The following is a 72,089-nucleotide window of genomic DNA, read 5'->3' as shown; positions in this document are numbered from 1 at the left end:
AAAATGCTTTAGAGATCAAAACAAATTATCCTAACAATTGCTTTCAATGTATCCTAACAGTTTTGATATTTTAACTTATTTTTATTTTCATTTTCTTGGATGAAATTATCTGCTGTTTCAATAATTTGTTCTTTGACCAACCAATTCTCAAAGATTATGTTATTTGGTTTCCATTTTTATAAATCCATTATTATACATCCCTGGATTTATTATAATTTTATGGTGCCTTTGTTTAGTAAAGGAGGTATATGCTATATCTGTTTTTTTGGCCTGCATGGACACATATAAGTTGGATTTCATTGTCACAGGTAATAGTGGTTTCATCTCCATTGGCAGCATATTTCTCTTATTCATCTCTTACATTTATATCTTGGTCACTGTTCAGAAGCACTCTTCAGGTGGATTGTCTAAAGCTCTCTCTACTCTGTCAGCTTACATAAGTATGGTTGTTTTATTCTTTGGTCCATGTATCTTTTATTATGTGTGGCCATTCCCTACAATGCCAGTGGATAAATTTCTTGCTATTATTGATTTTATTATCATCCCTGTCTTAAATCCTTCCATTTATGCATTCAGAAACAAAGACATGAAGGCAGCAATGAATAGACTGAGTGGCCAACTAGTGAGTTTTAGGAAAATTTTATAAATAACATTGATAAAGAGAAACATTCTTCATGACCACAATTTAACATGTGAACAAGATGCAGTGTGGTGCAGTGAATAGAAATATGTCCTAGAAATTAGGAAGACTTGGGTTTGAGTTCTCCCTTTGCCACATACTATGTGACCCTGAACAAGTCACTTAACTTCTTAGTATTCTATGCAACTGAAACCATGAATTCAGATCAGGTGCTGATCTGACTTTTTTTAGGGTCAGAGTTTCCTCACTCCACGATTTCCTGTGACCATGAAATTACAATCTAGTCTCTATTGGGAGCTAGGTGGTATATTGCATAGAATGATGGATTTGGAGTCAGGAAGACTTGAATTCAAATCTTGCCCCAGACATTTACTTGCTGTGGGACTTTGGGCAAGTCACTTAGGGTTTCAGTTTCAGTTTTCTCATCTCTAAAATGAAAATAATAATAGCACTTATATGAAAAAAATTATAAAGATCAACTGAAGTAACGTGTAGAGTGTTTTGTAAACTTAAAATGCTATATAAATTCTAGGTATTTTTCCTTTCTCTCTTCCATTTAAATATGAACATGTCATGACAAGAGCTTGACTGAAAGTATGCTCTTTCTAGTGGTCCTCAAACTGATATGAGAACCACTTCAGAGGCCTAATAGGCATTTTGGATGCTACTTCATTTGTTTAATGTACCCATAAACAAACACATTTGGAATGCATTCTCGGAGTTATAAAATCACTATTATATTTACATCTCTAAAATGTTCATTTGTGCGATTCCTTAATGTAGCCCCAAATTTTCAGGGAAAAATATTTAAAAACCCATTTTCTTTTACTTGATCAGCAAGTTCATATAGTTATCACTTTACCAGCTAGCCATATATAGAAACTACTCCCTTCCTTAGAAATAGGATTATTTTGCCAATCATAAAGTGTAGGCTGGTATGTCTTATTTTCATCTGAAATTGCTATAGAGAAGAGAATAATAAACTTTATTTGAACTCTCTATGTTGTTATCATGTAATAAAGTTAGTATAACACCCTAGATAAAGGGTGCTATAGAAGGGATTACTTGTCAGGAATATATAGCATCTCTAAGCCCCATTTAATTTTAGATTCTATGGCGCTACAACTTTTCTGTTTTAATTGACCAGATTAATGTATTTTCTGAAGAAGCATCTTTTGGTACTTTTTGGTACATAGCCAAAATAAGTGTATGAATATGTAATTAAATGTAGGGATCACAGATTTGACTATGTTTTATGTCTTACAGAGAGATTAACCCTATAATAAAAATGAAGTATTTCTTTTATTAAACTTTATTCTTTTTAGTATGCATGAATTCCAAAACATATATCACTTGGAATTATGGGATTTAAATAAAATATATTTTACAATTTGCTTTGATGTATGCTTTAAGTCTAGGTAAGATTGTACAATATTATTAAGATTGATCTAGTATATAGGAAATAGCTCTATAGCTATGATTAAACTTCCTGTGATGGGAAGTTCTCTCTCTCTCTCTCACACACACACACACACACACACACACACTATTGCACTCTTTGTGCACACCTCTAATTATTGGGAAATTATTGTTTATAGTAAATAGAAATACTTATTTTTGTAGTTCCTTGTAACTCATACTCATTTGTTCTATTCTGCCTTTTATAGCTACACAGAATAAATTAAATCACTCTTTCGCAACACAGCCTGCAAAATATTTGGGCAGATAGCTGGAATCTATACCTTCCCTAGGTCTTTTTTTCCCAATGGAGAATATAATGACTATTCCTTCCAGTTTTATATACTTCACGTATTTGATGAACATGTTTTTAAATCTTAATCTGTCATTCATAAAACTATTAAACTAAATGTTATCAGATATAGTCAAGTATGATCAAGTACAAACAATTGAGAATCATTGCCAAAGAATAGTCTAACTTTCATTGATGATGTTCAAGGAAAATATATATTTGTTTCTTCTTTTATTTACATTCTTTCTCTCTTCTCCTCTTTGTCTTCATCTTTCTTTTTCTTATCTCATCCTACTCCCTTATTTATTTCCCCTTCTTTACATTTCTTTTTATTCCCTCTTAGAAAAGTACCACTGTTTCATGTTTCTTCTTCCATTGCCACTCAGCCTGATTCTGAGCTCTAGAGGACATAGTGTTTTTTTTTTTTTTTTGTTTTGTTTTGTTTTTTTTTAGTGAGGCAATTGGGGTTAAGTGACTTGCCCAGGGTCACACAGCTAGTAAGTGTTAAGTGTCTGAGGCCGGATTTGAACTCAGGTACTCCTGACTCCAGGGCCGGTGCTCTATCCACTGCGCCACCTAGCTGCCCCGACATAGTGTTTTAAGAACTATGTGATTGTCTTCCTTTGGCTAAGACTTTGGTTTGATTTGATGTGAGAACTTATTCTCTGGAACTAACTTGATTGTAAAGGATCATGTGGAAAATTTAAAGAGGGAAAATAGAACATTACAGCTTGAAAGTAAATCACCTGCATATTTTAATGTGCCAAGCAAGGATAGAGAAGAAATGATTTCTCCAAAGCCTTAAAATACTAGCAAAATCAAGATTATAACAATACTCTCCCCTCCAAAGTTCATTGCAATGTTAATTCTATTAAGTTAGTCTATTTCCCATGATATTATAATCATATTAAAGCTTGGGAAAATAATTGTTCTCAGTCATTATTTCCTTAATCTAAGGCAAGAGTTGTTCACCTAAGGTCCAGTTCATGGATGGATTTAGAAGGTCTATTAACTTGAACTGGAAAATATATCTTTACTTTTACTAACCTCTAACTGAAAATAAGCATTTCTTTCAATTACTTAAATCTGTTATCCTGACAAGGGATCCACAGATTTCCCCAAACTGCTAAAGAGATTCACAATCCCAAAAAAGGTAAATGAAAAAGGTTTTTTAAGCTTCCCTTTAACTTTAGGTTTATGATTCTAAAAGTTGCCCATTTCAGCTCTTCTTGAGTATTCTCCCAGATTAATTTCTCCATAGAAGTAGCATAATTGGATGCTACTTTCATGGACAAAATGTATGGCTGAATACATGATCATATGTAAAGAGGAGGAATTTACCTTTCTGTTTGACCTCTTATAGTGAGGTTAAACCTATACTATACTAAGAATCATTAAATTATTTCTTTTAAAAAATAGGTTTTTATGTGAAATCCAAAAACATCATCCTTGGGAATTATGGAATTTCTATAAAGCATATCTTCTAGTTTGTTTTGCTGTAAGATTTAAGGCTAAGTAAGGTAGCAACTCGGTGGTACAGATGGCAGCTAGGTGGCACAGTGGATGATCAGTAGACTTAGAATCGGGAAGACTCATCTTCATGAATTCAAATTTGGCCTCAGATACTTACTAGCTGTGTGACCCTGTTTGTCTCATTTGTAGAATGAGCTGAAGAAGGAAATGGCAAACCACTCCAGTATCTTTGCCAAGAAAATCCCAAAATGGGGTCATGAAGAGTCAGACAGGACAAAAATGACTCAAAAACAACAGAAGTTAGCAAGTGGGATAAGTTCATAAAGCTTAATCTAGGATATAGTGCTTGCTTCATTTGTTATTGGGGTTATGATTCTTTCATTTCCAGTGAGGGGTCTCATTATTAGAGAGTCCTTTTTATAATTGGCTGAAATCTGTAATTTCCTGTGATTTATATTCATTCCTTCTAGCTCTGTCTTCTGAAGGTACATAGAATTCAAGTTCCTCCTCCAAAAGGTGGCCATTAATAAGACCTCCTATTTCCTTATCTTGGGGCCTAGTGGTTTACCTTGGGATATTCTCAACTCAACCCAGCTCACTGGAGATAATCACTGCTGAACCTACTCTAATTCATGATAGAATATTCCATTCAAATCTTATGGATTTGAGAGGTTGGAGAAGTTTAGCTACGCTGGGAAGTAGAGCATGGGTTGAAGTTTCTGGGGAATGGCTTCCTCTTCTCCTTTGTAACCTTACCTAAATGGAAAGGATTGTGGAAAAGAGGACTTGCATGAGAGCCATTATTGAGGCAGTTGGATTGGAAGCTGATGTGCCACAGTGGAGGTGGGACTCTGAGGCATTAGCACATCTCTAGAAAGCTCCTATTTTTTTCTTGTCTTGCCTTAATCCCCTTACTGGCATATATCTTCCTATAAGATGCCTCCCCATGTCTAGTTCTCACTCTAAATCTCCTTCTAATTGTGAGTTACAGCTCTCAGAGGCCATGTTTAGAAACTTAATGTTAAATTCATCTGTGTTTGGGGTAATGTTTAATTCCATCCCTGAAGCAACCCAAGAACATATTAGCCATGTGGGTTGATAAGATTTGCTAAAAATAGAGAGTAACGTATAAGGAAAACCACACAACTATGTTTTTTCCCCAGGGTAATGAGGGTTAAGTGACTTGCCCAGTCACACAGCTAGTAAGTGTCAAGTGTCTGAGGCCGGATTTGAACTCAGGTACTCCTGAATCCAGGACCAGTGCTTTATCCACTGCACCACCTGGTTGCCCCCAGTTTGGTTTGTTTTTAAGAGAAAGTTGGGAAAAGCCAGGATATTGTTAAGGGCTAAAATTCTAGCTAGTCTGTCTAAAATATCTAATGAGTGGTAGCCAAAAAATTATAAGCTTTGGCAAGAGTTAGACTTTTAAGCATTTATTAAGGAGAATAAGAATTTGGTAAAGAGAGAAGAAAAGGCCTAGATTCCTATCTATTAAAGGGAGAGCACATTTCTAGCTCTGCTCTCCACCGGAGTCCTCAGGAAGAGCCCGAGTCAGAGCACCCAGCTCTTCCCTCTTCCTCCCACTAGCAAATGTCACTTCCTGACACCAAAGAAAAGACTCCTGGTCTTGCCCTCAAAGACTTTTGCTTCATGGGCAGAACTCTTCTAAAGTAAGTCTTCAGCAGGTGGCGTCATTCCAATCATTCCAATATCAAAGATCATAGAATTGTAGGACCATAACCTCACATTTTGAAGGGGCCAATCACCTTATAGATTATGTCATCCAATTGCTAAGATTTATAAATCATAGGCTAATAGAACATAGGATTAAATATTGGTATATATAAATTGGTACCAAGAGAAGGAAAATGACTAAGATTACAAAACATCTAACTAACAGATCTGGAGTGGTAAACTAGGTCTTCTTACTGAAAATCACTGAAATTTCCACCATACCAATTTGTTCTGCTAGAAAAAGAGTTCTATCTAGAGAAGGTGGGATGCAGAAGGAAAGTCTTTTGAAAGGCACATAAATAATAAAGGACAGCATGAATATATAGTGTAAGGGGCTAAAAATCTAGCTAGTCTGTCTAAAATATCTAATGAGTGGTCGCCAATAAATTATAAGCTCTAGCAAAAGTTAGACTTTTAAGCAGTTATTAAGGAGAATAAGAATTTGGTGATGAGAAAGAGAAAGAGGCTTAGATTCAGCTATCTATCTCAGGGAGCTACCGTTCTGCTCCACTTTCCATGAGAGTCCTGGCGAAAAAAAAGCAAGAGAACTAGCCTCGCCCCCTCTTCCTCCAACAAGCAAACATCACTTCCTGATGTCAAAGAGCCTCATGTCTTGCTTTCAGACACCTTCTCCTTATGGTGGAGCTTTGCTACAGTAAGTCTCCAGCAGGTGGCATCATTCTAGGATGAAGAGTTGGGAGAGGGGGAAAGAAGCATAAGGAAATTTGGGAGGTCAAAATCAATTTTCTACTTCACAGTGTGTCATGATCTGGCTTCGTATGCCATAAAACTTGATCTATTCTTCTTCCATAATTATCTAATGCTATACCAATAGAGGGGAATTAAGTATACTATTAAAGTGGAAAGAAATGCATGCAAAAATCTAGTAATCTTTTCATTAGGCAATGAATCTTTTATATTTGGCATGACTGAAGAAAATGATAAAAAGGTATTTAAAAGTGGGTAGAATGCTTGTAAAAGTTTGATTTATAGTATTCTCAGTAGCTGTGCTGAAAGGGCAGATAATAAGAGAAAATAAAATCAAAGGGACTACAGATGGAGAAAGAGAGATTCTGAGAGATTACAAGAGCATTTAAGAATATAGCTTTTAAGTGGCTGACAGACTTTGAACACATTTTACAATTTATTCTTTGAGCCTGAGAAGATTGCACTGTAAATCAGTAGTAGAACCAGGTCCTAATTATTAGTCAAATGTTCTTCCTATCACACTAGATAATTCTCAATCCTTCCCTCCACTGTTACTTGAATCTCTGAACAAAATTTTTACAATTATTTTCTTGGAGACTCTGGGAAATAGCAGTGTTTCAAAGACAGAATCCTTGTGGTGGTCATACCACAGACTCTCTTGTACCAGGGGTGCATTAATTGTTCATTGCATCAGTTGCTCATTGATCTCCAACATCCCTGCTAGAGTAGAACTTAAACTGTTTCAATACTTTTAGACACTATTTCTTTAAGAACACACCACAAATCTCAGAAGATATTTCTATCCTCTGTCCTTACTTCAGACAAGTGGAAGAGATGAAATTGTGGAAAGAGGCTATGTCATAATTTACTTCTCATGGTTATTGGAAGGATTTATAGTAGAACAATGCAGTTTAGTGGTCCCAAGAACCCCTTGTGAGGTTTGATTAAATCAAGTGACCTGAAAAACTTTTGCTACCTAGTTTGACTTATGCTACAAGGTTGATATTTTGTATCTCCAAGGAGTTTCGGGGTCTCTTGGAGCCATCCATGTAGGTGTCAAAACAATTCTCTATTGTTTTAAGGTGTCATTTTTCATAACTGGATTTTGAAGATTTTTAGGACCTCAGGTCTTGTGGATTGAATATGTCTTCTCTCCCCCTTCCACTTGAGGGTGTGGGAGGATGGACTCGTTGAGTTTTCATAGAAGATATGAACCAAACTAAGAATCCTTGTGACTTCATGAAACTCATTGCAAACTGAATTCCTCCCCATCCCAAACTTTAAATTGCTCTGATTTGTGGTAAGACAACCTTGGGGCAGGCACAAGACATGTAGGGACATATCAGGATTTATACAAGATTGGATACAAGTGGGTTTGGACATGACATTTGATGTCAAGTAAACTTTTTCTTTCACATAGTAAAGAGTTGAAGTATGAACTGTGTATTTTTCACCTCCTGGGGGAACAATTCCCTCATTCCCTGCCATCATGCCAATAAGGTCTTAAAATAGTATAAACCCATGCAAATGCCTACAGATCATCTGCACTCAAGAGTTAAGGAAGATATTGGAAATTCAGGTTCTGAGGAGAGGATTTCAGTTTTGGGGAAAGAGTATTTGGAGAGAAGCACACACATTTATTCCACACTGGGGTTATTCAGAAGGTAGAAGACTGTAAGTGTTTGCCTGGTGAGTCATAGAGACTGGCCAGAGAAAAAATTTGGTTGGAAAATGGGAAAGGGGCATTGGTGGTCATTGTGGGGAAACTGAGGAGTGTGAGCCCAATCTCTGAGGTTTTAGTCTGAGCTTTACTCTATGTTACATTGAAATTCTTTCCCCCTATTCTATGTGTCTTACAGAATATCTGAGTGGACTGAAGAGGTGACTTGAGGTGAGGGCATTGGGATAATTAGTAGAAATCACTAACCAGAATACTACCAAACCAGAGAGGTAGTATAATGGTTTCACATATTAGCCATTCTCATCAGTTAGAAGAATTAACACAAATATTGGTGGATGTAGCTACACCCCATCCATTTGCAGTTGACACTATCTGGTTCTAGATCAGAAAGTACTATTCCACAAGACTTCTATAGTTATTAGTCATCAATTTCATACATCTTAAATGATAGGAAGCATATTTATGATAAACCTTTATACTAAGAAATGTCAGGGGCTGTTGCAATTCTTTTCATTGATTATTGCTTGAAATAAGTGAGCCAATGGTCATTTTATTGTCCAATTTTTTGCCATAGTTTTATTTGTTAATTAGGTCTTGATAAAGGATAAAAAGAAGGAAATATCACAAAAGGAGAGCACTGAGAAAGAAGTACGCTGTATACAGAAAACACACAGAAACTCATAAATATGTTCACTCAGTTAATATCAACTTTCCAGTAGGACTCTTGTTATTGATTTGTCTCATCTGCCTAGCTATAAGAAAAGTCAGTGGAAAGAAAACACATTAGAAGCCACTTTATGTGTTAGGGAACAAGCATTTATGTAGTGCATACTATGTATGATGCACTATTCTAAGTGTTTTTTTAAACAAATATCTTACTTGATCCTCATAATTCCATGAGGTACATGCTATTATTATTCCCATTTTACGATTAAGAAAACCGAGGCAAACACATGTTAAATTACTTAAGCTATCTGAATTTAGTATCTGAATCCAGATTTGAATTTGGTCTTCCTGACTCTAGACCCAGAATTCTGTTCACTATGGTATCAGCTGCTTCCATGTACTATTGTTTAATCACTTTAAAAAGCTGAACTACTATTACGTACAATACAATATGATATAGACAGAAAGGATTAATAGAGAAATGTGATGATCACTGAGGTAGGACAAGGAGTATAAATGGAAGTGAAAATATTAATGTGAGGACCTAAAAGAGAAGCCTGTGGTTTGGGAAAAAAATTTTAAAAATGGAATTTTGTAGAGGGACACATAGCAGTGAGAATGCTACACTAGAAAGTTCTTGATTCAAGAAAGCCCTTGTCATGTTATTAAAGACATAGGGGGAAGCTAGGTGGCACAGTGGACGGAGCACTGGCCCTGGAGTCAGGAGTACCTGAGTTCAAATCTAGTCTCAGACACTTAACACTTACTAGCTGTGTGACCCTGGGCAAGTCACTTAACCCCAATTGCCTCACTAAAAAAAAAAGAAAGACATAGGATTCAAACCCAGATCTCTTAACTTCAGATTCAGAGAGATTTCTCTGAAACTGACGGCATCATTGTAAAATCTGAAGATGGCAAAAAGTGACAAAAAGAGATAGTTTTCCAAAAGATCTTAGCTATAAAAACAGGCTATTTGAAAATATAACTTAATTAAGATGAATATAAAATCCTTTATTTCAAGTAAAAAATTGACACAGAATGGGAAAATTGTGGCTAGACAATTCCTGTGAAAAAGTCCTGAGGGTTTTAGAGGATAGAGAGCTCAATGTAAGTCAGTAGTTGTACATGGTGACCAAAAAACTAATAGGATCTTCATTTATTTTAACAGAGAGTGTCCTATTGTGGACTTACTGTCCTTATTTCTATTCAGACCACATTTGGGTGTTCAAAACAGAAGTGAGCAGAAGTGGACTGGTATGCCTTAAGAAGTAATATACTCGATTGTCCTGGAGTTCTTGAAAGGAAGGTGGAATAACCACTTGTAGATGTTATGTAAGATATTTCTATTTCTTTATGGGTTGGAGTAGATGGACTCATATGTCTTTCAAACTTCAGCTTCTATGATTCTGTAACATCCTTATTGAATAACAATTGTATAAAATTCTGACAGGATGGTCAAACTGGGAACAAGATATGTTTTAGGGCATAAGAGGACATAAAAAATAAAAGAGGGCTAGATCACTTATTCAAGTTAATGTATGACGCAATCAGTGTATTAGGTAGCAAATCAGGTAATCATCAGCCCAAGTATTCTGTCAGAGATAGATGCCTTAAAACTCTTTGCCCCGTTTAAAAAAACAAACAAAAAAACCCCTCTTTTATGGAGAGCAACTGAGTTGTCTACATAGGCCAACTACATGGAACTTTATTCACAACTTTATGGACATCAAGTTTGGAATAGGTAAGGATCAATGCTGAAGTTGGAGAACATAGAAGAAAAATCATTGAGAAAAATCTAATCATAGTAATTTAATCTGTGCATTTCATTTGAACCTGCATGTTTCATTGATCCTTTTCTCTTCTTTCTTCTAGCTTTTCTTTCAATATCCCAATATTTTTCCCCACCTTAATTTCCCTTACACCAATTTTCTCCTTCCACTTCTTTTTTCTCTATCAATTAAATTATAATTTACTTTGTATGAGAACATCTATGGAACACCATATATGTACAGATCAGTGTGAAGGGGGATGGGAAGATGAAAAGAAGACCAAAGCAGACTTTTGACCACAAGGAGCTTAAATTGGGATTTTTGTGAGATGGGATACAATCAATTATATGTTAACATAAATACTTTAATGAAAAATAACTATTTTCTAAAATGAAAATTTAGTGAGAAGGGTTGCATTGCTTTACATATTTTTTTAAATCTCCTTAATGTTTGACTTAACAGGAGAGTTCTCATATCTACCTCTGCATTAAATATGTTTTGATATGTTGGTTTGGTTGAAGTAAATGAAGATAATCTGACCTCACAAATATATGTAATTGAAAAACAGAGAAGTATTTTAATAGACAAATAGCATCATAGTATCATTATAGAAATAGTTTTGATCTCATGGAATCCCTTAAAGTATTTTAGGGACCTCCTGGGATCCATGGATACATTTAAAGAACCATTGTAGGAAAGAGTTCATGATGTAACTTAGAAGATAGTAAGGTTGGAGAGTATAAATACTTACTAGTGCTTTGTATTTCATAAATTCAATACTTAAATAATGAAAAAGTAGGCATAGTATGAACCATAAACTATCATTTTCCAGTAGGATTTACTTTATATTCAGTGCTTAGGTCCCTTGCTAGATCTATGCTATCAACTCACTCCAACTAGAAAAGTATCTAAAAATGTATTCTGTATTCCAAGAAGTTTCTTTAAGACTTGTAACCCATTAAATATTCCAAATGGATTAGAAGTATAGACAGATTCATGTAGGACAATATAGGACATAATGACTAGAATATTTTGACATGTGGATGATATTTGAGCAGGGCTATTTTAAAGTTGACAGTCAGAAGGATATTCTAGGAGAAGGTTGGAGACATTCTGGATATTTGTGGTGGGGAAGGTAGATTCTAGTTTTATAGATAGTTTAGCTTGGGCATCTGGGCTTATGGCTCAGGGTGAGGATCAAAAAGATGGCTTAATAGGTACTGAACAATTTCTAAGGGAGTATGTTATGTATGAGACAAACTTGCCACATGTTTATAGACATGGTTTTGATAGACAAGTCAGTTGATACAAATTAATTCATTATGTTTTTGAAAATCTTCATTAACCAGATACTATATGTAAAGAACTTTTTTGGGACATGAGGATATAAAGACAAAAAATGAACAATTGGTTTTCTTAATTATTATAAATTTTATTTGGAGGAAAAAAAGTGTGCACATGTAAATAACTACAATACAATATTTATACAAAGCAACATAAAGCATTTTAAGAGGGAGAACTTTCTTATAAGTGGTGGGGTAAAGCAATATTTCAAAAAAGAGATGGCATATGGGCCATGCTATGAGGAAAGCCAAGGACTATATGAGACTGAATGAAGTAAAGTGGGAGTTCATTTCAGATGTCGGGCATCATTTTTTTTTTTTTGCAGGGCAATGGGGGTTAAGTGACTTGCCCAGGGTCATACAGCTAGTAAGTGTCAAGTATCTGAGGCCAGATTTGAACTCAGGTACTCCTGAATCCAGGGATGGTGCTTTACCCACTTCGCCATCTAGCCGCCTCGCAGGGCATCATTAAGTGAAAGCCATGTATGCAGGAGATGGAATGTCATGATGATGAGAACCTAGTGGGGCAGTTTGACTAGAACAAAAAGCGTTACAAAATAAAACTGGAAAGGTAGCCGAGAACCATAGTATTGAAACTTTAAATTTCAAGATGAAATTTGCATTTTATTGTAAGGTCAAGAGGTAACTATTGAATATTGTTTTTAAAAATTATTTATTTTATTTTTAGTTTTTGAAATAAACAAGTGTTTCCCTAACATAGTGGAATACAAAAAGATAATTGCACATGAAACTGCAAATCTATTATGTACAACTTGCTATTCCTTTAAAATAAATAATAAAGTTATGTAATTTTCTTTTTCCCCTCATTTTTCTTCTTCCCCCTCTCTAGATATGGCCACCATCAGATGCAAATATGTGTATACTAAAATAATTCTATACATACATCTATTTATAAGTTCTTTCTTTGGATGCAGATAGTGTCTTCCTTCATAGGTCTTTTGTAGTTATTTTGGGCTTTTATCATATTCAAAGTGACTTACTCAAAGCTGTTCTTCAAACAATATTGTTACAACTATACACAATTCTCTTGGTTCTGTTCATTTCAATCTTCATTATTTCATGCAAGTCTATACATGTTTTTCTAAGATCATTGAGCTCATAATTTCTTATAGCACAGCAGTCCATCGCGATCATATGCCACAACTTGTTCAGCCTTTCCCCAATAGACAGGCATCCCCACAGTTTCCAGTTCTTTGCTACCACAAAGAGAGCTGCTACAAATATTTTAGAACATAGAGGTTCTTTTCCCTTTTCCCCTATCATCTTTGGAAATAGTCCTAGTTGTGATATTTCTGGGTCAAAGGGTTTAGGCAGTTTAATAACTATTTGGACATAATTGCCTTCCGATATGGTTGGATTAGTTCATAGTTCCACCAACAGTGAATTAGTGTTCACGTCCTCTCCATCATTTGTTGCTTTCTCATTCAATCATTTTATCTAATCAAGGAGGTGTAAAAGTATATCTCAAGGTTGTTTTGATTTGCATTTATCTAATCATTAATGACTTAGAGCATTAATAAGCCAGTGGCATGGGTAGAGATGCATTTTATTAATATTAATTTAGTAGTTGTATGGAATGTGGATGGGGGATTGAAGGCAGAGAAAACTCAGGTTCTCCTGAATCCGCCGGTGCTTTATCCACTTCACCACCTAGCTGCCCCCAGGCCCTGTGAACTTTGGGAGGCAAGGTCTGTGTTGATCCTGTTGCTTTTTCTAGGGAATTCTGATTATCATTTCAAGATCTTAGGGGCAGCTTAACTTGGGGACCTGCAAGCTTTAAGTGTTTCCAATGCAGTCTGAACCAAAGCAAAGTCTGATTAATGTCCCCATGTTTGACCTCTGCAAGTTCCTTACCTGTGTTTGGGTCAGACAGTAGCCTACTCTTGTATTCAGACCCCATCAGCTATCTTGAAAAATTCATTGCTTCAGAGTGACAGATTTGTTCTGGTATTTTCTCCCTGGTTATTACTCTACAGGGTGGGCTAGCTACTAAAACTGAGACTATGCCGTGTTCCTGGGATCTGAACCACCCTGTTTTTGCTTGCTTTTGAAGTTGCAATGAATAACTAACTATACCATCCAGAGCTCCTTACAAAGGAACTAACTCTACCCCTAGTTGTAAGTTTCCTCCTCATTTCCCCCTAGATATGGGACCTGAAACTGGGTAGTGGCTACAAAGCTACTACTTGGCATCTGTTACCTTTGAATTGCTCTGGAATAAATCTGGGGTCACAGATATGGGTGAAGATCTTCTTTTTTCCTCAAGTGTAAAGGCTCTCTCTGCTTTGGTATGGTCTATGCTCAGCACTCCTGGCTAGTGTACCCATTGTCCACATACCTCTGTTTCCCTCTGCCAACATTAACAACAATGAAAAAAGAAAACAAAAGGAATCACTGTGACTTTTTCTTGAATTTATCACATCATGATTCATTTAGTGCCTTTTCTACATCTGTGGATGAGTTTTTTTGGGAAAGCTCACTGTATTTCTTCCTATTACTCTATCATCTTGGTTCTGTCTCCCCAACTTCTGATTATGAAATATTAGAATTTAGTATAAAACACTTTTGTAATACAACTGTTTTGATTTTGTCCTCATTTTCTTCCTTCTAGGTACCATTGTAGTCTGATGAATGAATTGAATTACTCAAAGGTGTCAGAGTTTGTATTCATGGGAATTTTTCATTCTTGGACCATGCAGCATCTCCTTCTGGTTTTCTCCTCCATTTTCTATGTTGCCATTGTGTTGGGAAACCTCCTTATTGTACTCACAGTGACTTCTGACCCTCAGTTACAGTCTCCTATGTATTTTCTGTTGGCAAATCTCTCCTTTATTGACATGTGTCTCTCCACTGTTGTAGTTCCCAAGATGATTTCTGATCTTTTTTATGAGCACAAAACCATATCATTTCAAGGCTGTATCACCCAGATATTCTTCATTCATTTCATGGGAGGAACTGAGATGATGTTACTTATTTCCATGGCCTTTGACAGATATATTGCCATATGTAAGCCTCTCCACTATCTGACTATTATGAACCCAAGAACATGTATTTTTCTCCAGATGTCTGCTTGGGCCATTGGCCTCATACACTCACTAACCCAGTTGGCATTTGTGGTAAATCTGCCTTTCTGTGGCCCTAACAAAGTTGACAGTTTTTATTGTGACCTTCCTCGGTTCATCAAATTGGCTTGTATAGACACTTATAAGTTGGAATTCATCGTTACTGCTAATAGTGGTTTCATTTCCATTGGCACTGTATTTCTCTTGTTCATTTCCTACATTTACATTTTGGTCACTGTTCAAAAACACTCTTCTAGTGGATTGTCCAAGGCTCTCTCTACACTGTCAGCTCACTTCAGTGTGGTGGTCCTCTTCTTTGGCCCATGCATCTTTGTCTATGTGTGGCCATTCCCTACAATGCCAGTGGATAAATTTCTTGCTATTCTTGATTTTATTATTACCCCTGTTTTAAATCCTTCCATCTATGCATTCAGGAACAAAGACATGAAGGTGGCAGTCAAAAGACTGAGCAGCCAGTTGATGAATTTTAAGAAAATTTCCTAAAATTCTAATTAGTATGTGAAGACTATGCTTCAATTTCATCCTGGCCACCCTAAAACATGTGGATTGGTATATAGTACATCAATCATGGAGCCATGTTGATAACATGCTGTATTCCAGTGGTCCTCAAACTGATTCCAAGACTACCTCAGTGTGTCAAAACATGTTGCTGACATTTTTACATTGGGTCAAATAAATATCTTGTGGATTTTCCTTCCTTGAGTTAAAAATTATTGTGGCAAAACTTCATAATGTTTATTTTTTTTGCTTGCTTAATGTACAGGGTGTCCAAAAAGTCTTTTGAATCTTAAGCTAAGTTTAAAGCAAAACTTATAACTGTATTAAGAATTTTGGGACAGCTTATAAACTCTTCATGGGAAAATATATATTAATAAAGGTATTAATTTTTGTTTGATTTGCGGGTCTGCAATGGTCATTTACTACTGTTTTGTATGCTTAATTTATTCTACTGATCCCACCAATCTATTTCTTTGTCATTACCAAATTATTTTGATGATTACCACTTTGTAATATAGTTTGAAATTTGGAACTACCAGGCAACCTTCTTTAACATGTTTCCCCCCGCCAATTGATTTCCTTGAGAATCTTGACCTTTTGTTCTTACACATAAATTTGTTGCTATTTTTCTAGCTCTCTAAAATAATTCTTTGGTAGTTTGGTATAGCATGAAGTGAGTAAATTAACTTAGGTAGAATTGCCATTTTTATTATATTGGCTTGGCCTAACTTTGAAGAATTAATATTTCTCCAATTGTTTGGATCTATCTTTATTTGTGTGAAAAGTGTTTTGTGTTGTGTTCATATAGGGCTTTTCTTGGAAGTGAGATTCCAAAATATTTTATATTTCCTGCAGATATTTTAAGTACAATTTTTCTTTTTATCTCTTCCTTCTGGGTGTTATTGGTTATATCTAGAAATGTTGATTTGTATTGGTTTATTTTATATTCTGCTACTTTGCTAAAATTGTTAATTGTTTCAATTAGTTTTTTATCTGATTCTCTAGGTTTCTTTAAGTATACCATTGTATCATTTGCAAAGAGTGATAGTTTTGTTTCTTCATCGACTCTATCCCTTTAGTTTCTTTTTCTTGTTTTATTGCTATAACTAGCATCTTTAGTACGATATTGACTAATAATGGTGATAACTACCATCCTTGCTTCATTTCTGATCACATTGGGAAGGTTTCAAGTTTATTTCTATTATTGATAATGCTTTATTTTTGACTTTACATAGATACTAATTATCATTTTAAGGGAGGTTACATTCATTCATATGCTATCTAGTTTTTTTTTCATTAAAAAAAATAATTATAGCATAAAAACAAGCTTCAGAAACATGTCAGAGGGCACAGATTCTCCCTGGGACCTCACTCTGACCTCTAGTGGGGTGCTGATCCACCTCTCACTATCATAGAAAACTGAAGAAAGAAGAAGAGAGTGGTAGAGGAACAGATCGCTGCAGTGTGGAAAGAGGGGCGGTGGCAGGGAGGGGCATGAGTATGGGTTTTCTTGTTGGTTTCTTTTTTTTTTTGTCTTCTGTTTTTTTTTGTTTTGTTTTGTTTTCCGTGTATGGTAGGCACCAGTACAGGCACTGCATGCGATGGAAGTTGGGGGCAAAGGGAGAGAGGGAGGGAACAGAGGGTTCAGGGTTGGGGCAGGGCAGGTGGAATAGGCGTTATTTCTGTCCACTGATGGACTGCGATATAGACCGGGGAGGGATCATGTCTAAAAGGTACTCCCGCTGTCGGTCCGCCAGGCTGGGTGCTTTGTGTCCCCCGATGCCAGTGTTCAAGTAAGCGATATTAACACCTGGCATGCCAAGGAGACCTCCTGCCACAGACAGCTGGGGTGCCTGTGCAAAATTGGAAAGCATGGAGCGGGCAGATGTGGGGATGCCACGCTGGAGAGTGCTCTGGGGCTGTGGAGCCTGCCGGAGCGTATGGTGTCTCATGATGGTCTCTTGCTTACTGACACTGGACACAGCTGGAGCTGTAGTAGGGGAGAGGGCCGCCTGCTGCTGTAGTCGCTGTTCAATTTCCTGTTCCTGCTGTAGGGCTTTGACAAAGGCATTCTTCAACCTGTTAGTATGCTCAGCCTTTAGGGCCTTCTTCTGGTTGGAGGTCATGCACTGCTCACACAGAATCTTGCCATTCTTCTCTTGCTTCCAGTGTGGTGTAAATAAAGTCTGTGTGGCACTGAGCACATACAAAGGGCTCCACCCGCAGAAGGGAGGCACAACCTTTGCCTTGGCTGTCAATGACACTCTGTACCACCTCCTCCAAGCCCACCATGTAGATGAACTCGCTGTTGGCTGCACTAGGCAGGAAATGGAGCAGAGGGGCAGGCGGCTTAGGGGGTGGGATCTCCAGCAGTGTCTTTTCCAGCTGCTTACGAAGGGCCAACTTAGCTGCTGCCTGTGAATTGGCTGCATCAGTCATGGCGCTGGGGCTGGGGAGTGGTGAAGACACTCTGTTAACAGTCCCTGGCTGGATGTGAGAGGCAAGGTTCATATAGATGGCAGAGGATGTTGTGCGCTGGCAAGGGACAGAAGAACTTGACTGCGGCTGGTAGTTGATGGCGGGGTTCATGTTGGGTGTGGTGGTGCATACGAGGCCAGGTTTGGGTGGCCCTCGCTGGCCCTGCAGTTGGGCAGGGTTTGGTGCAATAACTCGCTGTGACATCAGCATGTGTGGAAGGGTTGTGTTGGTGGCTGAGCGAATGACACTGTGACCCTGCAATGTTCTCAGGTTTTGGGGCTCCACCCCCTGAGCACCAGGCCTGGAAGGGAGCTTGGACAGGCCCTGCTGTCCTACATGGGCAGGAGATGGCTGGACAATTGATGCTGCATTTTGCACAACTGGGGTCTTCTGAACCACATTCTCCTTCTGTAGCTGACTCTGCCTTAGTTTCTTCAACAGTACCAGTCTGGCTTCTTCTATATGTAGCTCATCTCTCAGCTGCTTAATAAATTGCTGCCGCTCTTCAATACCTTTTCCCTTAAACATCTCCAAGTTGTGTAACGATTGGAATAAAGCCACCTGCTGGATACTTACTGTAGAAGAGTTCTGCCCATGAAGCGAAGGTCTTTGAGGGCAAGACCAGGAGTCTTTTCTTTGGCATCAGGAAGTGACGCGGACTAGTGGGAGGAGGAAGGAAGAGACTGGCGCTCAGTCTCGCGCGCTCTTTCCTTTGGACTCTGGTGGAGAGCGGAGCTAGAAATGTGCTCTCCCTTTAATAGATAGGAATCTAGGCCTTTTTCTCTCTCTTTACCAAATTCTTATTCTCCTTAATAAATGCTTAAAAGTCTAACTCTTGCTAAAGCTTATAATTTATTGGCGACCACTCACTAGATATTTTAGACAGTTTAGCTAGAATTTTAACCCTTAACAGTTGGCTGCTTTCAGTCTCTCTTCCATGCGGGAACTGGAACGAGGACTGGAGGCCTCATTGTCAGAAAGGACAATGATGTCAGGAGAGGGAGTTAGCCGTCCCCGGTCTGGCTCGCTTCTCCTAGCACTCATGTCCACAGGCTCATCATTGATGTTCTCCTTGCCTGGTCGTCCAGCAGTTCTGTTATCTCCATGTGGCCTCAGGTTCCCATTAAGTTTCTCCTCATAGCCCTTGCCGCCGCCGCCGCCACCATCCTGTTTGGTAGGTAACTCATGGGGCATCTCAATGCCTGCCAGGTCCTTCCTTTTAAGCAGTGCTAACATTTTTAATCGCTCCATGGCCTCATGTCCTTCCATCTTGAGTCTCTTTGCCAGGACATCATCACGTTCATCTGCCTGGTCCAGGCTTCGCTTTAGCAGATTCAGGCGAAGGGCATCTTCTGTCATTCTGTCCATCATAAAGCCAACTGTAAAGTTACAACCCCTTTATTCATTAACACGCTTTAATTCTCATTTCCACCCGACAAACTCCACATATATCCATCTGGCGGTGGCGGCGGAACTCCCGGCTCGGTCCGTCTTCTCAAGCGGCAACGGAGGCGGCGAAAAAGGAAAAGGCAGCGGCAGTATGGACTCCAGGCCACCGCTTTCGGGGCCGGGGAGAGGGGAAGGCTATCTAGTTTTTTTAATGGGAATGGGTGTTTGTTTTCTCAAGGACTTTTTCTGTTTCAGTTGAGATAATTCTTTGATTTTTTGTTGTTATTGATATCAATTATGCTGATAATTTTCCTAATATTGATCCATCTCTGCATTCCTGGTATAAATCCCGCCTGGTCATACTGCATGATATTTGTGATATATTGCTCTAATTTCCTTGTTAGTATTTTATTTAAATTTTTTCCCCAATATTCATTAGGTAAATTGGTCTAAACTTGGTCTTTGTTTTTGTTCTCCCTGGATTAGGTATCAAAGCCATATTTGTGTCCTAAAAGGAATTTGGCAGGACTCTTTCTTTCCTTTTCTTTCAAAGAGTTTGTATGGTATTGGGATTAAATGTTCTTTAATGTTTGGTAGAATTAATTTGTGAAACTGTATGGTCCAAGGCACATTTTTGTTAGGGAGCTCATTTATGGTTTGTTAAATTTCTTTTTTATAAGATAGGGTTTTGCAAGTACTCTATTTCCTTTTCTGTTAATCTAGGCAGTTTATAAGTTTGTAAATATTTATCCATTTCACTTATATAATCAGTTTTACTGGCATCTAATTGGGCACAAAATCCCAAATAATTGCTCTGTTTTCATCTTTTTTGGTGAGAAGTATGGTCACTACTCTTTTGGTCTTCCCTTTGGTCCTTACCCAGGAAAGGCCTCTGATCCCTTTGGATTGCAATCAGTACTGCTCCTCAGAGCTCCTCCTCCTTTGGATCTAGAAATGATACTGTTCTTCAGGGTCTGTGATATTTTGAGGTTGGAAGTGATATTGCCCCTCAGGGCTCTCACTCCCTCTTGAATGAAAGTACTTTCCTCTTTGCTAGTGCTAGCACAGAAGTACCATGTAATCTCTTTCTAACCATTTGCCAGGTACCATTATCATCTCTGACTTGAGAGCTCCTAAAGCTGCTGTTGCTGCTTTTGTTACCACCACTTAGTCCCATCACTGGTGTTTCATCCATGACAACTTCTTCCTCCATGTCACAGATCTCTCTTCACAATTTCCTATGTTGTCTTGGGCTGAAAGAATATCTTACTCTGATCTTTTTTTGGCTCTGCCACTTTAGAATTTGATTTGAGATAATATTTTGAAATTGTTTGGAGGGAAATGTTGGGATAATTCACTTGAGTAGATTTTGTTGTGAGCCTATGTTGTGTTCTTGCATCTGCTAGTATAGTCTTACTGCTTCACTGTTGGTAGTAAGGTTGGGAAGAGGCACTGATTGGGCTCAGGGACGATAAGTATCAGTTTGTTTATTTTTTAAAGTCTTTTAGATTCTGGATTTCCCTGGAGATAGCTTAAGTAGCATTATCTTGGTTAATAATTTCTGTTTTAGAGAGGTTTGAGAGGTCATGAAGATGAGAAAAAATGTCTACTCCTCCATTTTGGGACTCACATGATTCAGAAGTTCCTCCAATCTTTAATTTTGGTATGATCTTTAGCTATTTTTACTTTGTTATATACCATTTTCCTCACAAAGCTGTCAGTCATTTGTTAAATCTTGTCTTAAGATCTTGTTTTCAACTACCATCCCCTGATCATAAGCCTTTGCCATTCCTATCCACTTGGAAAATTTTAATGGCCTCATAAGAAGTCCTTCTTACTTTACATTCTTCTCACACTAATCTTTTAGTCATACCATTGCCAACAGTTTTTCTTATAACTTAATCTTGTCATGTCACTTATCTACTTGAAAATATTTGGTGGCTTCCTACTAGTTTCAAATTAAAGTTAGAATTCCTCTGCTGACCATTTAAATAGCCTTTCACACCCTGAGAGCACCATAGTTTTCTCACCTTATCACTTATCATCCTGCTTCAGGTAGACTGTAGGAATGAATCAGTATGAGATTTATATAGAAAGATAAAATAGTAAATATGAAAAAATGAACATAAAATTGATAATGAAAGGAGATACTTTCTTAAACTTTTTGACGTGCAACCCATTTTCATCCAAGAAATTTTTACATGACCCCAGGTATATAGGGACATAAAATAGGTATACATAGCCTTTTATTGTTAGCAAATTTTTCACAACTCCCACATTCAGTTATATGACCCCATATGGGATAGCAACCCACAGTTTAAGAAGTTTTGCTTTATACAACTGTGGTCAGGAAGAGAATTCTTCAAAAACCAAAAGATAGTCATGGTAAGAAAGGATCAACCATTTGGATTACATAAAATTTAACTGCTTTTGCATGAGACAAATGAAGTTTGAGCAAGAACAGGCTTACTAGTGGAGAAATCATCACAACTGATATCTTTACTAAATGTCTGATATGCAAAATATGTAAGAAATTGATAGAAATATATGAATTATTCCTCAATATATAAGGGGTCAAAGGATATTGAAAAGGTATAAAAAGAAGAAATTTAATTAATCAAACACCATATGAGATTGCTCCAAATAATTTATCATAAGATGAATACTATTTAAGACAACTCTGAAGTTTCACTTCTCATCCCTCAGTTGAGGGCAAAAATTATAAAAGATGCAATTGTAAATTTTGAGAGGCTATGGGGTTTTCCCCATGAATATATCTTTGATAGAGTTGTGAATTGGTTTATACTAAAAACAAAACAAAAATGTCCAAACCATTGACACCTAAAATAAGGAACTATTAAAATTTACAAAGGTAACCCTGAGTTTAGAAATATAAGAGATTTTAGAGGTCATCTATTTTTTTTCAGGCCAATGAGGGTTAAGTGTCCAGGGTCACACAGCTGGTAAGTGTCAAGTGTCTGAGGCTGGATTTGAACTCAGGTCCTCCTGCATCCAGGGCTGGTGCTTTATCCACTGTGCTACCTAACTGCCCCAGAGGTCATCTAACTTAACCCACTCATCTTCTGTATGAGGAAATTAAGGCCCAGAGGATTAAAAGACCTGCCTAATGTCACATGGTAGTAATTAGTAAAATTAGGATTTAAGCTTGAGTCAGTTTACTCTCATTTAATTGTCTTAGCACCACCACTATACCTGTAGACTGGCAAAGGAACAAGAAAAACTAAATTATTATATAAGACAACTATACAAGATTTCTAAGAAAGCATATGATTACCTGATAAGCAAGGAGTATAGGTCATCTGTGCTGAGTTTGATGAGAGTCCATTGTGGGCCAGAGGGACACAGATTGGCTTCATCAAGGAAGTGGGACCTGATCCACACTTTGAAAGATGAATAGATTTCAGCTGGCTTGAAGGAAAGTAGGTAAAAATTCCAAAGAGTTGGGGTAGGAGGAGGGAATGGGGAGTAACATGATTAATATCATAGAGGAAGGAAAGTATAAAATTAATTTGAAGGTGAATGATTAGATCAATTAAAATTAAATATCTTAGTTATTCTATGACCTTCTTCCAGGTTGGTTATACAATTTTCCTCTTAGGATTATTGGGACTATTGAGACCCAAGATATTATTTTATCTTTTTCTAAGCTTTACCAACCATCAGTTGGCTGCTAATCTTATCATGGGCAGCTTTGCTATTTGAAAAAGCTTGGTTTGCTTAATTATGGCAATGATCCCAATCTAGCCACAATGTTGCCCACTATCTTCACTCATAGTAGGCTTCCACCAGTTGCAGACAACCATGGATCAGCGCCTTGAAGAGCCACAGGCCACAGTGTGGCTGTGCAGTCCAATATGGGAGCCGCAACAAGGACATCAGAAAACTGCGCTCTCTGTTGCCCATTGGTTCCTGAATCTCATTCATTTTTCTTCCTCCCAAGCTTGAAGGCCCATCTCAGCTGCACACAAGCTGCTCCTGAGTACTGAACTCCATCAGATGCGGTCCTTGGCCATCTCCTCCCAACTGCCAATGTCTATTCCCAAAGCCCTCAAGTCTCGCTTGCATACATCTCTGTAGTGAAGCTGGGGGTGTACAGCAGGTCTTTGGCTTGAGGCTAACTCGCCATAGAGTAGGTCTTTAGGAATGCGCCCGTCTTGCATGCGGTGCACATGACTGAGCCAGCGCAGCCGTCTTTGTTTCAGTAGTGTGTAGATGCTCAGAAGTTGCACGCATTGGAGCACTTCTGTGTTGGTGATCCTATCTGACCAAGATATGCCAAGGATATGCTGAAGACAGTGCATGTGGAAGCTGTTAAGCTTCTTCTCTTGTCTAGTATACGTAGTCCATGTTTTGCTGCCATACAGTAAGGTACTCAGGACGCATGCTCTATAGACAGCAAATTTGGTTCGTCTTGTCAGTTGACTGTTTGTCCAGACACACTTGGCAAGCTTAGCCATGGTTGAAGTAGCTTTCTCAATCCTCTGATTGATCTCAGAATCAAGTTACAAATTGTCACTGACAAGAGGCAAGATACGAGAATTGGTTTACGACATCCAACTGGTAGCTACCCATGTGTATCAATGGAGGCAACATAGCACTCTGACACATGACTTTCATCTTTTTAAGATTTATGGTTAGGCTAAAGTCTGTGCAAGCTTGGGAGAAGCAATCCATCAAGGTCTGCAATTCATGCTCTGAGTGACAGGCAAGTGAAGCATTATCGATGAAAAGCAGGTCTCTAAGGGTGACCTCTCACTCTGGTTTTGGATCTCAGACGTGAAATGTTGAACAGGCCTCCATCCAACCGGGAATGCAGATAGATGCCATCACTTGACGAACCAAAAGTATGATGGAACAGCATGGAGAAGAAAATTCCAAACAGCGTGGGAGCCAGCATGCATCCTTGCTTGACTCAACTGTTTATACTGAATGCTTCAGAGGTGTTTCCTTCGAACTGTACAACACCCTGCATGTTGCAATGAAATCTTCACTCATACACTGATGAAAATAGCCAAGGTCCCTGAACTCAAGAGCTTTGGGAATAATGGTGTTCCTCATGCCACCAAATACACTTCCTTACTAGCCCTTGTAGCCATGATTGAGGGTATAAATTATTGTGGAGAAGGGACCTCTTTTTCATATCACCCCCACCAATTGTTGACCACTTGTTACCAACAGACAGGTGACAAGAGCCTTTGAAGTGGTAGCACCCCAAGACCACATGTCCTGTTTCCAGCCCAGCCAATTAAAGTTATCTTTCAGGGAGGTAGTGTCTATGGAGAAGGGGTCATTCATCCTTATCAACTGCCAACCAACTGTAAAATATAGGACAGGCAAACCAGCCTAGCTCAAATAGCAAGGCACCCTGAGGGAAAGATGGAAGGCATAATGTGACAAGTAAATAAAACTACCAGCACCTTTATCACCATCTGCCCTCCAAATTTTGACAGAGACATTCCAAAACTCTATACCCAAGAGCCTTTGGAATAGTAACGTTTCCAGACTTATGAAACAATCATCTTGGGAAGCAAACCCTGTTGATATACAACTTATTAACTTGTTCTGCAGGTGTTACAGTCATAGCCACTAAAGGTCCAGAAAGGAAAGTTCTTGCTATCAGAGTCTTTGGCATTGTGAAATGATTCAACATCACAGACTGATATGACATTGAGTCAGAAATAACATTAAAGAAGCAATATCTTCTATTTTGCCACTGTACATAAAGAACCATGGGACTTTTCCATCTGACTTGGAACTGAAACCTTCCATATGTTTTGTCTCTTATAAAGTATGTGAGCTCCTTGAGAGCAGGACTATCTTAGTTTCTAATTAGATACCCAGCTATTAGCAGTGATTTACATATAATAAATGCTTCATAAAAACTTTTATTAAACAATTTATTCCAACTTTTCAATACTATATATGTAAGTCTATAATATGGAGTTAGGATTGAAAATGGTTAATGAAATCAACTCAATATCATAGACAAGTCGGCAAATTCAACAAGAAAAATTTAAAGCACTGTAGTATGTTCTTGTGCTACAATGATTAAAACCAATACAATCCTTATACTCTGTGAGCTTATAATAATTGGGGCTGGTGAGAAAGGATGATACATGCTATATACACAAATAAAAATATATTATAGAACTAGAAAAAATAATAACAAAATTCATCTGGAAAAACAAAAGTTCGAGGATATCTTGGGAAACAATGAAAAAATACAAAAGAAGGTGGACTGGCAGTACCAGATTTCAAACTGTAATATAAAATGGTAATTATCAAAACAATCTAGTACTGGCTAAGAAATAGAGAAGTAGATCTGTGGAATAGAATAGATAGAAACTACACTATAGTTGATGACTATAGTAATCTTGTATATGATAACCAAAAGATCTAAGTTTTTGGAACAAAAACTCATTATTTAACAAAATCTGCTGGGAAAACTGGAAAAACAGTATGGCAGAAACTAGGTATAGACCAACATCTCACATCGTGTACAAAATAAGGTCAAAATGGGTACATGATTTACACATAAAGGATGATACCATAAGAAAATTAAGGGAGTATGGAAATGTTTATCTGTCAGATTTACAGACAGGGGAAGAATTTAAGACAAAAAAAGATATACAGAATAAAATTAAATGTAAATATATCATTCTGATTATATAAAATTAATAGGTTTTTGCAAAAACAAAACTAATGTAACCAAGATTACAAGAGAAGTAGAAAACTGGGAAAGAATTAAAAAATATCTCTGATACAGACCTCATTTCTCAAATATAAAAAGAACTGCATCAAATTTATAAAAATACAAGTCATTCATTCTCCAATTGATAAATGGTCAAAGGATATGAACAGGCAGTTTTCTTTTTTTTAATAAATAAAATTATTTTATTATTTTCCAGTTACATATAAGGATTGTTTTCAACATTTGTTTTCATAGGATTTTTAGTTCCAAATTTTTCTCCCACCCTTCCTTCCCTTTGTCCTCACCAAGATGGAAAGCAGTCTTATATAGGTTATGTACAATGATATTAAACATATTTCTGTATTAGGCATATTGTGAAAGAAGAATTAGAGCACAAGAGAAAAACCTCAAAAAAAGAAGGAAAAAACCATCCCCAAAGTAGAAACAGTATGGTTCAATCTGAATTCATAATCCACAGTTCTTTGTTCTGGATGTTGAGAACATTTTCTATCATGAATTCTTTGAAACTCTTTTGGATCATTGCCTTGCTGAGAAGAGCCAAGTCTATCAGCACTGTTCATCACACAATGTTGCTGTTACTGTGTACAATGTTCTCCTGGTTCTGTTCTTCTCAGTCAGCATCAGTTCATGCAAGTCCTTCCAGTTTTCTCTGAACTCCTCCTGCTCATCATTTCTTATAGCACAATAGTTTTCCATTACATTTATATACCACAACTTGTTTAGCCATTCCCCAATTGATGGGCATTCCCTCAATTTCCAATTCTTTGCCACCACAAAGAGAGGTGCTATAAATATTTTTGTACATGTGGGTCCTTTTCCTTCTTCTGTGATCTCTTTGGGATACAGACCTATCAGTGGAACCACTGGGTCAAAGGATATGAACAGTCCCATAGCCCTTTGGGCATGGTTCCAAATTGTTCTCCAGAATGGTTGGATCAGTTCAGAGCTCTACCAACAATGCATTAGTGTTCCAATTTTCCCACAGCTTCTCCAACATTTATTATTTTCATTTTTTGGTCATATTAGCCAATCTGATAGGTGTCAGGTAGTACCTGAGAATTGTTTTAATTTGCATTTCTTTGATAATTAGTGATTTAGAGCATTTTTTCATATGGCAATAGATAACTGATTTCTTCAGGCAGTTTTCAAAGAAATCAAAGGTATCAATCATATAAAATGCTCCAGATCATTATTGCTCAGAAAAATGCAAATTAAAACAACTGAGGTATCACCTTACACCTATCAGAGAGGCAAATATAACAAAAATGGGAAATACTGATAGTTGGAGGGGATGTGGGAAAGCTGGGATGCTAATCCACTGTTGGTGGAGTTGTGAAAAGATCCAACCATTCTGAAGAGCAATTTGGAATCATGCCCAAAGGGCTATAGAATTGTGCATACCCTCTGATCCAGCAATACCACTACTAAGTTTATATCCCAAAGACATCCCAATAAAGAGAAAAAGACTTATTTTTACAAAAATATTTATAGCAGCCCTTTTTGTGGTGGCTAAGAATTAGAAATCAAAGGAATGTCCATCAATTGGGTAATGGCTAAATGTGGTATATGATGGTGATGGAATATTATTGTACAATAAGAAATGAAAAGCAGGATGACTTTAGAAAAGCTTGGAAAGACATCTATGAAATGATGTATTGGGAAGTGAACAGAAGTAAAGGAACACTGTATACAGAGACAGCAATATTGTTTGAAGAAGAACTGTGAATGTCTTGACTATTCTCAGCAATACAATGATCCGAGGCAATCCCAAAGGACTATTGATGAAACATACGATCTGCCTCCAAAGAAAGAACTGATATTAATGGAAGAGACTGAAGAAGTTATTTTTTACATTCTTACATTTTTTACATTTTTAAAGTCTTATTTTGCTTGTAAAAAGTGACAAATATGATGATGTTTTGCATAATCATACATGTACAACCCATATCACATTGCCACCTTGGCAAGGTTAAGGGAAAAAAGAGAGCTAGATAATGTCATAAGAAATCTGAAAGTATGCTTTTAGCTAGATGTATCACGTAAGAGTTAAGGGATCCCTGAGCTGATCCCTGACTGAATATTTTTAACTGGTAGAGAGGAATGGAAGAAGTGCAATTCAGGCATGTATCACAAAAGTAGGCATTTCATTTAGGCCCATAGCTGAAGGCAAAGAGCTTTAAAAAGATTTCTTACTTCTTTACTTTCTAATTGGATTGAGATATTTTTGGATTTAAATTTGAAAGTAAAGTCTAGTGTCAGATCCAATTCATCAAGAAGTCCCATAGGGATATAGGATGTGAATTATTTACATGAGTCTGCTTTGCACTTTTTCCTGCAATGAATATGTATATATGTATGTAAATATATATATATATCACACAGATAGTGATAATCATATAAATCTCAGTCCTTTTAGCATGAATATAGTCCCTTTATCTCTTATATAGTCAAATTAGAATAGAGAGAAGAGAGCTTGTTATCAACTAAGAAGTTTTTGGTCACAGGGAACCTAAGTATATGGTAAATCATGTCCTTTATTCTCTGATCTTCTACAATACTTAATTCTTTCTCAAATTATTTAAACAAGTTAAGGATATTGCTATTTGATACTTTATATATGTACACTGTACTTGATTTTATACTGTCATTCTGCTATTCTGGGTAAGCTTCTTTTCTCACTTCAGCCTTAGGAATTGCGCCCTCTCTACAACTATGGTTTTCATACTATTTTAATGTTATTTCCTGGATTCATTCTTTCAGAGTCCATAGGTGTCTGTTTTTTCTTTTTTCTTTTTTAAGTTTGCACTACCTGTTAGCTGCTTGTAGATCTCAAGTGTTTGGTCATCCATGTCTAGATAGAGAGATAGATGACCAAAAGAAGATAATTTTCATATAGGAAGAATGTGATTTATCAGAAAAGTAGAGAAGAGTAGGAAGAGAAGTAAAGGGAAGAGGGAAAGCATTGGCTGGTTACCTAGGATGAAACAAAGGAGCGGCTAGCTTCTGGAAAAATAAATGGAAGAATTGGCCTCAAACTTGCAACTCAAGAATTAATATATAGGTTTGATTTCACTTTCCTTTTCTTTGTTATCTCTAGTTTGCTATTTTATAATGTGCTCATTATTTTTGGAGGGGTGGGAAGTTTTGACTGGATTGATTAAATTGTACAATTTATAGTCACAATCAGATACTAATTGGATGGGAGCTGACTCAGTTCTACTTTGTTTTAAGGGGTCCTTTGCAAAGGTTTGCTGAAACCAGCTGAAACTGGTTTGTGAGAGGCTACTACTACATTTTTAGTGTGAGAAATCAACAAATGCTACAAAACAGTTAATTCCCAGACTAAAAAAAAGTGATAGAGAAAATGATAATGCAAATTAAACTTAAAGGTATTTCTTACATACATAACATAAATATGATGTATATATCGGCACATAGCCACACATATCTCTCTAAATGTGTATATATACATATATGTATATATTTCTGTATGTATTTGGAAAATCAGTTAAATGTTTATCAGAACAATCCTGGTTCTATGCTATTTAAGAATTCTCTTTCCCAATTAATTAGTCACCCACCCCTCAAAGTTTTTAACAATTCGGATCCTAGGGAATCAGTGAAGGGGATGGAGAGATTAAAAAAAAAGTTTCTTCAAATCAGGCATTTGTTTTGGGTTTGTTTTTGCTTCTCTTATAGCCCCAGTAATAGGGTTGAATGAGTGCTGGGCATAGAAGATAGAATGTAAATTCATTGACTCTATGGTACTGAAGAATCAAAAGAGACCTTTGAGATCTTTTTGTCCAAGATTTTTATTTTAAAGATACTCATAATTCATTTCTATGTCATGCTTTGCTAACCGCAAAGTGCTTTCCCCCCTTCCAACAAGCCTGTGGGGTAAATAGTGAATGTATTCTTTTCATCATGTACAATGAGAAAAATGAAGCTCTGAGATACCGAGTTACTTGCTTATTGTGCCAGCAAGTAAGTGACAGAAGCAGGTTTCAAATTCAGTCCAAATCCAACTCCAGCAATCCATTCACTACTTCATGATGACTCCAGGAACTGAGATGAGCCTTATAGAGGATATGTATTTTGTCCAAAATCATAGTTTGTGGCAAAGTTAGAACTGAATGCCTGACCTACAGAATCCCCCACCCAATAATATTTCTAGCCCAATATACCGTAAATATTTGAACTCCTCATTATCTAAGTGCTGCATTACTACATTTTCAAGTTATATTAGAAATGTAACAAATCATTATTAAAGCAAAAAAGTTTTTACTCCAAGCATTTATTGTGTTTCTTCTAATTAAAAAAAATGTTTATCTTCTAACATGCCTGAATATAGAAAGCAAAATTGCAATAATTTACACTAATGAGGCCAAGGAAAGTCTGGATTAGGTTAAAAAATTTGAATTAGAGAATTTAAAAAGTAAATTCAATACTATTTCTTTCAAATACAGAAAAAGGAAATCAAGGGAAAGGTGCAAATAAAATATTGTTGGGTTTGGGGAATCAGTATTTTAAGGATATTTGAAAAGATTAATAGGAATGATTTGTTATATCTATATTTAAACACTGCTAGGAACCCCAAAAAGGCTTGAAAATATTTTCTTTTAAATTATTTGCTCCAAATACAAATGATTCATTATAAACTTAATATGAAACATTAATCACATGGAAAGCAATGATAGACAAATTATCATGGTTTTTAATCATTCTCATAAACACTTTATTGCATTTCTTTGTTCTTGTTCAGTTTTCCTTTTATATAGTTATAATGAACACATGCACATATTTCCTCCTTCTGCTTGTTTTTCCTACTCTGTTATTTAATAGAGTTTAAAAAAATTGTATTCCTCATTCTTGCCATTCTTACTTGCATTGTTGAATTCCATTACATAAATGTGCCACAATTTATTCAATTAGTATGGTTATTGATATTTAATCTTCTTATAGTTTCCTTATTTTTGTAATGACAAATAATGTCAATATAAATAGAGAACTCTTTTTTTTCTCCAAATAGATAAAACTCTCAGTGTATTCTCAACAATGAAATTATTGACTATAAGGAAATGACTACTTAGTATCATCAAATTATTTTGCAGAAAGATTCACTAGTTTGCAATTTCATCATGAGAGACTATAATTAATTTTTCCACCACTCCCTCAGCCTTGTGTTTTGCTGCTTTTCATAATTTTTAGGATTTTGATAATGTGCAGAGTGATATGCCAAAGTTCTTTTAATTTTTATCTCTCAACTTGTAAATTTGAAAATTTTTTTCGTGTAGTTATTAGCAATTTATATCGTCTCTCCTATCAGGTGTCTGTCAATATCATTTGGCCTTTTATTTATGGGAACTTGCGAGTTGTCTTTGTTTATTCTGAATAGTTATTTATTTAAATGTATTTTTAAAGCTTTCTTATTTTTCATAAATATTTTACCCAACATTTTATTTTTCTTTCTTCTGATTTCATTTTTTATAGTATAGTACTTTCAAAGTCTCATGTATAAAGTACATCTTGTCCCCAACAATTTCTACTTATTTCTTAATTAAAAGGGATCTTATTTCCAAACCTGAGATAAGCACATTATTTTCTTTTAATCTTTTTTTGCAATTAAAAATAATATCAGTGAAATCCACTATGGTATATTTGCTATTATATTACAATGATGTTTCTCAAATATATTTTAAAAATAATGAACTTCTTTTGTTTTTATTTTCAATAGCTTTATCCAAAGATCAGTATCATTGTGTAAATAGAGAATTGTAGAAAGAGATCAGCCTTTGAAATACTGCTGGAGGATGTGGGAAAGAGGCCAATATTCTCCCTGAGTTCTCTAGGTAGCTTAGCAGTTATTTTGAATTAGAAACTATTGAACCCAATAGCTCAGTGACTGGTAAAACCAGAAAACATAAATGTTTGGGGAAAGGATGAACTATTTGACAAGAACAGTGAAAGAAACTTGCTAAACCATTTAGCAGAAATTAAGTTTTGGTCAATGTCATATTTAATATGTCACAATGTGTCCCAAATGGGATAAGTGAGATAAGTATAAAACATCATTAAACAAGATGAAAAGGGATGGAGGTATCTTTCACAATTATGGTTAGGTAGAAAATTCTTAAGAGATAGAAGAGATTATAAAGTTTAAAACTGAACACTTTTAGTACAAGGAAATGGAGTGGTTTTTTTTTTTTTGGGGGGGGGACAGGGTAATGATGGTTAAGTGACTTGCCCAGGGTTACAAAGCTAGTAAGTGTCAAGTGTCTGAGCCTGTATTTGAACTCAGGTACTCATGAATCCAGGGCTGGTGCTTTATCCATTGTGCCACTTAGCAGCTCCCAGAAATAGAGTGCTTTTGCAGAAATAAGTTCCATGCTGCTAGAAAAGAAGGACAATAATTTGGAAAATTTTTTTGCATAAAATATTTCTGATTAAACTATCTGTAACAAATGGGAAATGAAGGCAAATATGTAAAACCAATACTCACTTCCCAATAGTTTGTTAAAGGATGTGAATAATAAGGTCTCAAAAGCTGTGCAAACCATAAAGGATTAAATGAAAAAATGGTCTAAATCACTAAAAGTAATAGAAACGCATAATGTTGAAGTTTCTCCTAACACCTAAAAAATTGGAAAATATGACATAAATGGAAAGATTCAATATTGAATGGTCTTCAGGAACACAGACATGCTGGTATACTGTTGAAGATGCTGTGAATTGGCCCAAAGATTCTGGAAAACAACTTGGAATTAAAAAAAAAAGTTACTATAATGTCTATACCTTTTGACCCAGAATTCCCCCTGATAGGCACATCTCTCAAAAAGGTTAAAAAAAGAAAGAAATTATATATTTATCTAACATTTTATGAAAAAGTATTATTTATATTTATGAAGAAATATTTTTTCTTGGCAAAGAACTGGAAATAAAGTGGGTGTTCACTGAACTGGAAATTACTAAACATACCACTGGTATATTATTATGATGTAATACTATTGGATTTCAGAAAATGGCAAATATGAGAAATTCAGAGAAAAAAATGGACATATCTACTGATTCAGAGCAAAGCAAACAGAATCAGAAAAACACTATTCATAATGACTGAAAAATACAAATGAAGAAAACAAAAATGGAAATATAATATTGCATAACTGTTACTTCATAAATGAGATGAGAATATGTATCTCCCTCCTTTCATTGGATGGGGAGGGTAATGGGTGTGTCTCATATACTGTCAAATGTGGTTAATGTACCAATTAGTTTTACTGAACTATTTCTAAATCCTTATTGCAAGGGAAGTCTTTCTGGGTAGAGGAGGAGGGATATATTTGTAAATAAATTCAATATGCAAACAAAATAATCTTTAAAATTAAAAAAAGATCTGTTATATTTTGAAAATAGTCTTGAAATTCTATTATTATTCTATTCTCTCACACTTTTATTAATCTTTCTTTTATGATTTAAGTGCTAAATTTTCATTTTGTATAAATTGAGAACTATTTAACTTTTTTACACCTTTAAAAAAATCTTTCCATGTTTTCTAGTTTTAATTCTACTTTACCAGATACCATTATTACTAATCTATGTATCTATGTATCTATCTGTCATCTATGTATGTATGTATCTATTAATCTCTATCTAAATAAGTTTATACATATTATACATAATAGATTTATATATATTTAATAATATACATATATTTAATGGGTTTCCTGTCAACCGAATATTGATTTGTTTTGTTTCTTGATCTATCTGTAAATTTTTCTTTTCTAGGTCATTCACATTTCTTCTTATAGGTATTGTATTCAATTTGTCTTTTGATATTTCCTTATTATTGTTTTTGATGTTGCCTTATACAAACTACTAAGAGTAGCTAGAGAGATGTTATATATCTGCCTTTATGTGATTAATTCTGATTTTCCTTAAGATTTAACTCTCTTTTTTATTGTAGCTAGGAGTCTGAAGGATTGCAGAAAGCAGGGCAGAATATAGCAAGGTAACTGGATTTCAGGGCACCACGACAATGTGACTGTCATTGGCATTGGCTGACTAAGTATCTCCCCTTCTCAAGGTGATTTAAATTTTTTTCTTTTCTCTTTTTTTTAGAACAGCAGTGGGATAAACAGAGACAGATGTTAATTCTATATTATTGTGGTGATTTGAACAGATTTGGCTCCCTTGCTCCTTTCTACTCTGCTCTATTAGAAAAAGAACCTCAGTAGTATTTTTACGTGAAACATTACTCCTCTAAAACTTAATACATATTAATTTGCTCATCAAAAGATATTTTCATCAATAATCCATATTTCACTTCAACATATCCCTGTGGAAGCATCACAAATTACAAATGAGGATAATATGAATCTATTAAGGCAATATAATCATGTGGAAAGATAACTAGATTGGGGTAGAGGCTAATTGTTTTTTCTCTGAAGTTAAGCAGGGTCAGGTCTGGTTAGTACTTGTATGGGAAGCTAATGTTTAAAACCTGGCTTCCCCACTTATTTATTGTGTGGTCTTAAGTAAATCAGTATAAATTTACAGGTTATATTAAAAATGTGAAAGAATTCAATTAGGTGTTTAAGGCTCCATTCAGGCAGCTAGATGGTACAGTGGATAGAGTTCTGGATCTAGAGTCAGGAAGACTCATCTTCTTGAGGTAAAATCTAGCCTTAGATATTTATTATCCGTGTGAACTTGGGCAAGTCACTTAACTCAGTTTTCTCAACTGTAAAATCAGCTGGAGAAGGAATGGTAAACCACTCCAGTATCTTTGCCAAGAAAAGCCCAAATGGGGTCACTAAGAATAAATCACAACCGAAAATGACTGAACAATAATAATAGGGCTCCTTTCAATTCCATAATTTTGATTCCTCCTTAAAGAAAACCTTGCCCCTATATATTTATATATTATGTGTGTATATATACATAATTTTATATAATGGATATGCATACATAATATTTTCTCTTTGTAGATGTTATCTGTAAAGTTCTAATCATTGTATATCTTTTTTTTCTTAATTTTTTTTTTGTGTGTGAGACAATTGAGGTTAAGTGACTTGCCCAGGGTCACACAGCTAGTGTTAAGTGTCTGAGGCTGGATTTGAACTCAGGTCCTCCTGACTCCAGGGCTGGCTCTCTATCCACTGAGCCACCTAGCTTCCTCTCATTGTATATCTTTTTAACTGTGTAATGTAAAGAATTAATTGTTATTTGAGGTTTTTATGCCTTGGCGTGCACTGGCCTGGGGCTCCGCAAACCACACTGTGCTCCACCCACTGGTTGTAGCCGTTGCCAGGGCTCTGGCGCCTCAAGTCATCACCACTTGCTGACGCCTACATGGGCCTGGCGAAATTATAATGATTGGAAGCCTAGTGAGGGCAGTCATGTGACTGTCAGAGTGGCCATCCCATTGGTTGGGGCTGTGCAGGGTGTTTCTAGGTTTGGGGGAGGAGAATTTGGGCATTCTAGGTGGAAGCTGGAAAGCGACAGGCATTCTGCTGCGTATTTTCAGCTGATTCCTGGGCAGTGGTATTTTTTCAGGTATTATAATTTCCCTTTCCCCATTTTATTTCCTTTCCCTTGATCCTACTGATCCTGTTTGTGGTTTTTTTTTTTTTTAAGTTTGTTCTTGTTAAAATAAATCTTGTTCTGTTTTGAGGGAGGATGCTGGTCTCCTTCCTTGCTCCAATATTGCGGCAAGCAGCTTAGCTAGCACTCCCCAATTAAAAATCGGTCCCCACAGCAGTAATAGAGAGGAGAGTGAGACCTGTTTTTAGATAGGGGCCCATATATGACAAGGGCTGTCCCTGTGTTTGGCTCCAATAGAGGTAGAATAGAAATCTCTAGTCTTTCCCCCCTACCCTTTTCTCCAAGGGAGATTTTCATTCCTGCCATGAAGGGAAGAAGGAAGTTATTACTATAACCCACAACTCTGTTCTTCTCAGAGGGAGAGCGGGTACGAGAATAGAAATATTTCCATCTGCTCCCTTAAATATTATTGTTCTAGGGAATGATTAGGTTTTGTCTAATTTTTGATTGTTTTGTCATTTTGGGGGAGAAAGACAACCCCAAGCTCTATATTCAAGGCTTCACCCCATTCCCACCTAATACCAGCTCCACAAGGAACACACATATCAAATAGCAAAGAAGCCCATTTATCCAAAACCATAGCAAAGCAGAAATCAGAGAAAGTATACATGGGAGAATATATACAAGAGCAAGAGAACTCAGCTCAACTAAGACAGTGTCCTGGATATCACCCAAGGGGAAAACTCCCTGAAGTCTTTACAGTAACAAGCTTGGAATAGGGACATGATAGAAACCATTTTCTCCCCTAATATCTGCCCAAACTTTTCCTTCAGCAACCTGAAGTAGGCTTGGACTCTTCCATCTCCTGAAGACTGTCACTTAGTCCTCAAAGTGGCACTGCAAAAGGCTAGAGCTCTCATACTTTTTTTTCAACTCCATTCTGCCCTTCACATAGGTCAGGACATTAATCTCCACAACAAAAGAGAATCCCATAGCAATGGGCTTTGGGACTGGGGTTACAACTTTGTAAGACCTCCACAATTTAACAGTGGAATTTGGGTGATTTATGAGGCTAAATATGATAGTATCTCCTAGAACTACCATATATTCTTTTTTCTTTTTTGCAGGGCAATGAGGGTTAAGTGACCTGCCCAGAATCACACAGCTAGTAAGTGTCAAGTGGCTGAGGTCGGATTTGAACTCAGGTCCTCTTGAATCCAGGGCCAGTGCTTTACCCACAGTGCCACCTAGCTGCCCCATATATTCTTCTTGGATCCAATTTCTTTTTTATTATTTTAAAAATTATTTTATTTTTTATAATAACATGTAAAAACAATTTTTAAACATTTGGTTTTTTAAAAAAATTTGAGTTCTAAATTATTTCCTTCCCTTTCCTTCCTTCTTATTGAGAAGGCATGAGCAGCCATGGAAAACATATTTGTCATATTGTGAAAGAAAACACAGACTAAAAAATCCTCCACAAAATAAAGTAGAACAGTAATATGCTTCAATCTATATTCAGACTTCAGCAATTCATTTTCTGGAGGTAGATAGCATTTTTCATCACAAGTTCTCTAGAATTGTTTTAGATCTTTGTACTGCTAGGAATAGTTTTTGATTATCATACAATGTTGTTGGTGTGTACAGTGGTCTCCTAGTTCTGCTTACTTCACTTTGTATCAGTTTATATATGTATTTTCAAGTTTTTTTTGAAAGCATCCTACTCATAATTTCTTATAGCACAATACTATTCCATCACAATTATATACCATAACTTGTTCAGCCATTTCCAAATTTACAGGCATCCCCTTAATTTCTTGTTCTTTATCACCATAAAAGAGCTGCTGTAAATATTTTTACAAATATATGTTCTTTTCCTTTTTTCTTAAATCTCTTTGAGATGCAGACTTAGTAGTGGCATTTCTGGGTCAAAGAGTATGTAAAGGTTATATACCTTTGGAAATATTTCCAAATTGCTCTCCAGAATGGTTTGGTCATTTCTCAAGACCACCAATAATGCATTAGTGTCCCGATTTTTTCACATCCCCTCCCACATTTGTCTTTTCCCTTTTCTGTCATGTTAGCCAATCTGATAGGCATGAGGTGGTACCTCAGAGTTGTTTTAGTTTGCATGTCTTTAATCAATAGTAATTTAAAGCATTTACTTATTATGATTATAGATAGTTTTGATTACTTTATCTTAAAATTGCCTCATAAATGTTGATCATTTATCAATTGGGCAATGAATTATATTATAAATTTGATTCAGCTTTCTATATAGTTGAGAAATGAAGCATTTATTAGAGAAACTTGTGGTAATTTTTTTCCAGTTTTCTGCTTTCCTTCTAATTTTGGCTTCACTGGTTTTGTTTTTGCAAAAAATTAAATTTAATGTAATGAAAATTATTCATTTTTTATCCTGTAATACTCTGTAGCTCTTATTTGGCCATAAATTCTTCTTTCATCCGTAAATTTAATAGCTAAACTATTCCATGCTTCCTTACTTTGCTTATGTATCACCCTTGATGTCTAAATCATGTATATATTTTGTTGGATTCAATTTCTTAATTAGGAGGATGTTCTTCTTATATCATAATCTCATCCATTCTTTTTTCAGTTGCAAGACTGAGTTATGGTAATACTAGTTGTCACTTCAGATCGGCCAAATTAATCTCATATTTGACCACACTGACTTCAGAAAATCTCTGGAGATCCCAGGATAAAAGGAAACAGGGGAGAATGAAAAATCTTTCTACCTTCTAACCAAAGAACGTATTTAAATTTATAAATAGGTCAATTTTAACTGTATTATTGCAATCTGAGGAAATGGTTACATTTGGTAGCTAATGAAATTGAGGAATTATGTTTTAGGCAACACACCTAAGATAGTAATTATATTATATTATGTGTGAGAGTCAAACTTGTCTTCAAAAGGGGAAGCTTTTTGGTGGAAGTCATTAAAGAAGTGGGATGTTCAGTGCTGAATCAAATAGAGTTGAACTTGGTTATTTTCCTTTTACAGATTCTTAAGAACAACTGTGAAAATGCCTAGGGTGATATAAGGTCCTTTCAAAGTTAAAAACTTACTCTAATCCTTAAGGCAGTTGATTGGATGCTCCTAATTGTCACAGATACTGGTCTAATTAATTCAATTAAACAATGTAATTTAGTTATTAATTTGTCACTTATCAAGTGTTTTATAAGAAACATCATGTTTGAGCATTAAGAGTTCTTCAACTTAGCCCTAGTGGCAAAAACTAGAAAGAACAGGTGGAAGATCCAGGAAAACAGACATCCTTGATACAGGGAAATATTTTTAACAACTGAGAGCTGTCAACAGGTAGAAAAGGATTTTTCCTTACTAGAAATATTCAAATGAAGGCTAGATGGTCACTTGGTGATATGGTTTTGTTGATATCTCTTCAGTTATTGGTTAGATTGTCAAGTTTCTGAAGTCTCTTCCAAATTTGAGAGTCTATGGATTTCTGATTTAGTTTATGGCTTTGAATATGATTTGTGATATAACAGAAAATGTAGATTGCAATTTAGAATTATGCTATCGAATTATCCTTAGGATAACTTAACATTTGAGGTATAACTCATCTGTGAAGAAGTCCTTTTAAAAATAGGCCACACAAATGCCAGGATTTTGGAATTAGTAGCACACTTTAGATTCTCCAAGGGTATATCTCAACCCGTGGTTTTCCTTCAGTCGCTAATGTCAAATTTTCCCTTAACTTTTGATGAGCTCTTAGAAGTATCGTCTATTTAAAGCAGAAGAGATAATAGTGATGATCAAATCCAATGATTTAATTTCATAGATACTCTTCTTGGTCGTGATGCTGACTATATCTTAGCTAGGTAGATGTTAATGTACACAGGTTTTGGTTTTAAAAATACAGTAAGTGAGAAAATACTTTTTGGGAAGCCAAATATTTAAAATTAAGTTATCTTTTCCACTCTAATAACTGCTTGTCCCCTTTTCCCTAGGAGACTCTGGAGTAAATTCTTGATGGAATGGAGAGAGTAAACCAGTCTATAGTATCTGAATTTGTGTTATTGGGACTTACTGATTCATGGGAGCTCCAGATCTGTCTTTTGCTATTATTTTCTGTGATTTATTTGGCAACCGTTTTAGGTAACATGCTTATTATGACCACAGTCATCACTGATTCTCATCTTCATTCCCCCATGTACTTCCTGTTAGCCAACCTATCTTTTGTGGATTTGTGGCTTTCCTCAGTTACCATTCCCAAGACAATCATAGACTTTTTTAGGGATAGTAAGACCATATCCTTTGAAACCTGTATGTGGCAAGTTGTCTTTGTACATTTTGCTGGGGGAGGTGAGATGGTATTGCTTGTTACTATGGCCTATGACCGCTACGTAGCCATATGCAAACCTCTCCACTATACAAACATCATGAGCCAGCAAAGGTGCATTTGGCTTGTCCTTATCTCATGGGCTATTGGACTTGTACACTCAATTAGTCAATTGGCTATGATTGTGGATCTGCCTTTCTGTGGCCCCAGAGAGATAGACAGCTTTTTCTGTGACCTTCCACTGGTAATTGAACTTGCCTGTATGGATACTTATACCATAGGATTATTGGTAAATGCTGATAGTGGATTCCTTGCCACAACCTGTTTCATCCTACTTTTGATTTCTTATACTTATATCCTACTCACTGTTCGCCATCACTCCACAGATGGGGTATATAAAGCACTGTCCACTTGTACTGCTCACATCATGGTGGTGGTAATATTCTTTGTACCTTGTATCTTCATTTATCTTTGTCCACTCAACATTCCCTCAGTGGACAAATTTCTTGCTGTGTTTTATGCAGTGTTTACACCTTTATTGAATCCTGCCATCTATACCTTCAGAAACAAAGAGATGAAAGCAGCCATGAAGAGACTGAGAAGTTATTATGTGAGTTCAAGAGAAAAATCTTAGGTGTCTCTCTTGATCAGTAGAACCATCAATCAAAGAATTCATTTGACTTGAAGTCTTGTATGGATTCATGAATAAGACCATTACATACACTCATTTTGCACCTGGAAGTTATGTATATTCTTGGAACCATGATTAGTGCCCTGATCATTCATTGGAGACATGCGAAATCTTCGCTTAAAATTTTAACATGATAGATTCAGAAGTTATTCTTTTTTTTTTTTTGTGGGGCAATGGGGGTTAAGTGACTTCTGCAGGGTTACACAGCTAGTAAGTGTCAAGTGTCTGAGGCCGGATTTGAGCTCAGGTACTCCGGAATCCAGGGCTGGTACTCTATCCACTGCACCACCTAGCTTGCCCCAGAAGTTATTCTTTATGAAAATGGTTCTATAACTTTCTCTCTGACTGTCCCTTTCTCCTATGGAGCTATCCTTAATTAAAAATCAATATGGCATATTGAAAAGAGCACTGAAGCTGCAGTTAGGAAAGACATGTATTTGGCATTTACCATCCCTGTGTTCATGGATAAGTTATTGAACTCCTCTGGACCTCAGTTTCCTTATCTATAAAATTACAAAAATATTTACCTCTTAGGTTTGTCATGAGACCCTAAGAAAAAAATACATGTGAAGTCCCTTTGCAAGTCTTAAAATGCTAGATAAATGTCAGTTGTTATAATTTGCCTTGATCTCCTATAAAATATAATTTACTGAAAAGATAAATGCTTCTGTGACTATTGATGTCCTTAGGTAACATCATAGATTTTCTCTAAGTTTCAAAAGTTCATTTAAAATTTATCAAAAGATGTTCAATAAATCTAATACATTTTGAGATGATGGGGGAAAATGGATTTGTTTTCATATATCCTCCCAAGTTCTTCCTTCTTTCAATGAAATTCCAAGGTGTGTGTGTGTGTGTGTGTGTGTGTGTGTGTGTGTGTGTGTGTGTACTAAGGAAGAGAAGACACGTGCAGAGAAATGATTGAAGAGTGGCTTAAGGCAGGGAAGATGATTCTAAGGGAAAGGCTTCCAATTGATGAACTTTGAATGCCTTGGAGTATTGGAATTATTGCAAATAATCTATCTCATTAAATGACTCATTAACAAAATAATCAAACATACTTTTTATATCCTGAATAAGTAATATATCTTGAACATATATGAATTATAATTTCTCAAATGAATGTTGATGCTATTGTGATTAATAGAAAATAAATTTATTCAAAAATTGAATTTATAGTAACTTTTGTCATATTTTCCTCCCCCTTTTCATGTATATGTGTTCACCAAATTCAGTATAACAAAAATAAAATACATTTATTTAATACTTACAATGTGCTAAGTATTACACCAAGCACTAAGGTTGCAAATAGAAAAACAAAGCAGTTCCTGCTCTCAAGGTATTCACATTCAAACTATGGGAGACAACCTATATTAGAAAGTTCAAGAAAAATAAAGCCGTGCCATGATTAAAAAGACTTTCAAAGACTTTTCATATCCAAGGATTTTTGGGAAGAACTACAAACAGAAGAATATAGAGTATATCCAGAAAAACCCCAGTGTAGTTCTTCTGATATATTTTGGAGAATTCTGGGTAAAGAAATGTGGCCAAGTCTTATAAGATGCCTAGTACATATACTGATTTTTTTTTTGGATCCAAAATAGCCTCTCAGAGATAATGGAACAAAAATTATTAGAAACAAAAAGGCAGCCTCATGTTCAATCTTTTCCAGATAAATATTTCTTTACATACTGTATATCTAAAACCAAAACATGTGCCCATTAACATCTATCTAGTTAAAATATATTCAGCATTAGGACCGAGAAACTATCTATAAAATGAGGCAGCTGGTTTTGATAATTTCTTTTATGTCTTCTAGTTAGAAATTCTCTGATTCTAAGAGCTCACCAAAATTAAGGATCAGAAATCAAAGATTGTATGTTGAATGATGTCAGCCTAGATAACTTGGGAGATTTATATCAAAATAACACCAGCTATAAGAAGGGATTGCATTTGTCTTTAAGTAGAGGCTCACTGGTAGTAACAAAAAGTTACAAAAGAGTTGGAGTTCTTGACCTTAAAGTTGGCTTTCATTGAAAAATTTTGCCTTTATGTGTCTTAGCCATAGCTCCTTTTGGCATTACCAAATGGACCATGATTCTACAGATAGATGCTGGTCCAGGCAGAAATGTCCTAATAGCTTCCTCTCAATTCTCTCTTTTTCCTCATTCCCCACCTCTAACCACTAGCCAAGGGTTTTGTAAAGACTTTGGCACCGGAAGAGGTGCTGACTTTGATTCACAAGATCATCTTTTCCACTTTTGTACTTGTGGAAGCAAGAAGCCAGAGAAGGAACAATAGACAAGGAAGTGGAATAGTAAAAGGGAGGCTACCTACATTAGAGCTCTGTAGGTGAGATGGGGTAGATAAATTATGCATGAGCCTTAGGGGATAAATGCATACTTCTGAGACTCCCTGAGTCTTATTCTTGTTTTTTTTACAATTTCTTTTTTTTCATTTAAAAGTAAACTTTTTTTTTTTTGAGAGATGTTATGGTTAGGTAGTTCTGAGAAAACACATTTTAGGTGGCTAAAGGTTAAGAATGATGCTTCACTGATGCTTACTTGAAAATTGTATGTGAGAATACCAGAAATAGGAATGGCTAATGTGACAATGACAGCAGTGACTGGGCATCCACATTGGAAAATAGATCAGACTGACATCTGATCAGGGACTCCATATTCCTCAGAGCCCTGATTTAGGCTGATATTCAAGATGTCCAGAACTGACCAGGGACTAAACCTTAGGCACAGTACAGGAACTCAACAGGAACTTATTTTACATAATGAAGGACCACAAGTACAAGTCTGTATACATGAAGAAATGGAGGGAGGTATCATCTGAATATCATTTTTATCTGAACTGTTCAGAGGAGGGTCAAACATATCATACACATCAAGACTTTGTTGTAGAAATACTTTCAACATGTAGTAGGACCCCCCAAATCCAAAAGATTCAAACCCCCTAGGCAAAGGGGAAAACAGCTCTCTCCCATTTCAGGAATGAGTTGTGGTAGGGCATGGCCCCAGTATACTGATGAGCAATGCTAAGGTCTGCAAGATGATATGCAAGATCAGGATGGATACTGCCTACTCTACTAATATTCCATTATCAAAGACCCCCATTAGTTATTTGGCCCCAGTTTATTTTGTTTCTTCTTGCTTTGTAATTCCCTCCCAGTTCTTTGTAATGCCCTTCCCTCTCTTTTGTTTGGTAAAAATACAAAAGACCATGGGGGCAGAGCTAAGATAGCAGAGGAAAGGCAGTAAACACTCAGAGCTCCTGACACAATCATTCCAAAAAACTCCAAATGATGCCATAAGACAATTCCTGGAGCAGCAGAACCCACAAAAGGACAGGCTAAGACAATTTTCCAGTCAAAGATGGTTTAGAAGTTCGGCAGGAGAGGTCTGCTAAATCGGGGAGGGAGTGGAACACAGCCCCGTGGCCATGCTGACAGAGGCCACACTAGAGAAAGAGACTTCTGTGGCTTATAAATTGGCTGCAGCTGTAGCTAATTCAGCTCACAGTCTGGTGAGAGGGTCTAGCAGTTGGCTGGGGGCAGATTTTAGGGGTCTCTGCTGACACTGAGGTGGAAATCTGATGTTTTGCCAAGGCTTCTATATAGGACACAATCTTGGGTAGCAGTTACAGGTTGGGGAGGGGTGCAGGCATGCCTGTACTTGCAACCAAAGTGAATCAGATTTGTTTCTGGGTAAAAGAGCAAGCAGCCTGTGGTTACCTACAGAATAGACACAGGGTAGCTGAGCTGAGAACGTGCCTCTCCTTAAATATTACCACCTGGCACTCCCTGAAACTTGGGATAGTGCATCCTGGAGACAGTGCCACACTTTAAGGAGTCAAAAGTCAAGAAATAGGCTGGCAAGATGAGCAGGCAGAAAAAGGTGCAAACCATAGAAAGTTTCTTTGGTGACAAGGAAGATTGAGGTACACCCTTAGAAGAAGAGAGCAATATAACGGCTCCTACATCCAAAGCTTTCAAGAAAAATATGAATTAGTCTCAAGCCATAGAAGTGTTCAAAAAGGACTTTGAAAATAAAGTAAGAGAAGTAGAGGAAAAAATGAGAGTGATGCAGGAAAGTCATGAAAAAAAATCAGCAGCTTGAAAAACCAAATGGAAAAGTTCTCTGAAGAAAATAATTGCCCCCAAATTGGGATCGAATAAATGGAACCTAGTGACTTTATGAGAAACCAAGGCACAATTAAGCAAATCCAAATGAAAAATAAAAAAATAGGGCAATGTGAAATAGGGCTTCTTGGAAAAATGGCTGACCCAGAAAATAGAGCCAGGATAGATAATTTGAAAATCATTGGACTATCTGAAAACCATGATTAAAAAAAAGACCTTAGACATCATCTTCCAAGAGATTGTTAGGAAAAGGTGACCTGATATTCTAGAAACAGAAGGTAAAATAGAAATTGAAAGAATCCACCGATCACCTCCTGAAAGAGATCCCCCAAATCAAAATTTCCAGGAATATTATAGCCAAATTCCAGAGCTCCCAGGTCAAGGAGACAATATTGCAGGCAGCTAGAAAAAGGAATTAAAATACTGTGTAGCTATAGTAAGGATAAAACAATATCTAGCAGCATCTATATTAAAGGACCTGAGGGCATGAAATATGATATTCCAAAAGGCAAAGGAACTGGGACTACAGCCAAGAATCACCTGTCCAGCAAAACTGTGTATAATCTTTCAGGGGAAAAAACGGGACTTCAATGAAAAAGAGGACTTTGAGACATTTGTGATAAAAAGACCTGAACTGAATAGAAAATTTGACTTTCAAATACAAGACCCTAGAGAAGCATACAAAGGTAAACAGGAAAAATAAATTATGAGGTATGTTAAAAGATTAAACTGTTTACATTTCTACATGGGAAGATAATACTTCTAACTCATAAGAACTTTCTCAGTATTAGGGCAGCTGAAAGTAATGCACTTAGAGGACACAGATCTGAACTGAATATGAAGGGATGTTATCTGGAAAGCATTTTTTGTTTATCCTTGTTTTTTTTTTATTTTTTTGTTTTTGTGGGGCAATGAGGGTTAAGTGACTTGCCCAGGGTCACACAGCTGGTAAGTGTCAAGTGTCTGAGGCCAGATTTGAACTCAAGTCCTCCTGAATCCAGGGCCAGTGCTTTATCCACTGCATGACCTAGCTTCCCTTGTTTATCCTTGTTTTTTGTGGGGCTGGCAGGGTGGGGTGGCTTATGTCTGGGGCCAGATTTGGGCTTGGGGCCTCCTTGGTCCAGGGCTGGTGCTTTGTCCACTGTTCCACCTAGCTAACCCATGATAACAACTTTAAAATAAAGTTAAGGAGTAAGAGGAATGCACAGGAAGAAAGGGAAAGGGAGAGGTAGACTGGGGAAAAGTAGCTCACACAAAAGAAATAAGACAAAGCTTATAGAGGGGAGGGGCAAAGGGGAAAGGAGTTACTATTATCAGAATTGGCTCAAAGAGGTATTAATATACATACTCAAGTGGGTAGAGTAATATATTTTGCTCTGAGGGAAAGTGGGAGGGGAAGGAAATAAGGTGGGGGGGGAGAGGTAAAGGATGGAAGGGCATATTGGGGGAGGGAAGAGTAAAAAGCAAACCCTTTTGAGGAAAGTGGAGATGTTCTGCATAAGTGCACACGTGTGACTTATATTGAATTTCTTGATTTCATAGGGAGGGTTGAGGAGGGAGGGAGAAAGAAAATTTAGAACACAGAATTAGCTCAAAGACCTTAATCTCATCAGAGTTGACTCAAGGATTGAATAACATACCCAATCGATTGGGAGGAGTAATCTATCTATCCCTGCAGGAAAGTAGGAGGGTGAAAGAAGGGAGGGCAGGGCAGGGGAGGGGGCAGTCAAAAGCAAAACACTTCTGAGAAGGAATAGAGTAAAAGAAGATAGAAAATAGAGTAAATATCATGGGAAGGGAATAGGATGGAGGGAAATAGTTATGATGATTGATTATAATGGCAAAATGTATGGTATCTACTTTGCTGGGCTATTGTAAAGAAAATTCTTTGTCCAGTTTAAGGTACTATATAAAGGTTATGATGAACAGTATTCTATCAGAAAAACTTGGAAAGACCTACATGAACTAAAGCAGAGTGATATGTACTGTATACAAAAGAACAGCAATACTGTAAGATGATCTGCTGAGAAGGACATCGTTATTTTCAACAATGCAATGATCCAATATAGCTCTGAAGGACTTATGAAAATTGCAATCCATCTACAGAGAAAGAACTGATGGTATCTGAAAACAGATTGAAACATAATTTTTTTTGATAGTTCCTTAATCTGAAGTTTTGTTTTTTGTCTGTTTTCTGTCACAACCTGGCTAATGTGGAGATGTTTTCCACGACTACTTATGTATAACTTATATTGCACTGCTTGAGTTCTTGGGGTGGGGGGTGGGAAGGGAGGGAGGAAGAGAAGTTGGAACATAAAGTGTTTTTTCGTTTTTGATTTTTGTTTTTTGTTTTTGTGGGGCAATGAGGGTTAAGTGACTTGCCCAGAGTCACACAGCTAGTAAGTATCAAGTGTCTGAGGCCAGATTTGAACTCAGATCTTCCTGAATCCAGGGCTGATACCCTAACCATTGCACCACCTAGCTGCACCCCAGAACACAAAGTTTTAAAAAATTTATGTCAAATTTCTTTTTTTACATGTAATTTGAAAAATAAAATTCTAAACAGAAAAAAAACAAGTGAAATATTTAATGTGATTGCACATATATAACTTATATCAGATTGATTTCTGTCTTGAAATCCTATGAAAACAAATGTTGAAAAATATCTTTACATGTAAGTGGAAAATAATAAAATACTTTTTTTTTCGTTTTGTTTTTGTGGGGCAATGAGGGTTAAGTGACTTGCCCAGGGTCACACAGCTATTAAGTGTCAAGTGTCTGAGGCCGGATTTGAACTCATGTCTTCCTGAATCCAGCACCAGTGCTTTATCTACTGCACCACCCAGCTGTCCTACTTTCATGATAAAAAAGAGTTACAAGTGTTTTCTTCCCATGTAGACATATAAACATTTTAACCTTATTGAATATCATGGTTTTTCCCCCACCCTGGTTTACTTTTTTATGCTTCTCTTGAGTCTTATATTTGTAGACTGAATTTTCTGTTCATTTCTGGGCTTTTCATTAGGAAAGTTTCAAAGTCCTCTATTTCCTTGAATGCCCATTTTTTCTCCTGAAAGATTATACATAGTTTTGTGGGGTAGTACATTTTTGGTTGTAATACAAGTTCTTTTGCCCTCCAGAATATCATATTCTAAGCCCTCTGATCCTTTAATGTTGAGGCTGCCAGGTTCTCTGTAATCCTGATTGTTGCTCCTTGATATTTAAATTGTTTCTTTTTGGCCACTTGCAGTATTTCCCCCTTTACCTTACTAATTCAGGAATTTGGCTATGATATTCCTTGTAGTTTTCCTTTTGGGGTCTCTTTCAGGAAGTGATCAGTGGATTCTTTCAATGACTATTTTTACTCTGGTTCTAAGACTTTGGGGCAGTTCTCCTTTATAATATCATGAAATATGCTGTCCATGTTCTTTTTCATTGTGACCCTCAGTTCATCCAATTTTTCTTGAATTGTCCCTCCTGGATCTATTTTCCAGGTCTCTTGTTTTTCTGGAGAAGTATTTTCTGTTTTCTTCTCCTTATCTTTTCTTCTGATTCTGCTTTACTTCTTCCTGTTGTCTCACTGAGTCATTAGTTTCCATCTGCCCAATTCTGCTTTTTAAGGAGTTATTTCCCCCAATCAGCTTCTGCACCTCCTTTTCCATTTGTCTAACTATATATTTTAAGATATTATTTTCCCCCAAGCTATTGACTCTCTCTTGCACAACTCATTTATTTCCCCAATTTGTCTTCTCTCTCTCTTATTTGGTTTATAAAATTTTTTTTTAAAGCTCTTCCAAGAGGGTTTTCTTTTTATCTTAAGACCAATTTCTCTTCCCCTATAAGGTTTCCCATGTAGGCATTTTGACATTGTTTTTCTCCTCTGAGTTTATGTTTTGGTCAATGGTGAGGGTTCTTTTCTGTATCTTATTCATATTTTAGCCTATTTTTGCCTTTTAAAGTTGAGCTCTGCTCCTGGGGTAAAGCGTGTACTGTCCCAAGCTGCTTTTGCTGGGGGCAAGCCTCATCTGCTTGCAGCTTGCTCACTGCATGGAGGTCTCAAAACTTAATTGTACATGTTAGGCACTGGATATCCCAGTTGGTAGATTGCCTTCTGCATTGAAACTGGGTGCCTCACAACTGACCTGCTGTGCTACTAGCTTGCTGTGCTAGGACCAAAGGTCCTCAGTCTTCAGTCAGGACCTAAGGTCATTTGTGCTATTGTCTAGACATCCTCTGTGCTGAGCTGAGCTCCCCTTTTACCCAGGTGAAACAGACCTTTCATGAAGAGCTTCTAGGTTATTTTAAGACATAGGATTATTTCACTTTGTCTTTTTGTAGATTCCAAAATCCATTAAGAGTCTTAATTTAATATTGTTTCCAAGGGAAATTTGGTTGAGCTCAGGTGACTTCCTGGCTTCTCTCCACCATCTTGGCTCTGCCTGCTCCTCCATTGTGTAGCTTTTTAAAGTTAATTTTTTTGTTGTTTATTTTCCCTGCCTATTTCTTCTCTTTGAAGCTTATGTTAAAGTTGGGTTCTGCTCATCTGGGGTTTGGGAGACATTGGCCTAACCTTCAGGCTTTTTCATGCTACTTTTTCAGTGCTAGTTCTGGGGGATCTGCATGTTTTTGGTCCTTCCAAGATGATGTTATCCTTGGACAGACCTGTTCACCATTTTCTTGGTTTCTGTTCTGGTCTTTACCCATGAAAGGCTCCTACTCTCCTATAGCCACAAGTCTTAATGATCTTCTTATCCCTTGAATTGGAAATAGGACCCATGTTCTCTTGTGGCTAACCAAAAGCACTCTTTTAGGTCTTGGAACTGTTACACAGAAGTACTTTTGGGAAATAGGGTTGTCAATCAGTGCCAGCTACACCTAATGATAGCAAAGGGTCCCCTGTAATCTCTTTCTGAGCAGTTGTCCAACCCCCTTACTATTGTACTTGCCTCAAAGGCCCATTGTTGGTGCTCCTGACCTGCTCTATGCCTGTGTACACCCTAGTGCTTTGGATCTCCTTTGTAGACTTTCTAAATAGTGTTAGGCTAGAAAAAATGTCTCCTTCTAACTTTTTGTTAGCTCTCTTTCCCTAAAAATTGATTCAAGGAGGAGTTATTTTAAAGTTGTTTGAAGGGGAATGTTGAGAGAGTTTAGCTGGGTCCCAGCTTGTATTTCACCATCTTGGCTCCCTAGGGGCTTTGAGTTAAAGAGGAATTATTGACTCATTTTCACTACTTCTCTGAGCCAACAAATTTATTCTCTGGAGTTTCTCTGGGCAAGCTAGTGAATAGCAGTATAAGATTTTAAGTGTTGATGCATCGAGGCAGGCATCTGCCAGTCTCTCTGCTTATTTGAATATAAACTACTCTCATCAAATGTGATGAGAGCAGATGGTGAGAAAACACTTACAGTTAAGTTGGGGGAGGAAGAAAATCAAAGAGAACTTTATGGAAAATTTGGCACCTGAGGTAGGTCTTGAAGGAAAAAGAAGAATTTTAAGAGATGCAGTTGTGCAAAGACCATATTCCATGCATGGAATATAGAAAAAGGGCATCCCATCCAAACCCACAGCTGGAAGAGAAATGGCTTTTAAAATATTGCTTATTTGGGGATTTTCTAGTTAGATAGAGTTCTTTTATCTGGCTTTGAATTTCCAGAGGACTTAGTGCCTGATGTTTCTCCAAATTTGGTGATACTCAAAGACACTAAGAAGTCCAGAGGACCATAATATATGGATTCTTTCCATGAACTCTGACCTTTCTTGCCTAGAATACAGAGAAGGAAGTTTTCCTGTGTAGGCACTATTGCCTGATATATATGTATGTATGTATGCATATATGTATGTATAAATCAGACTGAGGAAGATTCTCTTTCTTATATCATAGTCTCCACCCAACCTGACTGTATTCCCTTCATTGCTCACAGATTCAAACCAGAAGGGGGAGGATAGAATTTGTCACCAAATGAGAAATGAGATAAACACTGAATATGGTAAGCCCTTTCTTGTCCTCTCTAATTTTCTACAATTCTCTCTAATATTTTTCTGGATCCCTCTTTTCTATCTATCTGTATTTTTTTGCAGGGCAATGAGGGTTAAGTGACTTGCTCAGGGTCACACAGCTAGTAAGTGTCAAGTGTCTGAGGCTGGCTTTGAACTCAGGTCCTCCTGAATCCACTGCACCACCTAGCTGCCCCATCCCTTATCTATATTTTAAGGCAATTTAAGAGTATTACTTTTAGATGCTTCTTCCAAATACTCTGGGTTCAGAGTTTACCTCAAGTCATGTATCTGTTGCTATTCCTGGGAAGAATTAGAGTTTCTTCTCCTAATTTAGGCCAGGAAGTGAGCCTTATGTTTAGCAATAGCTATGGCTCTCAAAATGTTTTTGAGCTTCAAACCTTCTTATTCTTCAAAATCCTCTCTAATATTTTGGGTTTTGTATGTGATTATTTTCTCAGTTCACTTTCTATTAGCACTCTGTAGCTCTTAGGCATAAGTGACATTCAAGTCAGTGGGATGACTAAACAAAAAATTTTTCAGATTAGAGAAGAATTGGTTGTTGGGTGCATTGGTAGAAAAAAAAACCTGGAAAAATCTGAGTAATAACATGGAAGGAAACTAAGGGAAGAGGGGAAAAAATCTCAGTCATTATGATATGGGAATTAATCTATATAACATTGAGCTCTAGAAACCATATGGATATATGTCATAGTATCATATATGGAAATCAAGGTGTTATTCATTCATGCAAACATACATACACAGATATTTGTATGTATGTCTGAGAAAACCTCTGAGGTCATCTTGTCCAAACTTCTTATTTTAGATATTAGGAGACTGAGGTCTAGGAAGGATATGTGATTTTCCCAAGGTCACTTTGATATTAAATAGCAGAGGCATGATTTGAACCTAAGTCCTCTGACTTTGACTCAGAACCAGTGCTTTTTTATACTATACCAAGTTGTTTACCTAAATGTCCTTGATATAACAATGCAAATGAGAAAAGCCACAGCCTTGATCCCATTTTTTTCAGATTCTCCTATTTCACTACTTTGGTATTTTCATTCTTTTTTTTTTCTTTGGCAGGGGAAGTGAGGTCTGAAAATTTTCCTAAATTCACAGGATTATGTACTTAACACTTCTTGTAAACACAGAGATAGTTCTCTTTTGGGCACAACCTGTTTAGGATCTCCAAAACTGAAAGGAAAGATAGCCTATTGAGTTTTCTTTCTTGGGTTTTTAATGAAGCTAATCATAGGAAAGAAGTGGAAACAAAGAGAGGTGATTGTTAAACTACTTGAGAAAAGATTGCTTATTTATAGCCAATAAGACCTTGTATAGGACTCAGTGCATAGAACGTGGAAAATTAGAGGCAAAAGATAAATATGTATTCCATCCCATTTTAGCATAAATGAGGAAAGTGTGTTGCAGACAAGGTAAGGGAATTGTCTTAGATCACATATTTAGTTAGTGGTAGAGTTGGCACTAGAACCCTGGCAGACTAAATAACTGTTCAGGGTGTTTTCTATACTTATACTTCTTTGTAGCAGCATGTAAAATCCTTTCTTTGTATGGTGACTAACATGCTATATAAATGTAAGTTATCATCAATGAAACAAAAACGTTTCTAGTCTAGACAAGTCCTACATCGTTTCTGATTTCTAAACATGCTTCATCTTGGAACAAACCTGAATACATGACATAAAGTATCATTCATTAAGACTAATGGGACTGGGGCAGCTAGGTGGCGCAGTGGATAGAGCACCGGCCCTGGAGTCAGGAGTACCCGAGTTCAAATCCGGCCTCAGACACTTAACACTTACTAGCTGTGTGACCCTGGGCAAGTCACTTAACCCCAACTGCCTCACTAAAAAAAAAAAAAAAAGACTAATGGGACTAAGGTCAGTCTGGAAAAGGGGAAAATCAAATTTAAAAAAATAGAGAAAATGATAGTATTTTCAAGTAAAAAAAATCATGCAAAAGAAATCAATATAATACCAAAGGGTACAGAAATGAGAAATCCTGAACACCCATTTTAAGGTGAAAAGTTGGTATATTTATGAAAAGTTGGTATATTGATGGTCCATACATGTTAAGAGCTTTGAAGGGGATTAAAAATGTATAGTGAGTGAAATGCTCTTTCCCCAGTTTTTACATTTTAATTTATACTCAAATTATTTTTTGTGGACAATTCATAATTCAATTCAGTCTCATTCCTGAATAATATGTTGATAATTAGGAATGATGACCATCAGAATTCATAAGGCATTGTAGCTGCATAAAAAGAGCACTCACTGGACTGGGTATCAGGAAATCTGGGCTCCATTGTTTTCTAGCCTAGAGATCTTGAATAAATCCTGTCCCACAATTTCCATTTCTTTAAAAAGAAGAAGTAAATAATCTCTAAGGACTCTTTCAGATCTAAAATTCTATGATATTATAGCTTCCTGCTCTGAAAACCCCTTATGCAGTATGTATAAGTATTTGCATGTCAAAATAAATAACTTCTCCCACTCTCCTTCTCTCTCACCTCTCCCTCCTCCTCTCTCTTTGACTTTTTTTCATTACCTCTCCTCCCTATTACTCCCCATCTTGTGACCTTCTGTGACCTTGGACAGCTTATTTTCACCTTTAAGCTTTACTTTCCTAACCTATTAAATGAAGAGTTAGATCAGATGACCTTCAGTTTCTTTAGTTTCAGGGTATATATGGTTGATAGTGGAATCCTTGCCTTGATTTGCTTCTTTCTCTTGCTTATCTCATACACCCACATCCTACTCACTGTCTGTCATCACTCTGCAGATGGAGCAGCCAAGGCACGCTGACCTTCTATAGTTCTAATCACACCAACAATAACATTACTGCCTGCTCATATTTTTGAAAATCCTTGCATTCTCCTTTAGGAATTTGCTTGTAGATCTGGTAATTATTATGCGTATTACTGTTCACTATACAATCCTAGTGAGGGATTGGACCAGCTCTAAATCTGTGTTCCTAAGAACTAAATTTATGGAATGAATTAATTATTAAGAGGGGAAAGCAAAAAAAGAGAAATAGGTTTCTCAAGGAAATATTAATAGCTTAAGTGATCCATGATAAGAGAAATGTGAGAGCCCATAGCCAAATTTGCATTGACCCACAGCAATTTCCTGATGAATGCCTTTGTGAGACAACTTTTATAATTTCTGTAGGTAAAGTCCCCTCTTAGGGAAAGTAAATCCAAAATATCACTTCATTGATAGATACAACATTAATCTCATGATTGTAATAGAGCTAAGAAACTCTTTCCCAAAGGTTCATTTCTTCATTTATTGTTTGACATTGCTATTTTTCATCATTATTTTAAATGACCATTTGAAGAATTATCCTCTTCCCTCTGAAGTGATTTTTTCTTATGGTGAGGGAACTGGTTTCTAACTCATGTGACCCTTTGAACCATTTTTAGTGCAAGGGAGAAAATGGCAGGGCAACCTTCAATGTATTTGGCTCCTGAGTTCAAGTCCAGTAGCTGCCCAATGGTACTCTCAATATATGAAAGAAATAAAAATGTGATATTTCCCCTATCCCTTCTAGAACTGCTCCAATTCAATCTCACATCTTATCAGAGAACTGTTATATATAAAGTTAATCCTAGATGAGGTTAAATAAAACAGAAGCCATTTTCCATGGCAGAAATTATGTCTCCCTAAATGGATATGAGATTCAGTTTTTTGAACAGTCCTGTTGGTGAAACCCAGTCTTAAGGAGACATGAACCTAAGATCTGGTTTTAAGTAAGTTTTCTTGATATAGTCTGTGCAGGCATTTAAGATAGGAGCTGCCAATAGAGATGTTTGAAAATCCCTCTATTTCCCTCTGTCCTTATGACAGACTTTTCTAAATCTACAGATTGAGCTAATATAGCTCTTTTTCACAAGAAGGAGCATTTTTTTTGCAGACACACTTCAAGAGAAAGTCACTTGATTTTCACTAGACCTTCAACTGTGGTAATAAAATAACAGGACTTGCTGTGAAGTAAGTTTCCCTCTCCATTTCTTCCTCTCTTTCTCCCTTTCACTCTTCTTTCCCCTGTCTCTTCATGTGTCTGTATGTATGATAGATCATTTTGACATGGAGGAATATGTTTTAGCAGGTTATTTATGTATCTCTTTATGTGGAGAGATACTTGTTTGAGAGGCAAAGATTGCAAATTAAGCTCTTTTCCATTTCAACAAAACTGTTTTTTTCTTATTCTTTCCAGGAAACTTCTTAGTAAAAACTGGACAGAATGGATGATGCAAATAATTCTGTGGTGTCAGAATTTGTGCTACTGGGGCTTTGTAACTCTGGAGATCTACAGATCTTCTTGTTTTTATTGTTTTCCATACTTTACTTGATTATCATTTTAGGCAACATACTGATTATTCTCTCAGCCATCAGCGATCCTAATCTCCATTCTCCCATGTACTTCTTGTTGGCCAACCTCTCTTTTGTTGATTTGTGGCTTTCTTCAGTCACAACACCAAAGATGATTGTGGATTTTTTCAGAGAAAGTAAGACCATTTCCTTTGGGGGCTGCATGTGCCAGATCTTCTTTGGGCATTTTGTTGGAGGGGGTGAAATGGTACTGCTTGTGGTCATGGCTTATGATCGCTATGTGGCCATATGCAAGCCACTCCACTATACAAACATCATGAGCCAGCAAAGATGCATTGGTCTTGTACTGATCTCATGGACTATTGGATTTGTGCATTCAATGAGTCAACTGGCTATGGTCATGGATTTGCCCTTCTGTGGCCCTAGAGAGATGGACAGCTTTTTTTGTGATCTTCCACTGGTGATTGAGCTTGCATGCATGGATACTTATGTCCTAGGACTAATGGTGAATGCTGATAGTGGAATCCTTGCCTTGATTTGTTTCTTTCTCTTGCTGATCTCTTACACTCATATCCTACTCACTGTCTATCATCACTCTGCTGATGGAGCAGCCAAAGCATTATCCACTTGTACTGCCCACATTATGGTTGTGGTGATATTCTTTGGACCCTGCATCTTTATCTATCTGTGGCCACTCAACATCACCTCAGTGGACAAGTTTCTTGCAGTGTTTTACACAGTTTTTACACCTCTGTTGAATCCTGCCATATATACCCTGAGAAACAAAGAAATGAAGGTTGCTCTGAGGAAACTGGGAAGTCAGTATGTGAATTTGAAGTGGAATTCTTAGATTTATTTTTATTGGAAGGATTATAATGAAATACCAAATTACTATTGATGGTAAAACCACCATTTCAGTCATCCAAGCTTATTATCTAGGTGTCACTCTTCAATCCTTTTTCTCTCTCACTTTCTATAACCAATCTATTGATAAATCTTGTCAATTTTTCCTTTGTAATATTTTTATACACCCCCTTCTCTGATAATGTCACCACTTTGGTGTAGGTCCTCCTCACTTCGTTCCTGGACTGTTGTAATAATCATTCAGTCAACAAACATTTAAGTGTCTATTGGAGTGTCAGGCACTGTGCTAAGCTCTGAGGATAAAAAGGTAAAAGACAGTTTTTACTTTCAAGGAGCTCATAGTCTAATTGGGGAGAATCAACATAGGTAAGATATTAGAATTAAAGGGGTTAATAAAGACTCCATATAGAAAGTGGAATATTAGCTGAGACTTGAAGGAAAGAAAGGAAACCAAGAAGCAGAGATGAAGTAGGAGAGCATTCCAGGCATGGGGGTAAGGCAGAGAAAATGCTCCCAAACAAGATGAAGTGTCTTGTTGAAGCAACTGCAAGGAAAACCAGTATTACTGGATCAGAGTATACAGGATATGAGAGGTAAAAAAGTTTAAGAAGACTGGAAAGTCTTGTAGGACTTTGAATGCCAGGGGTCATGAAGGCCTATACCAGTGAGGCAGTATCAGAGAAGAGGAAATAGTGTGTATGAGAGGTGTAATGAAGGTAAAATGGAGAGCCTTGGCAACAGATTGGTTATGGGGGTGAGAGAGTGAGAAGTTGAGGAGGAATCTTCTTTAATGGAATACAAGCTTATCTTGTCAGTAAATAACATTTATCTCCTCCCTTTCTCATCCTTGTGGCAAAATATCCCTCACTCACATAAGCATCCTTTGTTGAATCTCAGAATTTAGGCAAGCAGAGATATTCAATCATTCTTCCATACCTACCTACCATCGGGACAAATGGGAAGTGTTACTAAGAGTACTTAGGGTTTTGTCAAGAAAGGTGGAGGGGCAGCTAGGTGGCACAGTGGATAAAGCACCGGCCCTAGATTCAGGAGGACCCGAGTTCAAAGCAAGCCTCAGATACTTGACACTTGCTAGCTGTGTGACCCTGGGCAAGTCACTTAACCCTCATTGCCCCACAAAAAAAAAAAAAAAGGTGGAGAATCATCACTAGTTCTTCTTGTTACTGATCACTGGGCACTGTGAAGGGAATAGGATTCATAATTCCTGATATATACATATACACATATATGTCATATTTTTGCATATATAATACCATTAAAAATGCATATGAACATTGTTGTAATGAATAAAAACAAAACTTATTTGAAGGTATTAATTTATGGTGGCTATTTATGAGTATATTTCCTGAATCAACAATGTCATTATGTAGGGAAACATTTTTTGCTTTAAAAATGTTTCAATACTCAATAAGGTCGGAAATTCCTATTCTAACAAATTCTCTAGTTCAGTTACTTATGTCAGATTAGTCTTCATCCCTAAATGAGATGATTGAGATTTTACCGTATTAAAAGGTGTCCACAGATGGCATAGACTAGGAAGTGAGAGTCAGAAGTTTGGGGTAGAAGGAGCATTTGTCTTGGAGTGAAAATAAATGTGTCATGGCTCTGACAGTTACTAATTATATGAGAAGCATAGTGTAATGCAAAAACAGATGTCCTCAGCATTAGGACGATATAGTTCCTTCTTCAATACATAAAGTCTACATGGTCCTAGTGAAGTTTATAAATCTCTAAGTGTTCTGAGTAAGTCTGTAAGACTTTAAGTTACAGAAGAAGTGCTCATGTGCATAGTAGAAGGAGTTCTCTGCATGGCAGTTCCCTATAGCTATGAAATCACAAATGTATTTTAGGGTGGAATGACCCAGAAAAATAATTTTAAATACTCAGGTAATGTTTACATACATATAAAATAACAATACTATCATCACCATTATTAATTCTTATAAAACAAACAAAACCACAAATGGAGAGTAAAGTGAGCAGCATTAGAACAATTTATACAATGAAATCATCATAGAGAAAAACAACTCTGATCAATGTAATTGTAATCAACATGTCCAAAAAGAATGAAGCTGAGACATGCCACTCACCATCTGACAGGGGGATGAACTTAAAAATGCAGAAAGAGACTTATTTATGACTATGGGAAATGTGGGAATTTTTGTTGGACTATGTAGATATGAATTGAGGGATTTATTTATCTTTTTTCACATTAAATTTGGAAAGGGGAATAGCAAGAGTAACAGAATGATTAAAAACTTGTTACTTGAAAAATAAAAAAGAATCAAAATTAAATCAGACAGAAGAATTTATATCAGTAAAAATGAAATGATGTAAATACAACTCCCTTAATGTCTCTGATAGTTTAGTAAACAAATTGTACTTGAATTGGAAAATCATTTCAAATAGAAATGTTGCCCTTAGCCACCATGGCATAACATTGCCCCACAAAATGTAAGATATTACACCACAAAATCAATGAAGGTAAAATTAGAAAGACATGTTATTTTGAAAAAAAATCTTTGGAGAAAAGAGCTCTGAAAAGATCTGATTTTCAAACCATATAGGAAATTAGTTCAAATATATGAAAACAAAAGTAATTTCTCCAATAGATAAAGGATCAGAGACTATTCACAAGCATTTCTCAAAAATAAAAAAAAGATATATTATCAACAATCATATGCAAAAAATGCTTGAGGTCACTAAAATGAGAATATGCAATTAAAAAAAAAAACTCTGAGGTTCTACCTTACTCTCATCAACTTCATAAAATGACAAAAGAAGAAGTATGTTAGTATGTTAGTATGGCTGTGGGAGGACAGATACACTAATACATGTTTGGTGGAGCTGTGAAGTGGTCTAAACATTCTGAAAACAATTTGGAACTATTTACCAGTAATCACTAAATTTCTGTGCATATCTTTTGGCCTAGTAATACCATGACTTGGCTTATACCAAAGCAGATCAAAGAAAGAAAATAAGGGCCCATACGTACTGAGATATTTATACATTTTAAATTTTAGATAAGAATAGGAAACAAAATGGTGACATGTCAATTGGGGCATGATTGAATAAATTACAGTACATAGGTATAATGGAATATTATGATGCCGAATGAAATTGCAAAAGAATTTGTTTCAGAGAAACCTACAGGGACTTTCATGATTTGATACAAAATGAAATGAGTAGATCCAGGAGAACAGTTTATACAATGACAATAAATTGCAAAGGAGAATAACAGTGAAACGTTTATGAACTATGATCAATAACAACAAAAAATCAGTGATGTCTGAAAGACTGACAGTGAATCACCACCACTTCTCAGAGAGTGAATGAAGTAGAGGTACAGAAATATACACACACACGCACACACACACACACATATACACACACATATACATACAATATACATATATTTATACACACACATACTTACGTATGTATATTTTTTCAGACATGACCAACTTATGGATTTATTTTGTATGACTATTTGATGAAGAGGAATGGATAGTTACTAGAGATATGGAGGGTATGACTGTTATTTGTCCTTCATTTTTGAAGAGGACCATGCACTGTGACTTGCACTGGATTTAAGTAAGGAATGGCTGTGCAAAGTCATCAACCTCACTCTCTCCTCGAGAGCCATCTGGGTCCAGTGGCAAGATATACATCAGGATGACTGGAGATGTTCATGGATATTTAAGGCAATTGGGGTTGTGACTTGCCCATGGTCACACTGCTAGTAAGTGTTTGAGGTGAGATTTGAACTCAGGTCCTCCCAACTTCAGGGCCAGTGCTCTATCTGCTGTGCCACCTAGCTGCCCCAGGGATTATGATAGTGTGATAAAATAATGGGATTTGGCAGATGCCCAGGGGCCCCTCCTGAAGATTGATTTAGAATTGATTGAATTGGGTGAGACTGAGAAACTGACTGAGAATCTACTTAAGAATGAATAAATTGAGACCATGCCTGGCTGGCCCTGAGTGGCATATTGTTAGCAGAGGCTGTGGTTGATGCCATCAACAGGAGACTGCTCTCAACCAATCAGCTTGAAGGACTTTCCCTTTTGAGGAGGGAGACAGGAAGTAGGAAGTTGAGGCTGGATCACTGGATTTCTCTCTTTTCGCCCAGAACTGGCTTGGTGGTGGCAGATGGAGAAAAAGAGGGTCCTCCTTTTCATCCAGGACTTTGGCGTGGTGGGGGACTTCAGGTGGACTGCTAGGAAAAGCAAGAGTTTCTCTCTGGCAATACCAAATAGATCTAAACTAGGGTTTTCCATTCTCTCTCTTCACTAAGTTCTAATACACTATAATAAATCCTTAAAAGCCTAAATTCTTGCTGAATTTATCAGTAAATCTTAGTCAGTATTCATTCAATCACAAAAAAGGATTTATTAACTACCCTCATACCACAGTTCACAGAACATAAAATATAAATATAAGATATAAAATATAAAAAATATTCATAAGACTGAAGCTTGTTCAATAAAATCTCATAAAATAATGGAAATAATGGAATTGTCATGGGGTGCAGAGGACCCCAGAAGTTCTCTGTGGCACATCAAGGAATCTTCTCCTTGAGAAACTAAACCAGAGGACAGATAAGTCTAGAGAGATAAGCAGAACCAAATCAGACTGAGCTAGCTTTGGATTCCCACCCTCCATTCTGGTCTCCCTTACCCTGGGGAGATAAATTTGGGTGTGGCTTCAGCCTTTGTGTCCTGAAGAGAAATCCATAGCCACCCCTCACCCAATTCCTCTAGTCACTACCAGTGGGGGATGGTCCTCCACTCCTCACCCGATTCCCCCAGCTACCACCAGTGAGGGATGGTCCTCCCTCACTAAAGGAACTTTCCACAGTCAAATGGTCACCCCTCCCCCATCAGTCCTCTATAAAAGTACCTTCCAGTCTCCTGTTCAAGGAGATTGGTACCTCTGAGCCACGTGCTTTGTGCCTATCTCCCCATCAGAAGTCCAAAGCTTTCTTTCATGGTTTCCCTTCCCCCTTTCCCTTCACGTGCCCCTAAATAAACTACCACCTTATTCTAACTATTTTTGTGTGCAAGAGGGTATAATTCTTTAAAGAGGAATTCCTATGAACCCCAACCCCTAATCCAACCTGTACCCCATTTCCCCCATTACATTTTGGTGCCCGAATGTCTGAAGGGAGACGGGAATTTCCTCTTTCCTCTTAGCACACAAAACTGGGGGGTAGGAACCTCCCTTCTGGATTTCCTTTCTCCCTCTCCCACCTGACTTAACCTCCCATTTGAGTCACAGAGAGGTAGAGAGAGGATCAGCTTTCACCCACGACAGTGGAGGACAGCCTGAGTCTCCCTCCCTTGCCAATAGCTCAACCAGATGTCTGGACCATGCTTGGCACACAAAACCTGGAGGTAGGGCCCTACCTTCTGGGTTTCTCTTCTCCCTCTCCCACTGAACTCAACCTCCCATTTGAGTCACAGAGAGGTAGAGATGGTAGGCGTCTGCACGAGAGCAGAGAACAGTCTGGGACTCCTAGATGCCCGAACCATGCTCAGACCCTCAGACTACACGTTTCTGGGTAAGAACTCTTATGCTTATGTGTCTATCCCTTGGTGCTCTGCTCTTGGTTCAGACTTTTCTCCTTAGACAGTAGTTATGGGACAGAAAGGGAGTGTTCTGAAAAATTCACCTCTGGGGTGCATCTTAGTCCAAGAGATTGGACTAAGCTAGAATTTAACAATCTGAGAAAGAGATGCATGATACATTTTTGTAACAATTTATGGCCACATCTGCTAGGAAGTGAAGGAAACTGGTCTGTGCACGGCACCCTTAATTATAATACCATTTTGTAATTGGACAAGTTTTGCAAGCATGAAGGGAGATGGACAGAGATTCCATACACATTGGCTTTTATGACTTTAAGCCAGAAGTCAAAGGGAAAGGATGAGGTCCCCTTGCTGGTTGAGAAACACCACAAGTCCAAGCAATTAGCTAACCCTTCAGGCACTTCCTCTGAGACCCCAGTCCCCCTGCTCCTCAAACTCATTCCTTACCTGTTTCTCGTTTCACTCCTTCTTCCCCACCTGCTTCCATATCTATGTGTCAACCAAAGTCATATCACTCTATGACTGAGACCTCCCCTTGCCCACTGGCTGATCTCAGAACCAATTCCCTGTGCTACACGGGGAGTGGATGTCAGTATCCTTCTATCCTGCTCTACCCCATTTACAGTCTTGGGGAACTCCAATACGTTCCTATTTCTCCTGTTTTTTCTATTCAGCAGCAGATCCCATCTGCTTTACCTAATCTGCAGTCACATACTATGCCCATCTCCTTTTCCCCATCTCCACCCATGCTGCAGCCAAAGACCATTTTCCCTCCCCTACCTACTCCACAGCCAAAGGCTGTCACCCCTCCCCCACTGGGCCCTCCACCCAATCCTCTGTCTCGGCCTCCACCTGAGCTGTCTCCCCAACCCAGGTCCTTACCAGCGTCTCCCGCTGCTTCCCTGCTTCCATTAAGGGAATTTCCCATTGGGAAGGGTACAACATTAAGGCATGTTCGTTTTTCCATAAGCAGGTTATCTCAGATTAAAGAGAAATTGGGGAGCTACTCAGAGAACCCCACAAAGTTCATAGATGGCTTTAAGTCTGTGACACTGGAGTTTGACCTTTCCTGGACCGATTTGCCAATTATTCTTGCCAGCTGTTGTACCCCTGATGAGAAAAAACAGATTTGGGACCTGGCGGTACAAGTTGGGGATGAACACTTGCAATTTGGAAATTGGGTTGGGGTCCCTGGATTTACAGCTGTCCCAGTTGTAGAACCAAGATGATAACAGGGAAGATAGGGCTCATAGAAATCACATGGTCACCTGCCTGGTTGAGGAAATGAGAAGGGGGGTTAAGAAACAAGTCAATTATGGAAAGGTGAGGGAGATAACACAGGGGTCTGACGAAAATCCTGCTGTCTTCATGAGCCACTTAGCGGACTCTCTGAAGAAATATACCAACCTAGACCCCCAAAGAGATGTAGGAATAACTGTCCTCAATATTCATTTTATCAGCCAGTCTGCCCCTGACATTAGGAGAGAACTCCAGAAGTTAGACTGGGGTCCCCAGATCCCATCCTCACAACTCCTTGACAGTGCTTTTAAGATTTTTAATAACAGGGACCTTGCAGTAGTCAAAGAGAGAGAAAAGATGGTTTGTGCCCTCTCCATAGAACAAGTTTCTATAATAGCAGCAGCCATCACATCTGCTACCAGCAGAACTCTGGCTGGTTGAGATTCTGGCAGCTGCAGTAAACTGGGACACAGAAGTGTGTGACGCTGCACGAAGGTGAGGCCAGCTCTCCTACCTCTTTGTCCCCAGGGCAGCACCCAAGAAATCGGCTTAGCAAAAATCCAGCACTCTGCAGCTTGCTCTCCTGGCCAGCATCTTGTCAGGACCATGACCAAGCTGCACATAGGAGGCAAGCCTAGGAATGGTTTTGGGGGACCTCTGTCTTACTCTCTGGTTCAGGTCCTAGCATGCCATCAAGGCACAAAGTGGGGATGGGATAAAAGGACCCTAAATATAGACAGACACTGCCCCTCACAGAACTAGGCTTTCATCTGATTACTTAACTTCAGTAAAGCAGGCCACACCCTGTCCTGCATTCAGTCTTTCCAGCTTCCACTGGGGGAAAAAAAACAGCGGTCACACTTTACTCCTGATCTGATAAAGTCCCTTTTCATTTTTGCTCTGGTCAGTTTTAATTTTTTTTTGTTTAAGTCTGTTCCATTTAGGCTCAAGGATTCATGGCAGATACCCATTGTGCCTATGTGTCGCCTCCCACCCTCTGGATTCTCTGGGTCTGTCACACCTCCAAGCATTCCAGACCTTCTCCACGTCTCTTCCCTCCCCCTCCCTTGCACTGTGATTTCTTTGACCCCCGGTCAGCATGAAGCAGTTTCAGAAGAATCTTCATCCCCTTTCCTTATATATAGAGAAGTGGGGAAATGTCATGGGGTACAGAGCACCCCAGAAGTTCTCTGGGGCACAGCAAGGAATCTTCTCCTTGAGAAACTAAACCAGAGGACAGATACTTCTAGAGAGATAAGCGGAACCAAAAAGGAAGGGGGTATCTTAGGATTACCAACCTTCATTCTGGTCTCCCTTACCCTGGGGAGATAAATTTGGGTGTGGCTGCGGCCTTTGTGTCCTGAAGAGGGATCTGTAGCCACCCCTCACTCAATTCCTCCAGTCACTACCAGTGGGGGATGGTCCTCCCTCACTAAAGGAACTTTCCACAGGCAGATGGTTCATCCCCATCAGTCCTCTATAAAAGTACCTGCCATTCTCCTTCTCGAGGAGATTGGTACCTCTGAGCCACGTGCTTTGTGCCTATCTCCCCATCAGAAGTCCAAAGATTTCTGTCATGGTTTCCCTTCCCCCACCCCCTTCCCTTCCCTTCCCCCAAAATAAACTACCACCTTATTCTAAATACTTTTGTGTGCAAGAGGGTATAATTCTTTAAAGAGGAATTCCTAAGAACCCCAACCCCAACTAACCCGTACCCCATTTCCTCCATTACAGAATATTTGTATTAATTCAGAATTTTTGTAATTAAAGTGGCTTATACATCTTTGTTTAATTTTTATTTAGAATTTGCCCCATGTTACATGTAAAAAAATTTTTTTTCACATTGATTTTTTTAAAACTTTGTGTTCTAAATTTTCTTCCTTCTTCCCTCCTCAACCTTCCTTATAAAATCAAGCTATTCAATATAAGTCATACATATACAGTTATGCAAAACATCTTCACATTAGTCAGGTTGTGAAAGAAAACAGACAAAATAACTTTAGAAAGCTGAGCTAACAAATAAAACCATACTTCAATCTGTATTCAGATACCATCAGTTCTTCCTCTGTTGATGGTTTGCATTTTTCATACATTCTTCTGATAGCATCCTGCCCATCATTTCTTTCAGTTAATACTGCTAACTGTATTACCCTCCATCTTAATTTGTCCCCTTGATATTTACTCTATTTTCTATCTTCCTACACCATATTCCTCCTCCAAAGTGTTTTGCTTTTTACTTCCCCTTTGTCCAATCTGCCCTTCCTTCCTTCACCTCTCCCCTCCCCATATCTCTTTCCCCTCCCACTTTCCCACTGGGCAAAATACATTACTATACCCACTTAAGTGTGTATGTTATTCCCTCTTTGAGCCAATTCTGATGAGAGTAAGGTTCACTCCCTCCCTCACTCCTTCCCCACCCCATAAACTTTTACTTGTTTCTGTCATGTGAGCTTCTTTTTCCCAGTCCACATCTCCCTTTCCCTTTCTTCCAGTGCATTCCTCTTACCCCTTAACTTTATTTTAAAGATGTCATCATGGTGACACAGCTAGGTGACCCAGTGGACAAAGCACCTGAGTTGTTTTAATTTGCATTTCTCTGATCAATACTGATTTAGAGCATTTTTTTCACATGGCAATAGATAGCTTTGACTTCTTCATCAGAAAACTGCCTGTTCATATCCTTTGATCATTTCTCAATTGGGGAATGACTTGGATTCTTATAAATTTGATTTAGTTCCTGATATATTTTAGAAATAAGGCCTTTATCAGGAATGCTGGCTGTAAAAATTGTTTCTCAGTTTTCTGCTTCCCTTCTAATTTTGACTGCATTGCTTCTGTTTGTACAAAACCTTTTTAATTTAATGTAATCAAAGTCTTCCATCTTGCATTTCATAATATTTTCTCTCTCTTGTTAGGACATAAATTGTTTTCCTCTCCATAGATCTGAGAGGTAAACTATTCCTTCCTCTTCTAATTTATCTATGGTATCACCCTTTATGTCTAAATGTTAAAAACATTTTGACCTTATTTTTGTATAAGGTGTAAGATGTTGGTCTATGCCTAGTTTCTGCCATACTTTCTTCCAATTTTCCCAGCAGTTTTTGTCAAATACTGAGTTCCTATCCCAGAAGCTGGAGTCTTTGGGTTTATCAAACCGTAGATGACTATAGTCATTTACTACTGTGCCTCCTGGGCCTAACCTATTCCACTGATTCACCACTCTATTTCTTAGCCAGTACCAAATAGTTTTGATGACTGACACTTTATAGTATAGCTTCAAATTTGGTATGGCTAGTCCACTTTCCTGTGCATTCTTTTTCATTACTTCCCTTGATATTCTTGACTTTTTGTTTTTCCAGATGAATTTTGTTATTATTTTTTCTAACTCTATAAAATAATTTTAGGTAGTCTGATTTGTATGGCACTGAATAGGTAAATTAATTTAGGTAGAATTGCCATTTTTATTATATTAGCTCAGCCTATCCATGAGCAGTTGATATTTTTCCATTTTTTTTTTTTTTAGTGAGGCAATTGGGTTAAGTGACTTGCCCAGGGTCACACAGCTAGTAAGTGTTAAGTGTCCGAGGCCAGATTTGAACTCAGGTACTCCTGAATCCAGGACCAGTGCTCTATCCACTGTGCCACCTAGCTGCCCCTTCAATTATTTAGATATGATTTGATTTGTATGAAAAGTGTTTTTTAATTGTGTTCATAGAGTTCCTGGGTTTGTCTTGGCAGGTAGACTCCCAAGTATTTTATATTGTATACTGTTATTTTAAATGAAATTTCTCTTTCTATCTTTTGCTGCTGAAATTTGTTAGTCATGTCTAGAAATGTTGATGATTTGTGTGGGTTTATTTTATATCCCCCAACTTTGCTAAAATTGTTAATTGTTTCAAGCAGTTTTTTAGTTGATTCTTTAAGATCCTCTAAGTATACCATCATATCATCTGAAAAGAGTGAAAGTTTTGTTTGCTCCTTGCCTATTCTAATTTCTTTAATTCCTTTTTCTTCTCATTGCTATAGCTAACATTTCTAGTAAAATATTAAATAATAGAGGTGATAATGGACATCCCTGTTACACCTCTGATGAATAGTTTTGTTATTGATGTGGATGATTATGTTAATAGTTTTTCTAATGTTCAACCAGCCTTGCATTCCTGGTATAAATCCCACCTGGTCACAGTGAATTATCCTGGTGATCATTTGCTATAATCTCCTTGTTAATATTTTATTTAAGATTTTTGCATCGATATTCATTAGGGAAATTGGTCTATAATTTTCTTTCTCGGTTTTGGCTCTGCCTGGTTTAGATATCAACACCATATTTGTGTCATAAAAGGAATTTTGTAGAATACCTTCTTCACCTATTTTTCCAAATAGTTTGTATAGTATTAGAATTAATTGTTCTTTAAATGTTTCGTAGAATTCACTTGTAAACCCATCTGCCCCTGCAGATTTTTTTTTTTAGGGAGTTCATTAAGGGCTTATTCAATTCCTTTTTTTTTTTTCTTTTTTCTTTTTTTTTGTGGAGAGGCAATTGGGGTTAAGTGACTTGCCCAGGGTCACACAGCTAGTAAGTGTTAAGTGTCTGAGGCCGGATTTGAACTCAGGTACTCCTGACTCCAGGGCCAGTGCTCTATCCACTGCGCCATCTAGCTGCCCCTGCAATTACTTTTTAAAAAAAAATTTAAAATTTAAAATTTTAAAATTTTATTTGTGGGGCAATGGGGGTTAAGTGACTTGCCCAGGGTCACACAGCTAGTAAGTGTCAAGTGTCTGAGGCCGGATTTGAACTCATGAGCTCCTAAATCCAGGGCCGGTGCTTTATCCAATACACCACCTAGTTGCCCCCCAACCTGCAATTACTTTTAAAGGCTCCACTTTAGTATAGTATGTTGATGATTCATGTTTAGCCTCCCCTAATGCTGAAATTTTTCAGGAAGATAGCTGCCATTTATTATCAGAACTACACAAGAGAGGCCACAAGGTCTCTAAGTCAAAGGTACAATGGTGTTTACCTCAGGTAGCATATTTGGGCTTCATTCTGGCTCCTGGAACTCACTCTGTGTCTCATAAGTGAGTCCAGGCTCTTCAACAACTCTCTGCTCCCTCTACTAGGAAGCAGTTAAGGACCATTCTGGGAGCAGCTGATATTGCAGACAATGGATACCCTCTTTTGGTGAAATTACTACGCCTCTTATAGCTCTAACCAAAAATTCTTTCCCAGAACCTTTACAGCTGGATTTCCAGTATCTTTCAGCTATAACATAATTGAAACAGGCATTGTTATCAGCACCTGCGCTAGGATTCTCAGACTACTGTAAGTCTTTTACTCTTTTTGTACATGAACAGAAAGGAGTGGTTTCTGGGGTCGTTACTCAATCATTGGGACCTGTCCAGCGTCCAATAGCTTATTATTCCAGCCAACTAGATTCTGTGGCCTCTGGAGCACCAACTTGCCTCAGGGCAGTGGCAGCTACAGCACTTTTGGTAGAAAAAGCTTCTGATTTGGTCCTAGGTAATCCTCTTACAATACAATGTCCTCACGAAGTAGGGGCCCTCTTACTATGCCATAGAACACAAGCCTTTTTGGATCAAAAGCTGGCTAAATATGAAGTAATCCTATTAGGTGATGAGAATGTCACTTTAAAATGCTATACAGTCCTTAATCCAGCAACATTGCTCCCTAATTTACCATTCTCAGGGGAGCCATTGCATGACTGTGTCTCTTTAGTTGATATGGCTGAGAAACCCTGTGATGATGTTTTGGCTACACCTTTAGGGTACCCTGGTATTGTCCTCTACACAGATGGATCTTCTTTCATGAAAGAAGGCACAGTTACACTGGGGCTGCTGTAGTTTCTTATTATGATATTGTCTGGGCAGCTTCTCTGCCTTCACATTTTAGTGCACAAGCTGCTGAACTTGTGGCTCTCACACCAGCCTGTAACATGGCCAAAGAGAAGAGTGGTACCATTTATGCTGACTCTAGGTATGCGTTTGGTGTCTGCCATGCTGTAGGCATGCTTTGGCTACAGAGAGGCTTTCTAACATCCTTGGGCAAAGCTATTGCTAACGGAGACCTTATCAAGGACCTCAGATCTGCCCTGAAACTTCCCTCTGCTTTAGCAATTGTACATTGCCCTGCCCACTCGGGGAATAATGATCCTGTTTCAACAGGAACACATGAGCTGATTCTGCAGCTAAGCTTGCTGCTTTAGAAGCCCCTGAACATTTATTTAATCTCTCACCTTCTGAGTATGTTTCTCTCCACCTAACTTATAATGATTCTGAAGTAGAAAAGTGGAAAAAGAAATTCAAGGCTGAACAGATCAAAGGAGTATGGATGTCTTTGGAGGGAAAACCACTTCTCCCTCAGAAATTCTATCATCAGGTATGCCTCTAAATTCACAAGAAAGGCCATTTTGGCACATGAGGCATTGTGGATTCAGTTAGGAGGACCTGGATAGCACCAGGTATAACTAACACAGCATCTTGAATCTGCTCGGGCTGCTCCACATGTCAACTTTTCAATCAATATGCCTTCTGTAATGAAATTTATTAATCTGATCATTGACAATGCTATGCTAAGGTTTAGTAAAAATCGAGCAATTCAAACAGTTAAAGAAGAGAATCCAGCTTTCCAGACCAGAGTCCAGAATCCAGTTTTCCAGATCAGAGTCCAGAGTCCAGAGACCAGTTTTCCAGACCAGAATCCAGCTTCCTCCTGATGACATCTTACCACTTAAAGAAGACAAGAGAACTCAGAGACTTTATATGAACAGTTTTGTTTTGTTGGTTTTTGTTATCTCCTTCTGTTATTATATATCATCTGTAACATGTACTCTCTGCAGAGGCCCTCCCTCTGCAAGACCAATGTCAAGGCATCACATTCATCAGGGACTGCCCCTTTGGACAAAACTTTTCTCTCTCCCTTTTTCTATATTGATATTAACATATTATTACTTGGCATAGGATATTATTTTTGGCTGTTTCATTGGGCAAACTCATTCTTTTTTCAAATGAAACAGGGGGGAATGTGGTAAAAAACCCGAAGTTTTAGCTGAATCATTTGAGAGTTGAGCACATGCTACTGAAGCGGCTTTTGAAGGACCTCCCTTTTGGGGAGGAGACCATGACAAACTTCCGGCATGCCAGCGTAAAACTGAGGGAGGAACAGAAGTTCACTCTCACTCTGGCTTTTCAATTTAGGTGTGGTGGAGCACACGGTTTGTGTTCAGCTTTGGGTGTGCTGGTTCTTGGCCTGATGGGCAGTTTGGGATTCGATGAGTTTTATAAAGGAAAATAGACTAAGCTTAGATTTAAGATTATTCATTTGTATTTCTACTTCCCTATTTCCCTAATTGGTATCACCTTTCGTTATCTAATTAATTCCCAAGCAATAAAAACTAATCCCTCACAGATTAAAACTCAGAGGCTTCTTTTTCTTAGTGGTCTGGGATATATATATATATATATATATATATAAGGGAAAAGTTAAAAGGGGAGTTTAATGCTCATATATCCAATTTTGAATCTCACACTTCCATGCTAAAGCATATGGAGGATGCCCTTTGGCATATATACCTTTTGAACATCTACAAATTGACTTTATTTCTATGCTTAAAGCAGGACTTTATAAATTTTGCCATGTCATTGTTTACCAGCTCACTCGATGGGTGGAGGCTTTTCCTGCCCCACAAACAACTGCTGCCTTTGTGGCCAAAGTTCTCCTTAACGAGACTGTCCCCCACTTTGGGCCACCAGTATGCATTGATTCTGGTAGAGGTACACATTTTGCAGATTCAATTCTCTCCCATATTTATTCTTTCTTGGGAGTAACTCCTAGATTTCATACCCCTTATCACCCTCAAAGCTCAGGCCAAGTTGAACGTATGAATTAAGAGCTTAAGAGTATGATTGGCAAATTATGTACTAAAACCCATTTAAAATGGCCTGATGTTTTACTATTGGTATTATTCCATCTACTCAATAGGCCAAGAGGAGAACTCCATATATCTCCGTATGAGATGGTTTTTGGTCACCCTCCTATCCAAGCTAAAACTTTTTTTCTAATTTATACATCACTGGTGGGAGGTGACACTTCTGTTGCTTCCTATTTGCAGGATCTACAAACTAGGCTACGTGAACTCCATGAGGCAGGGGTCACTGTACAGGCTGGTCCTTTAGATATTCCCTTGCATGATTTTAGTCCTGGAGACAATGTATATATTAAGAATTTTCTGCAGACCAGTGGGACCCAACCCGCTTGGAAGGGCCCTTTTCAGGTATAATTAACAACTCCTACTGCTATTAAAATTGGAGAAAAAGAATCTTAGATTCATTGTTCCCATGTAAAACCTATACCACTTGTAGGTAAAGAAATTTCAGATAAAACTCAACCAGCTGCTAAAGAGGAAAGAAACCAAATGGAGGCTAGAGCTAATAGACAGTTCCAATTTGCAGACCTTATCACTCAATTGCAAACCCTGGGACTCAAACTCTGTAAGCTATCAGGAGATGGAAATTGTCTTTTTAGATCACTCAGAGACCAGTTAGAAGGTCATTTGTCTGTGTTTGATAAACACAGACTCATTGATGTTTTATTTACTTTTGATAAATTGTTTATCAATTCAAGTATCTGTTATTGTTATTATACTAGATAGAGAATTCATTGACCAGATGATGTAGTTTACTTATTTAGTGAAGATTCTGTAATAATGTTTAATATTATTAGCCATTTACATTCATTTATCATTTATCTGTCATTGTGACTATGTATACTCTAGCTATGGGTTGGGATTATTGTATATATTACAAGTATATCTTGAGTTATGCAGTATAACCTGCATTTTTACCATCATATTATCTTTGGTGAAATTAATATGAGATTTATGAATTATGGAAACTTACCATTTCAGAGACTAATTGCTCTTACACTGAGCTTAACAGAGATGGTTCACCTCCATGATGCAGACCCTGAAGAGGATATATGTACAACAAGAGGAGAGACAGATACACGTAAGATGCCCTGAAGGAGGCTGAGAGAGCAGCCATTCAGTGAAACCTAGGAATGGGATTTCCTTAATCCAAATCCATTTAGGAAGTCCATAGTTTGCTGATGATAGCTGTTATGTAGAGCACAATTGCTAGACATAGTCCAGTCTATTCCTCTCTCCCTCCAAAAATGGCCTGGTGTCATGGAAGGTCCAACATATACACTTGGTTTAACTTGACTCGGCTTCTTCACTCTGTTAGGTGGCATGGTGGTAAAAAGTGTTATTGATATCATAACTGCCTCAACTCTGTATTGCATATGGGTATAAGTATCCTCCATAGGGGTGTAATG

At 37.4% G+C, this 72,089-nt stretch overlaps 4 protein-coding genes across 4 annotated transcripts; 3 read left to right on the top strand and 1 right to left on the bottom strand.

Moving 5' to 3' along the window:
• Positions 1–14,412: 14,412 nt before the first annotated feature.
• LOC122744658 (olfactory receptor 4F6-like) lies at positions 14,413–15,351 on the top strand. The gene has a single exon (XM_043990240.1). The coding sequence runs from the start codon at positions 14,413–14,415 to the stop codon at positions 15,349–15,351; it is 939 nt and encodes a 312-aa protein (XP_043846175.1).
• Positions 15,352–16,679: 1,328 nt separating this feature from the next.
• On the bottom strand, positions 16,680–19,422 carry LOC122744659 (transcriptional repressor p66-beta-like). The gene is given in 3 exon segments (XM_043990241.1): positions 16,680–17,549; positions 17,551–18,382; positions 18,761–19,422. Coding segments are annotated over 3 exon segments (1,794 nt in total). The 5' UTR covers positions 19,216–19,422; the 3' UTR covers positions 16,680–17,042.
• Positions 19,423–39,523: 20,101 nt separating this feature from the next.
• On the top strand, positions 39,524–40,462 carry LOC122742726 (olfactory receptor 4K14-like). Its single transcript, XM_043987173.1, has one exon. It carries the CDS (start codon positions 39,524–39,526, stop codon positions 40,460–40,462), a length of 939 nt encoding a protein of 312 aa, XP_043843108.1.
• Positions 40,463–54,930: 14,468 nt separating this feature from the next.
• On the top strand, positions 54,931–55,872 carry LOC122742031 (olfactory receptor 4K14-like). Its single transcript, XM_043986003.1, has one exon. The coding sequence runs from the start codon at positions 54,934–54,936 to the stop codon at positions 55,870–55,872; it is 939 nt and encodes a 312-aa protein (XP_043841938.1). The 5' UTR covers positions 54,931–54,933.
• Positions 55,873–72,089: the final 16,217 nt, after the last annotated feature.

This window comes from Dromiciops gliroides, chromosome 2 (genome assembly GCF_019393635.1).
Source record: "Dromiciops gliroides isolate mDroGli1 chromosome 2, mDroGli1.pri, whole genome shotgun sequence".
In the NCBI taxonomy this organism is placed as follows: Eukaryota; Metazoa; Chordata; class Mammalia; order Microbiotheria; family Microbiotheriidae; genus Dromiciops; species Dromiciops gliroides.
This window is presented reverse-complemented; position numbering and strand designations above follow the sequence as displayed.

Coding starts and splice junctions, on each gene's coding strand:
- LOC122742726 (XM_043987173.1), top strand. CDS start 39,524: ATGGAGAGAGTAAACCAGTCTATAGTATCTGAATTTGTGTTATTGGGA.
- LOC122742031 (XM_043986003.1), top strand. CDS start 54,934: ATGGATGATGCAAATAATTCTGTGGTGTCAGAATTTGTGCTACTGGGG.
- LOC122744658 (XM_043990240.1), top strand. CDS start 14,413: ATGAATGAATTGAATTACTCAAAGGTGTCAGAGTTTGTATTCATGGGA.